The sequence below is a fragment of the Argopecten irradians genome, chromosome 9 (assembly GCF_041381155.1).
Source record: "Argopecten irradians isolate NY chromosome 9, Ai_NY, whole genome shotgun sequence".
Classification (NCBI taxonomy): Eukaryota; Metazoa; Mollusca; class Bivalvia; order Pectinida; family Pectinidae; genus Argopecten; species Argopecten irradians.
The window spans coordinates 22,477,822-22,549,910 of record NC_091142.1 but is presented as its reverse complement, the minus strand read 5'-3'; the positions used below and the strand labels follow the sequence as shown (position 1 = coordinate 22,549,910).

At 35.7% G+C, this 72,089-nt stretch overlaps 3 protein-coding genes and 1 long non-coding RNA gene across 5 annotated transcripts; 3 read left to right on the top strand and 1 right to left on the bottom strand.

Moving 5' to 3' along the window:
- The first annotated feature begins 24,397 nt into the window (after positions 1–24,397).
- Positions 24,398–28,878, top strand: LOC138331794 (uncharacterized). The gene is made up of 7 exons (XM_069279573.1): positions 24,398–24,823; positions 25,252–25,537; positions 25,984–26,393; positions 26,700–26,836; positions 27,082–27,227; positions 27,827–27,957; positions 28,322–28,878. Exons 1-6 carry the CDS (start codon positions 24,517–24,519, stop codon positions 27,831–27,833), a joined length of 1,293 nt encoding a protein of 430 aa, XP_069135674.1. The 5' UTR covers positions 24,398–24,516; the 3' UTR covers positions 27,834–27,957; positions 28,322–28,878.
- Positions 28,879–31,868: 2,990 nt separating this feature from the next.
- On the top strand, positions 31,869–35,802 carry LOC138330642 (uncharacterized). The gene is made up of 7 exons (XM_069278192.1): positions 31,869–32,091; positions 32,386–32,610; positions 32,859–33,189; positions 33,447–33,805; positions 34,051–34,133; positions 34,346–34,438; positions 34,651–35,802. Exons 1-7 carry the CDS (start codon positions 31,869–31,871, stop codon positions 35,164–35,166), a joined length of 1,830 nt encoding a protein of 609 aa, XP_069134293.1. The 3' UTR covers positions 35,167–35,802.
- A 2,558-nt stretch (positions 35,803–38,360) lies between these two features.
- LOC138331792 (nuclear speckle splicing regulatory protein 1-like) lies at positions 38,361–61,564 on the top strand. 2 transcript variants are annotated; one of them, XM_069279572.1, is made up of 8 exons: positions 38,361–38,416; positions 53,980–54,055; positions 54,706–54,777; positions 54,984–55,112; positions 55,516–55,723; positions 57,148–57,253; positions 57,915–57,977; positions 60,230–61,563. In XM_069279572.1, the coding sequence occupies exons 3-8, from the start codon at positions 54,718–54,720 to the stop codon at positions 60,921–60,923; spliced, it is 1,260 nt and encodes a 419-aa protein (XP_069135673.1). In that variant the 5' UTR covers positions 38,361–38,416; positions 53,980–54,055; positions 54,706–54,717; the 3' UTR covers positions 60,924–61,563. The 2 variants fall into 2 exon arrangements, with proteins under 2 accessions (XP_069135673.1, XP_069135672.1); XM_069279571.1 differs by lacking the exon at positions 38,361–38,416 and adding an exon at positions 53,164–53,208 and having other exon boundaries at positions 60,230–61,564.
- Positions 50,366–53,123, bottom strand: LOC138331793 (uncharacterized). Its single transcript, XR_011209723.1, has 2 exons — positions 53,060–53,123; positions 50,366–51,006 (listed from the first exon to the last, which is right to left on the bottom strand). It is a non-coding gene; the product is annotated as an uncharacterized lncRNA (long non-coding RNA).
- Positions 61,565–72,089: the final 10,525 nt, after the last annotated feature.

Here is a 72,089-nt window from a genome sequence, read left to right as displayed (position 1 = left end):
TTTAATTACCAGTAAATATGTTTGTCATTTAATTCTACTGTGAGTTGGTGGATTTAACTCTATATACTAAGTTTTGAGAACCGTAACACATATTTAGAATTTAGATGGAGTGATATTTTCCGATCTAATTGTTTTTTGACGAAATACATTCAGCTTTCATATACACGTAATACGGTACATCCGACGACTTGTTGATATTTCGCTCAAATTCATTCATTAGTGTCTTTACTAGAACAATAAATCATGCACGGGTCAGACGAACTGAAGATGTCTATGTCTAATCCAAATATCAGATATCAAGTTTCAAAATCAGAATACTTTCAATGTCGTGCCGCGTTAATCTCTATACTGCAGTAACTAAAGCGCGTGATCAACCCTGGCTAATGAGGGGATTACGTAAGAAAGGTGTTAGTGACCTGCCACGCTTAGTTGATTAGCACACGTCACGTGTCAAAATATCAGTTCACAGGTAAGTTAGCGATAGGCCATCATGTTATTGTTGTATATTGTCAAATTTGTAGACACTTATAAATTTTTGGTTTAAAAATAAAAGTAAAATATACCGTTTGTACGTAACATATAACAAGTGTGTCAAGCACTACATGTATATACTTCAGAAACACCCATGCATACATTTGTACATAATAAATGTTTCTGGTTACATGTATATGTATTTTTATAACAAAAACTGCAAAATTATTTACAAATGACATATAGAGAAAGATTAATGCAAATATAATGCACAATGTCAGAATTTTGATACATCTGATAGTTATTAGATTTCAGATGTCCAATTCTATGTGGATTTTGGTCAATATCGATCATTATTATGATACCAAAAATAATAATCCTATATGATCAATAAATGTACTGTTGAAGATTGTTTAAATAACACATGTCGACATAGATTAAAAGAGAAGAGAAACACGTTATAGCTATAAATGAATTTTATATTATAAATTCAAACTCTCAAGTTTTGTTTTATTGTTTACCCCCAATTTATGTCTATGATGGCTACGTGTATTGAACTATAAAATACATTCAACACATTTTCTTTTTTGTTATGTTGGTACTTGAAATTCATAGCAGTGAATTTTTATTTATACAGAAACATATTCAAATGGATAATTATATGACCATCATTTTCCGAATTTGTCTCTTTTAAGATTACATAGTGAAAATTGAATATTCCCGAAGTTTGATAATTTAGTGATTTGTTGAAACAGAGATTAGATCTCTAGTAAAAATGTACCGAGGCGTGCACGTATAAAAGTTTACACAAGGTACACAAAGTGATGCTTTTAGACTGATTATAAAGTATTTTAGCCTTATCTCAGTTGCAATATTTCCTAATATAATATGATCAAATCGTCATCATAACTGTATATTTATTTGTCAAATTATCGTAACCCCATTTCAGGAATATATATATGTCCACCTTTGTGCTATAACCCCACTACCAAACATATACAGCTCACACTGCCGTTGTCCTCGTGACGTCACATCCTGTTATTTCCCAAATCAGGGTGAGCGGCCGATACCATGATTATATAATTAGCAGTCGTTATACAGGTAAAAATCGAGGGGTAGGATGGGGTGTTTTCATAGGGGTTAAGGTGTGTTGATAGGGAGTTATAGTCTATCTCAGAATTGTTCTCAGTGCAAGATCACAGGTAAATCTCAGGTAAATCAACTCACCAGGTAGGTGATCAGCAAATCAGTAACTGTTATTCTCAAGATGCTGCAGAATGGTGTATAAAACAGAGGCATACTTCAGAAAAAAATCGTACTTGCCATGATATTTGAATATAACGTTAAATTATCAACTTGACTTGTATTTGTACACTTTCAAGCTTTATAAGTGTAAATATTTAATAGAAATACTATTCTAGATCATTCAATTTCATCATTTTCTTATACTTTTTATACTTTCTGATTTATTTTAGTTTTCAGATTTAGATTAATATACACTTTTTAAAACATCTGTACTAGAATTGTTGAATTTACAGTTTATTATTGATCTATACTTGACTGTGTTTTTTTCAGTTTTCAAGGATGAGAATCCTCCTCTTTAATTCAGAGGATTTCGTCTGATTGGGCAATATTTAGGAGAAACAAATAATGTCAGATATGATCTAAAATATCATAAACTGACCCTTTTAAACACTTAGTGGAGGGATTTCTCTTATAAGTGAAGATGTTTCCTCCCTTTGTTGATAGGATCGATCACTTTTTGATCTATTTTCTGTGATATAAGCTTTTGATTGAGTAAGGCATTAAAACCAGAGACTTAGATATAATATCATATATATATATTATACCGAAGTCTCTGTTAAAACTTAATGTATAAGTTGAAAAAAAATATGGAATTAAAGGTAAACTGTATGATTGGTTTGAAGCCTACTTATCTGACAGAAAACAACTCGTATTCATAAACGAATATCAATTACCCGGTAATCTAATGAAAAACCGATAAATGCTTGAGTACCGCAAGGTTCAGTACTTGGTCTTTTCTTTTCCTATTGTTTATAAATGACTTAACAGATAATGTAATATCTTATATAAAAAATATTTGCTGATGACACATCTCTATATTGATAATGATGATGACCTTTTACTGACAGTAATACATGCAGAGTTTTTGGATGATGATCTATCGTCAATTTCTTCATGGGCTGATCAAAAAAAAGAGCATGGTCGGATTACATCTTTAATATTTGTGAAAAAGTTTCATCAAGACAGAAACTTATTACGAACATTGAAACATTAAACATTAAACATAGAATATACAGACATTATTTGGGATACCAGAACGGAACCATTGACTTGATGACATAAGCCGACTCATGATCAGCATCACAGCTGCTGCACCTTGCTTAAATTGGCAGGAACTATTTTGCATATCAATTCAATCAAAAATATTTTATTTTATATAAATCATACAAAATGAAATTGGGTGACAGGCAGTGCCTATATCAACCCTTTCCCTCTTCCACTAGTGTACAACATTTTATACAAATTAAACATTAACAAAACTGTAGTACACAGAACTGTATAATAGTTACAAACGCAATTCGTTATATAAACCTTACTGGAACAATATCTTACAGGAGAATTGGATGCATTATGTTCATTTAATTTTTAACTGTAAAGCGTATTGTGATTAAAGGACAACTTACATAATTGATAGAGTAACTGTTTTATGTGAACATTTTGAAAGTATGTCTTCTGATAATCAACTTATCTTTTTAATGAATTGTGATGTTTTACAAGTTAGTCTTTCTAAATATATTTTTTAGCGATGAGGAGAACTTAACTATAACTTTAACTGATAATGTTGTTTTATTCACATATATTGTTCATAATTTTAGTACATTCGTGTCTCGTAAGCCAATTAACGGCTCGGCATTTTTACTAATGAAGAATATTTTTTTAATTGTAGATGTTGTGTAAAAATGTGTGACATTATTATGCATTATTATTATTATTATGTATATTATCATAGGTATGAGTATAAAAATTACCTGGTTGAAAAGTTACCTGAGTTGGTGTTAGATTTTGAAACAGACTATAACTAAACTTCAAAGGGTTCCCTACATAAACACCTCCCTTTGTCTTTACCAGAGTTGGTGTTCGGGGAATTCGCCAAATCGAGCACTTCGGAGGGCGGTATCTCGGTACTGAAGCGGCCGATTTTGATGCGGTTTTCAACATTCTTGTCAGGAGATCAGACAGAATAACATATCAATATGTAATTTTCCGTTCCGTGTACACTTTAAGTGAGTATTATTTAACCTAATGATGTTCCCAATAAGAAGAATTTGATATCTATGGATTCTTTATCAAACGATGACTTTTGAATAGTAATTATATACATGTATAGTGTCTTTTTGCTGATGAAGATATTACTGCACCTTATTTGCATATTTCGGTAGATACACGTTACCGTATTCCTGCCTTATTTCTATCGGCTAAAAACGAAAATGATTGTGGTAGAAACAGGTCACACTTCTCGTGGATGTTGAATATTGATTTATTCCACAATCGTTATTTTTCCACTCGTGAGGAATAAATTCAATCTCAACAACCACTCATTGCGTAACCTCTATATAATGTGCCCTACTGAAAATGATTATCAGAGAAAAAATAGCTATCAGCATTATCACCATGAGTTTTTCGAATATTTAATTCTTTGTCAAAATAGCAAATCACCTATATACGGCATATTTACTGAATAACAATTGTTTAGTCTGCCGGTAATGTGCTGCTAGGGAGCAACTTATCTGTAATTCTCATTTCGAAATACCGAACTCAACAACATTTCAACCAGCAATGATACGTTTTATATGAAGCAGTTAAAGAATAAAGACGTTTTGCAACATGTAAATACATGTTCATATCATTGAATGTGATTTAGGCTTGATCGACCGACATGTTTGAAACAAATCTATTTCAAAACATTTTAGAAATTATTGATATTGTTTGTTAAAATTTTCAACTTAAAGTACAACTCCAAATGTCCTTCATCCGCAATGAAACAATAATAAAAGGAATAAAATATATGTAAATAGACTCGTGATTGTCGGAAATAGTATTTATTTCACTCTCCTAAACTATAACTAATTATCAATGGAGACAACCTAAGTGACCGGAAGTGATATCGCACACTGAAATTGCGACATAAAATCAATACAACTTTTAATCATATTGTGTTTCAAAGGCAGTATGATGTCAGAGACTCGAAGGAATTCCTGAACATCCTTAACTTAACTAAGATAATGGAATCACCTCGAAACATTTTGTTTTCGACAACTGGTATGTCTGTCACATTTTATTCACTGAAAATATGTCAATCGTAAATTTGTTAACTGTTTCAAACATTTTCCTTTTTCTAATAAAACACCTTTTATTTTAAGCAGTATCTATTGTTCATTTTACCCACTAAAAAGGCGTGGCCGAGATACAAGTCTATAAAAGTGGTAGTTTCTGCTCCTGCTTAGCGCTCGGCATACCAGGAGTAGAACGACTGGATCACCCGTTGTCAGTATAATGTGACCGGGTGGGGTGTGTTGCTTGGTGTCTTTGGCGGCATACATCATTGATATAGCACTGTAAAAAGGGCAACAGTTTCACTATACAAGAAGAAACAACTTAAACATATCGCATTCTCCCAAAACACACACCTCGCACTTCATACACGCTACACGCCGCATGCATGGGAGGCCATCCTTACATGATCCTGGCTATTACTAGGACGTTTGTTTGTTTGTTTGTTTGATTATTTTAACGTCCTATTAACAGCCAGGGTCATGTAAGGACGGCCTCCCATATATGCAGTGTGTAGCGTGTATGAAGTGCGAGGTGCGTGTTTTGAGAGACTGTGGTATGTTCGTGTTGTGTCTGAATCACTTATCACTGAAGCATGCTGCCGAAGACACCAAGCAACACACCCCAACCGGTCACATTATACTGACAACGGGCGAACCAGTCGTCCCACTCCCTTTATGCTGAGCGCTAAGCAGGAGCAGAAACTACCACTTTTATAGACTTTGGTGTGTCTCGGCCAGGGGACAGAACCCAGAGCCTTCTTCACAGGGGCGAACGCTAAACTCAAGGCCAAAAGTGAGGCGGTGCCAAGGGAGGCATTAGGAAAGATAAAGTCAGTTAGGAAGAAGAGAAAAGATAAGATCCTAAGTTTAGTCGCCTTTTACGATCATGCAATAGGGGCAGCAGGTACAATTCTAACGCCCTACCTGCAGGGCCAATTTAATCAAACAAACAAACTGTATTTGCATATTAATAGTTGACTGTTTTTGCGATTAGGTATTGATTGTGACGTCATTTACTTCCGAGGCTAACGTCATTTTTTTCAGAGAAAACGGCTCGAGTTGCTCTCACTAAATACTGACGTCATAATGGATACATACCCGAAAGAAAGGTAACTCTGCACTATGCAAAATGGAATGCCTATGTGTATGAGTAAATCAATCTTAATTTTGTTGGTGAAAATAAAAGGAAGAAAAAAAAAGGTTTCCAGACATATTTCCAACAGTCTCCATTTCAGACTTTCATCTTTAGCTTGCTTCAAGAAGAGAGGGGAGCTTATGGAATCACTTTGGCGTTGGCGTTTGAAATCCCATATGTTGTAATACTAGTACTGTTATCCGTCACAAGTGACATTTATTTCAACAATCATTTTGGATTATAATTGTTGTGATGGGTATGGACAATTATTTATTGAAGCAAAATACTGGATTTTGAGAATTAAAAAGACCCAATGAGCGAAATAGCCAGGCTAAGGTTTCGGTGCAGTTGTTGTAATACTGTTATTCGTTTCAACTGACGTTGATTTCTGCAATGATTTTGAATTTAATTGTTATGATAGGTATGGACAGAAAAGTTAAGAGATGTTATTACATTGCTATATTTTATATTAGACAATATAGGGACAAATCAGTGAGGCTAATTCTGTTACATAACCACGAAGGAAGATATAGCATAAATGTATTGTTCTACAATTCTTAGGAAACATATAACAAGAAATATTGACAAATTCCACGACATTGTTAAGTATTGAAGTTAAGTATTTTGATGGATACTGTTTAAATTCCAAATCAGGCGAACACAGTGCAGGAGAGAAAGTTATCTAAAAGACCAGTTTAAGCTAAGTTATAGAGATTGAATTTGTGCAACGATATAATTGAAGACACCGTTTATATGCCCACATCACCAAAACCTGAGATATATTCATACAGTGGACCGTGTATAGGGCGGGTAGATCTATTTATAGAACTCGATTTACAGGTTCCTTTGTTTCATCGACAATGTTATTTCTGGTGTGTACACGTGTTATTATCAAAATTTTAGTTATCTTAAACTAAAAGCATGTTATTATTTTCTAGCACACGTTATATTTTTGCTTGTGTGTTATCTCTATCTTTGCATGCGTTTGTCTTTTTTTTAAATGATGTTAGATTTAGTGGCTTATGTTATTATTTATTTTGCATTGTTATTCATTTCATTTCACGTGTTAGTGTCAGCAATGATTGTTAATGATTTTGTTTCCCATGTTATTGCCAGAATGTTACGTGATTTTTATGTGAAACTTTGTTAGCATCAACAGAACATGTGATTATTTACGTGACCACGTTACGAGTATCGTTGGAAACGTTATTTATTTTTAAAAGCGTTATTTTTTTCGTGGAAATACCACTGCCTATTGTTCTCATTGACCCCCTACGGCGACAGCGCAGTGAGCCGGCGGGCGAGCTTCGCTAGTGTGTTGACCACTGATCATGATCACCCATAACGAGAGCACGGCACGATATAGTCGACTGGCGGTATCGCTGTCACTGTATCGCTACCGTATCGCATGTGCTGTGCAACTGAGTATGGAATATATATAGTTTTCAGTTACTATATTTACAGTTCTTTTTCTCCAAAGTTTGCATTCACTGTATAAATTTATTGAAAATTCCTTACATATTAGGGTTGTGTTGGAATCGGCAAGGACGTTTAAATCCTTGGAATCGGTCATAGTTTAACTACACTGTACAAAGATTTGATGTTTTTTAACATATTGTGTATTTCAAGTTTATTGATTATTACGTTATAAATGTGATATATAGATATGTTTCTGATAACGTACGTAATCTGTTTTGATTAACGAAATTGTGTACATTTCTTGAATGGCTGATTAACAAAATTATTTGTCGAAGTTATGCATATTGTGGAATCTGTTTTGATTAACGAAATTGTGTACATTTCTTGAATGGCTGATTTATATATATCACAACATTATTTGAGGCATATTTTGGAACAAGTGCTATATATTCAAAATGAACATTACAAAATCTACTATACCGACGGTAATTCTATATGATATGTCGTATCGTACAGGGAAGACACAAATAAATATCAAATGCACGTCCCTTGAATACAGTTACAATACGCATGATGCAAACTGACATGCATTTATTTAATTAAATACACTGTATTGTACGTTTTGTCTACGTTATGAAAAGTGAAATATATATTCAAGTTCATGCTAAAATCACTGTCAAAACAAACTCCATTGTATCCGACTTGCTACCGCGCAGGGACATATAACATGCGCAGCGACCCGTGAAAATTGCCCGCGGGTCAAGCAGTCGTGGATCTTTTATTTTCGTCAAGCATTATTATCTACGCTAGAAGGCCGTTACCATTAATTTGTATGTACTGTTTGGAATCGGCTTGTTAACTTAAGCCATTAACTTTTAACTTCAACAAAGATTTTTGAAAAAAAAATGGTACCATGACATAGAGTCATCTTAACTAAAGGAAAACTATACTCTACTATCAAAGAATTTTTGTCACGATAAAATGAGGTGTGTTCTCTTTTCAAGACACGCGGACACCTAAATATTGTGGGTAACGAGACTTATTTGGTGCCGTGACGTAATCGACCCTATGCGAGGCAGCGCAGCTCATCACTATCAATGCTTGCATACGGCGCTCGACACACCTACCTGTGATTTTCAAAAACGTATTTTCAGCGATTTGGGATTGTTGCTACGTTTCTCTGATTTTTTTAAATTATTAAATAGCATTGTCATGAACTTTCGTTTTCTTATAAAATGTTAAGCAATGCGGGACGAAAGCATAATTGTGAGAACCGCGATGAACAACGTAACACTGTACAATTTCACCTGGATGCGGAGGCTGGTGGATAATTATGTATATTTAATGAGAGTAAAACTTTCGTGTAGATTTCTTACTTTTTTCAATAATTTATGCATTCTTTCTAAAGACTGTAGTAAATAGTAACGCATACTTGTATTCATCTTAGCGATTAACATTTTCTACATAATTTAATCTCCTTTTCTCTTTCTTTCTTTCTCTCCACTCCCGCTCTGAGTGACAGGTCACAGCACTTACAGGGTTCTCGCCAAGTCTGGCTAGTGTGATTATACACTGGTTAGAGCAGGATAACGGAACGTTGATGCGCCCTGCTGGACTTATCACGAGGCTCGACTTACGGGGGCGCTTATATTTCATTGTATTTAGGCGGGCACTAGTAGGAGCACGAAGCTCGAGGAAAATGGCCCGACCACTACAATTGGTAATAGACACTTTTATAGCAACTACAAACATATTGAAAGGAAACATGTACAGTTGTAAATTACATGCAATTGTATGCATTGTATCATAAGGCTTATTGTAGCGTTCGGTAATGGAATGGTGAGCTAAGTATGATAAGAATGTATTTTATGTAAAAAAGACGTATGTGATATTGTAATGTAACCGTATGCAAAGTAACCTTAATAAATGTAATTTTTATCTAAAGTTAATTGTGTAGAATAATGCTTATGGTATATATGTTATGTGTGATAATCATATGTCATGAAATGGATTTTTATGCTATTTCAGACGAAGAATGTTTATGTATATAAATGCTTGTATAATATACCTTTCTATGTACATGTGGATCTAAATAATAATATGTAATGTACTATAATGTATATACACAGGTGATGTGTAAACTGTTATGTACTAAAATATATACATGTTAATGTAATGGATGTAATGTAAGGAAGTGTAATTGTATGTATACTATTGCTAAACTTTAGTAGAACAGTATTATGTAATTGACATGTGATCTCTGTTCTGTCATCTCTATATGTATTTGTTTGACATTGAACCTCGGCTGTTACACACAGCTCGTGTGCTCTGAGAGCAGTGAATAAAATAGAATTGAATTGAATTGCCATGTCTGCTAGTGTGATTCTTCCTGTTTAGACAGGAATTCACACTAGACCTATACACGGTGGAGAAGGTTAGACGGAATCGTGATGCGCCCTGACTTACGAGGCTCGACTTACGGGGCGCTTATATTTCATTGTATTTAGGCGGCACTAGTAGGGAGCACGAAGCGAGAAAATGGCCGACACTAATTGTATATACTTTATCAAGGATTTATAAGTGCCCGATATAGTCCATCGAATAGCAAATTGCCCGCGGCCAGGTAATTGCAGGTGAGTTCGATGAATGGCGGCGTGTACAGGTAAACAACATCCTGGTCAAGGTATTACATAACCATCAAACCAAAGGCATGGCTAATTATATATCTATAATATCGGTGTATCTACTCGTATATCGATTAAAAATTGAAAGCGACTGCTCGGTCTGAAAAAAAATAGTTTGTTTTGCTTAATATCTCAATATTTTGATCTTTTATAATATCAAAAGTAAATTCTTTCTACCACATGTTGAAACGTTCTATGGTATTGCAATAAATGTATCTCGATTTATTCGGTTAGCAACACACAACACAATGTTTTTAATGATCAAACATCGGTGTGTTCGTATGTCAAGCATCATATCCTTGATGCTCTAATCAAGGATTTCTTAAATTGTAACGTAAAATTTCATTTTACAGTCACAAACTTTGCAATTCACAATGTATCAAAGATACAGACTACAGGAAAATGTTATCTGATTAAAGCTTATTCGTTGCTGAACTCCTCGACAAAAAATCTGAAACTTTTATTTCTGTGTGGATTTTCTTTCATAATTACACGAAGATACCTGCTATTAGAGCATAAATTAGAGTATTTGAAACATCGAATTTCACTCTTTTAGTTATTTATATTAGAGCCAACGTTATTGTTCGATTAACTTCACTCAAAAGTAATCATAAAAAAAAACTTTGATCGGCTTTTCCTGTGACCGTCGATGTAAGTGATAGCACATCAGTTATAGTACAGCTATAAGCCACGGACTATTATGACGTCACACGGTTTAGAGCTAGAAAATATGCATGATCGGGTGGTCAGAAAATTTGACCTCGATATCGGCGGTTTACAGGTTATTCCGGTCGCGCGCGGCACGGAGAGGTTTAAATTTCTACACGGTCTGATAAAGCCATTTCCATCATAAACTGAAATTATTAATTTTTGACTGACACAAATCCTTTTAAGTCCTCTGGTTTAAATACTTGTAAGCATGATCTTTGTGTGCACAAACTGAAGATGACACTATACACTAACGTAACCACCCACGCGCCCCCAGTCTAATCACAGTACGTATATCTCGCTAAAGATTTCAACCAACTTTGCAACTCATAAAAGATATTTTTTTACGTTTACATAGCAACTTACAATGTTAATGTTTACCCTTTCAATACCTTTGTCTCTAAAAAGTGTATACAATAATTGTCGGCCATTTTTCGCGCTTCGCGCGTGCTCCTACTGAGTGCCGGACTAAATAACGTATGAAATATAAGCTGCCCCCATAAGTCGAGCCTCGTAATCCGGGCGCATCACGACTCATTCCGTTACTCCCTTCTCCACCAGAGTACATAATCACACTAGCAGACATGGCGAGAACCTGTAAGTGCTGTGACCTGTCACTCAGAGGTGGGGAGGGGGGGGGGGGGGGGTTGGAGGGGGGGGGGGGGGAAGATAAGAGAAAGGGAAAATTAAATATGTAGAAAAAATGTTAATCGCTAAGATGAATACAAGTATCGTTACTATTTTACTACAGTCCTTTAGAAAGAATGCATAAATTATTGAAAAAAGTAAGAAATCTACACGAAAGTTTTACCCTCATTAAATATACATAATTATCCACCAGCCTCCGCATCCAGGTGAAATTGTACAGTGTTACGTTGTTCATCGCGGTTCTCACAATTACGCTTTCGTCCCGCATTGCTTAACATTTTATAAGAAAACGAAAGTTCATGACAATGCTATTTAAATAAATATAAAAAAAAAATCAGAGAAACGTAGCAACAATCCCAAATCGCTGAAAATACGTTTTTGAAAATCACAGGTAGGTGTGTCGAGCGCCGTATGCAAGCATTGATAGTAATGAGCTGCGCTGCCTCGTATAGGGTCGATTACGTCACGCACCAAATAAGTCTCGTAACCACAATATCTAGGTGTCCGGCAACTAATGACTCCGAGTGTCTTGATAAGAGAACACACCTCATTTTATCGTGACAAAAATTCTTTGATAGTAGAGTATAGTTTTCCCTTAGTTAGATGACTCTATGTCATGGTACCATTTTTCAAAAATCTTTGTTGAAATTAAAAGTTAATGGCTTAAGTTAACAAGCCGATTCCAAACAGTACATACAAATTAATGGTAACGGCCTTCTAGCGTAGATAATAATGCTTGACGAAAATAAAAGATCCACGACGGCTTGACCCGCGGGCAATTTTCACGGGTCGCTGCGCATGTTTTATGTCCCTGCGCGGTAGCAAGTCGGATACAATGGAGTTTGTTTTGACAGTGATTTTAGCATGAACTAGAATATATATTTCACTTTTTATAACGTAGACAAAACGTACAATACAGTGTATTTAATTAAATAAATGCATGTCAGTTGGCATCATGCGTATTGTAACTGTATTCAAGGGACGTGCATTTGATATTTATTTGTGTCTTCCCTGTACGATACGACATATCATATAGAATTACCGTCGGTATAGTAGATTTTGTAATGTTCATTTTGAATATATAGCACTTGTTCCAAAATATGCCTCAAATAATGTTGTGATATATATAAATCAGCCATTCAAGAAATGTACAGAATTTCGTTAAACAAAACAGATTCCATAATATGCATAACTTCGACAAATAATTTTGTTAAGCAGCCATTCAAGAAATGTACACAATTTCGTTAATCAAAACAGATTACGTACGTTATCAGAAACATATCTATTTATTACATTTATAACGTAATAATCAATAAACTTGAAATACACAATATGTTAAAACACATCAAATCTCTTTGTACAGTGTAGTTAAACTATGACCGATTCCAAGGATTTAAACGTCCTTGCCGATTCCATCACAACCCTAATATGTAAGGAATTTTCAATAAATTTATACAGTGAATGCAAACTTTGGAGAAAAAAGAACTGTAAATATAGTAACTGAAAAACTATATATATATTCCATGCTAAGTTGCACAGCACATGCGATACGGTAGCGATACAGTGACAGCGATACCGCCAGTCGACTATATCGTGCCGTGCTCTCGTTATGGGTGAGTGGTTAACACACACCAGCGAAGCTCGCCCGCCGGCTCACTGCGCTGTCGCCGTTAGGGGGTCAATGAGAACAATAGGCAGTGGTATTTCCACGAAAAAAAATAACGCTTTTAAAAATAAATAACGTTTCCAACGATACTCGTAACGTGGTCACGTAAATAATCACATGTTCTGTTGATGCTAACAAAGTTTCACATAAAAATCACGTAACATTCTGGCAATAACATGGGAAACAAAATCATTAACAATCATTGCTGACACTAACACGTGAAATGAAATGAATAACAATGCAAAATAAAAATAATAACATCAGCCACTAAATCTAACATCATTTAAAAAAGACAAACGCATGCAAAGATAGAGATAACACACAAGCAAAAATATAACGTGTGCTAGAAAATAATAACATGCTTTTAGTTTAAGATAACTAAAATTTTGATAATAACAGTAAAACAGATATAACCAACATAAATATTTAAAAAATCACGAATATGGTTAAAATAACAGTTTAAGAACGAAAATTAACAGAACAGGGCTACCAGTGTACACGTACGGTAGCTACCCCTACAATGGAAGACAGTGACCATGATAATACTAGTCATATAGCTCCTCCGAGTAAACGGCTAAGGCGTGTAAATTCAATGTTGGATATGAGTGAAGGTACTGACTTGAGTGTGTAATTAGGAAAAGGTAAAACTATAAACCTGAATCAAACCATCACGTATGACAATGTATGACAAACCCCGCGTTTCTTCGGAAAGTAGGAGCGTCTGTTTCAGATGTTTTCAAATCTGACATCCAAAACACCATCAATACATCAGTCTCCTCTGCCATTAAACATTTAATGGATGAAATCTAAACTCTGACTGACCGTATAGAAGTGGTAGATTGGGAAAATAAGAAATTCAAAAACTCTAACAACGAACTTTCTGAGCAATAAGAGTCAACCAGGCAGACAATTAGCGAATTGTAGGTCGCTAACGATAAACTTCGAACACGATCTAGAAGACCTAGAGCAATACGGAAGGAAAAAATCCATAAGATTCCATAATGTACCCCTAACCACAAATCGGCTACAGGAAACCGATTACGTCATTGTTCATATTGTCAAGGACAAACTCAATGTCGACATTTCTGGCGATGACATCAATAGGTCCCATATTATTAGAAAAATGAACACACAGGGGAAGGTCCATCGTATTTGTCGCTTTCGAAACTGGAAGATCAAGAACTCGATATTTAAAGCTAAATCAAAGCTGGCCTTGAAACACAACCACAACCCCGCTAAAATCTTCATCACAGAAGACCTTACGCGTACACGTCAGGAAATAATCGCGCGTCTTAACTATCTTCGACGAAACAACGACATTACTTCAGCCTGGAAGGAAGGATTTTCGTCAAAGGTAACGCGAGTTCGGACAAACTTCGAATAAACTCACATCAAGACATTCATCGTCTAGAATCCAGTAATACTGGAGTATTCGAAAATACTTGTGCTATGGCTTATAGTGTCAAAGTCATTGATCTTTGAACTTATTTTACAGAATTTATACATACATTATCATACTGATTGTGTGTCATCTTGTACTGAAAATTGAATCCAGTACAATAATACCTGTGTCTTTCTAATAGGGGGGGGGGGGAAATGAGATAAGAAATGTGTTTTAGATTTTCTATGCGCATCGTTCATTACAAATGTCCATATCTCTAACATGGATCTCTATTCAGCCAGGAAAGTTATAAGCTAACTACAAGTATTATGTAATTATGTAAAAGTTCACTGTTTTTAAGTCTCATTTTTCGTACCACACAAGTATTGCCTGGTATATAGAATGAAATACTGGCAAAGTCATATATAGTGTGAATTCTTGCTCTGGTTTTTCACTTAATTTATACATTCACTAATGTTATAAAACTTCATTGTAACAACATTAGTCCCCTACTGGTGACCGAATATCAATTATTCATGTCCATTGTTAATAATTACATTATTGTCGTATAATAATTTTCTCCTGGTATTATCACGATGCCTGTATACTGTGCTATCATGGATCCATTCATTATTTTTGTTTTTTCATGTATATAAGTTTTGTTTCTTTTGAGCTACAATCACATCATTTGTCTTGGTACTATAGTATATTTTTCTCTGTCCATTACCTATACTTGTTTCTCTTTACTTTTCACTCTCTACTATTCAATTATCTCCCCTTGTCCCCTTACCCAACGTTTAACTTTCTATGACCTTGACCGTGTAGTAATTGTGAGTATTAGAAGTGGACAACTGATGTCTTTATATTTAAGACTCGTACTTTTTGACAGATGGTTATTGTTATTTTTTGTGATATCTCCCGATGGATGGAGTCCCTGTGCGATGTATGTCTTTTGATGGTTAATGGTTAATAGGTTACATGTACATGTATGTATCTGAATTTGGCACAGGGTTTCTATCGGAAGTTTTTATAATGTAACTTATGGAGGACCACATCTTTAAAAAATCATTTTGTAAGTCATGTTAATGTTGAACATGTATGTGGAGATTATGCCTCTTGTAAAGTCATTTTTATATCTAGTATCAAAGCGAGAGTAGCATATTTTATGCTACAATTGTATTTGGTTTACGGTCTCAATTTAACAACATCTGCTTTGCCATATTTTATTATTACTGTTAGTATTAGACATGGACATAGAAACCAACCAGGTCCCCCGGAAAATAAATTGACTATATTTCATTTAAACAGCAGAAGTAGAAGGGAAAAAACTAGAATATATTGAAAATATCACAAATGAATTTGATATTTTGTGTTTTACCGAAACACACCTAGATCATAAAGTATCGTCAGCTGATTTAACTATACCAGGTTTTATGGAGACTTTTAGGAAAGACAGAAATTTCTCTGGTGGAGGGATACTAGTTTACTACTCCGATTCTCTGAAATGTGTTAGAAGAGTTGATCTCGAATTTATGGATGGAGAAATTATATGGATACAAGTTGAAACGCCGAGTCAAATTTTATTAATAGGTACCGTATACAGGCCAGAAGGTACAGGTACATGTCATCCCTTTAGGGAAAATTTTAAATATACATTAGAGAATGCCTTAGAAAGTACATCCAATGTGGTAATTGTTTGAGATGTTAATGTTGATCTACTTACCTTATCACATACTCATGTTTTATATCAAATAATGTTAGAACTATATTTGACAAATGTAATTAATGAACCAACCAGGCATGGATTGACAAGACACGTTTACTAGATCATGTTTTAATAAGTGATATTTCTAAATGTAATGATTCGCTTGTCATTGCAATTGATCGTACCATTTAGTGATTATGACGCTTGTGTAATATGTTTGTCTGTACCAGTTAACCTTTCTTATACTTATACTCGTGAAGTTTGGTCGTACAAGCATGCTGCTCTTAATAAGTAACGTTGTGATAAAAAATTTGATTGGACCTCATTTTTTTCAAAATTTTGACTCCGTTGACATTGTTAGTGTTAAATTTACCGAGCAGTTTTTATCTTTCGCTGAAGAATGTAGTCCCTAAAAATAGTTACTATAGGAGATTTCAGAAAAGATGGCGTGACGTCACAGAAAGTTTACATCCGGGTCCTCAAAGGTACAAAACACGGTATGGCGACTAATAAAACAATAACAGATACGTACATCCCTGATACACAATCGATACGTTGACAAAAGTATACACTTTCATACTTGCAAATTCTGATTTCAAAATAGTTTCTTATTGTTTCAGAGGTTACAGACATTTATATTTACAATTGTTTATTGCTAAATATATTTGTTTAGATTTAGTGTTGAAGCCAGCTTGCGAAGCGGTGCCGGGCCGTCACACGTACCCGCTTTTTGTTCACACGTAGAAATCCATGTTGTGAAAAAGTTATGAATAGATAATTGATTTCAATGTACTAAATAACCTAACTTTGTTACATTACCCCCTGTTTTGAAAACATTGGCGTCCTCGGCAATCCTAAATTGTTTTAGATATTGATCTAAATTTGAAACAAAAACAATTAATACAATGCTTATTATACATCTGTTAACATTAAAAGCTAACAATTCATGAAATATTTGCAACTTCAGTTACGATAATTAACTATAATTATATACAAACCATAGACATCTCTTACAACTCTCTTACCATTACACAATGTACATTCTGCGTTGTACAGTTCTGTATTATTACTACTTAACTTAATTTTACAGGGTTATTGGCACTTTGCAGATCAGCATGGACATATATTTAAATCATTGGCACTATGATAATACTTACAATTCTGTATGACACAATTCCATATAGATATTTAGATAAAAGAATGACAATTCATGTTTATACATCTATTACTTTACTAATTCAATACCTGTACAGTATAGATAATAAAGAAAAAAATGAGAACTTTTCTATTTTGAAAGTTAAATTCCATTCTTTCAAAATAAAATTAATAAAAAGTGATAATTTATAACCTACAATAAAAGTCATTACAATCTACATTTACAATGCACTTGTATGTACCTATAGATAATTAAAATGTTCTTTTCTCACAGATATTTTACTCAACTTTAACTCGGATCCAAAATGGAACGTTCTCGCGTGCGTTCAGCCAGCTGTCAAGCGCAAGAATTGTACCTGATCGTAACAGGCGACTAAATTTAGGATCTTATCTTTTCTCTTCTTCCTAACTTCCTCTCTCTTTCCTAATACCTCCCTTGGCACCGCCTCACTTCTGGCGTTGAGTTGAGCGTTCGCCCCCTGTGAGAAAGGCTCTGGGTTCTGTCCCCTGGCCGAGACACATCAAAGTCTATAAAAGTGATAGCTTCTGCTCCTGCTTAGTGCTCGGCATACAGGGAGTGGTACGACTGTTTCGCCCGTTGTCAGTATAATGTGACCTGGTGGGGTGTGTTGCTTGGTGTCTTCGGCGGCATGCTTCAGTGATATAGCACTATAAAAAAGGGCAACAGTTCAGTTCCACTATACAAGAAGACACTACATGAATATACTGCAGTCTCCCAAAACACGCACCTCGCACAACATACACGCAACACATCACATACACGGGAGGCAGTCCTTACATGACCATAGCTGTTAAACGGACGTTAATGAATCAAACAAACAAAACTGTCCGTGGAGGTTGGAGGTATCTCGGTTTGTCTTCTCAAAGTGGTCCAATATTCCAGCAGTATCCCGTACTGTCTTTGCGACTTCCCGCAGTGCGAAATAAATACGGGTTCCGCATCAGCTGGATAGAGGCCGATATCTGGAGTCCGGCAGTGCTAAAACGTTAGTCAGGTCTAACATCAACACGGCTCCTAGTGGTCAGACCCAGGAGGGTCACGGCCGCAAATTCCTAAGCCAGCAGCTTTGCATCAGCTGTAAATTCAGACCATCGTGTTGGAGACCAACGCACATGCCCCGAACTAACCCCATCGTCCTTGGCCTTGAACCAATCCCCCATTAAGGGTGATGGGGCAAAGCGACATAAATCCTCTGTCCAGAAGTCGGAGGGCCTTCTCCTTAACAACACTGTCATCATTTACCAGTGTGATCTGTGGAGCTGATGGTGTAGGGGCAGGTCTCTAATCCTCCTTAACATTACTTGAGTCAGTCACTGGCTTTATCTGTGCATTTTGTGGAGCTGGCGGTGTAAGGGCAGTTCTGACATCCTCCTCTCGGACAGACCTGTATGGGAGGTCCAAATAAATAAAGATTCTGTCAGACAGAAATACTCTAGTGAAGGGATATCGAAACCATATAGTCCGTCGACTGGCATGGCTGTCTCCACATTAATTCTGGTTCCTTCGGACTAGGAGGAGGTGGCATAGACACTGTTTAGGAGGGTGATGATTCTTTCCTGGTGGACGTTTGTAAGACTCTGTACTCTCCTGATATATGACGAAAAGTGACTGGACCTACTCTTTGCGTATGTGTACGAGCATCCTGTGTAGGGGCAAGACTTTCTAGGTCCATGAGCGTCACGCGGGTGCTGTACCAGTCTTTGGTGGACTGTGTAGGTGGCACCGCAAATATCACGCTTTTCCAGCATTATTTTATTGATAGTATGTTTGGTTTATTAAAGTCTTATTAACAGCTACGCTCATGTTAAGACGGCCTCCCATGTATGCGGTGTGTTGCGTGTATGTTGTGCGATGTGTGTGTGTTTTGGGAGTCTGCGGTATATTCATGTTGTGTCTTCTTGTAAAGTGGAACTGTTGCCCATTTTATAGTGCTATATCACTGAAGCTTGCCGCCGAAGACACCAAGCAACACACCCCACCAGGTCACATTATACTGACAACGAGCGAACCAGTCGTCCCACTCCCTGTATGCTGAGCGCTATGCAGGAGCAGAAACTACAACTTTTATAGACTTTGGTGTTTCTCAGCCAGGGGACGGAAGAGTGGCCCTGCAGGTAGGGCGTTAGAATTGTACCTGCTGTCCCTATTGCATGATCGTACAAGGCGACTAAATTTAGGATCTTATCTTTTCTATTCTTCCTAACTGACTTTATCCTTCCTAATGCCTCACTTTTGGCCTTGAGTTGAGCGTTCGCCCCTGTGAGGAAGGCTCTGGGTTCTGTATCCTGGCCGAGACACACCAAAGTCTGTAAAAGTGGTAGTTTCTGCTCCTGCTTAGCGCTCAGCAAAAAGGGAGTGGGACGTCTGGTTCGCCCGTTGTCAGTATAATGTGACCGGGTGGGGTGTGTTGCTTGGTGTCTTCGGCGACATGCTTCAGTGATATAGCACTATAAAAAGGGCAAAAGTTCCACAATACAAGAAGACACAACATGAATATACCGCAGTCTCCTGAAACGCGCACCTCGCACAACATACACGCAACACACCGCATACATGGGAGGCCGTCCTTACATGACCATAGCTGTTAATAGGACGTTAATTAATCAAACAAACAAAAGGAACCCAGAGTCTTCCTCACAAAGGCGAACGCTCAACTGAAAGCCAAAAGTGAGGCGATGCCAAGGGAGGCATTAGGAAAGATAAAGTCAAGTAGGAAGAAGAGAAAAGATAAGATCCTTAATTTAGTCGCCTTTTATGATAATGCAATAGGGGCAGCAGGTACAATACGCCGATTCCGGGATACAAGGAACTCTTCTGGGTAGGAGGTAGAAAACGTTGATTTGGTCATGTGACCGCAAAAATTTAGGACACACTTATAGGCAGAGAATATCAATGTCCGGGTAAAGGTCATAGTCGGTAATACTTGCTCGATAACGGAACTAAGATAAACTGTTATGTTTTGTGTTTCTTATTTGTTATTGAGTTTTGGAAAAAATGAACCCAGGTAAGTTATACAATAAATGTGAGTGAGACGTCAGCTACCGTTAATTTTCAACTGCTAGGCGACAGCTCCATTTGATGCGGTAATTTACATGTCCAAATTTAATTTTCGTGCATATTTGGATTAAATTTAATACAATTTGTTCTGATAATTAATGTTAAATGTTCTGTCATGATATGTAATTTTCTAACCGTGTACAATCATTACATATGCCGCCATTTTGTTTCAAATGTGCCCTAAATTAAGTCACGTGGTGATGAAAGTCACATGACTAAACTGACTGAATGTTGTATCCCGGAATCAGCGTATTCTAACGCCCTTACATGCAGGTCCATTTGTTGATGGACTTGTAAGGACTGCCAGGCCCATCTCAATTTCCCTGCAATCTGATTGAAATACATATCCTTATAACCACTCCATTCAATATAGGATCTGACAATATCCCATATGGGGTCACGTTCGGATAACCTTTTATCACGTGTACCCCAGATCAAATACATGTTCTACACATTTCTACGTCAATTGTTAACGCCATTTCGTCCAAGTAAGCATACACATTGAGCATTGTTGTGCACTTAGTTCGAGATGACTACGTACACGAAAATAATTCGCACAGCCTTTTCAAACTAGTTCGTCCCCAGTCAAGATTCTGGCAGTGTCAATTTGATTGGCCATTTCCAAAGGTCATCCTGACGTGACCCCTAATGGGTATCGTCAGATCCTCATATCAAACGTAGTGATAATAAGGATCTTTATTTTAATCAGATTGAATTTCCCTGTATCCTGTGTTCTTAATTATCTTCACCGGCCCAGTTGAGACAATCAGGACAATCTTTTGCAAATCGCAGTCAACAAGGTTACACCAGCGACTCTTCTGGATATCATATTTGAACATCTTAAGGCAGGTACACTGGGTGATTACAAAGAATAGCAGGTTGGGCGTTAGAACTGTACCTACTGCCCCTATTGCCTGATAGTAAAAGGCGCCTAGATTTAGGATCTCATCTTTTCTCTTCTTCCTAGCTGGCTTTATGTTTCCTAATGCCTCCCTTGGCACCGCCTCACTCTTGGGTGAACGTTCGCCCCTTTGGGGAAGGCTGTGGGTTCTATCCCCTGACCGAGACACACCAAAGTCATAAAAGTGGTCGTTTCTGCTCCTGCTTAGCGCTCAGCATACAGAGAGTTGGAGGAGATCCTTAATTTAGTCGCCTTTTACGATCATGCAATAGGGGCAGCAGGTACAATTTTAACGTCCTACCTACAGGGTTCGCCCGTTGTCAGTATAATGTGACCGTGTGGGGTGTGTCTTCGGCGGCATGCTTCAGTGATATAGCACTATAACTATAAAAGGGGAACAGTTCCACTAAACAAGAAGACAACAAGAATTTACCACAGTCTCCCAAAACACGCACCTCGCACAACATACACACAACACACGGCATACATGGGAGGGCGACCTTACATGACCATGGCTGTTACGTGTAAGAGGACGTAAATTAATCAAACAAACAAAGGTTAAAAAACGGTCACTCAGACCAACCGGTATAATTTCTGATTGACTTATGTTTTCTATAGTGTTACATAGAATATGATCAATAAGGGACATAGACGTATCTGTGACACGTGCGGGTGAAGAAATATTTTTTTCAAGGTTGAGCAGTTTTAAAATGCTCTAATATGACTTATCCATAGGATTATTTGTATCTAGGTGTTATACTCGTATATCTCTATTATTTCATGTTCCGTGTCTTCCGCTTCTGTTGCGACAAGAATCTTTTCGTCGAGCAGTTGATTTTTATCTGGTTTCTTTACAACAGTTTGTAACAGTTTTTGTATTGATTCGTTCTCTTCATTGTCACATGTTTCCTGAAGTTTTCTTTAAAATTCTGATTACTACCGATTTGCTTTTTGGTCACGGCACCAATGTATGCAATACGGGGAGATTCTATATTTGAGTGATGCAAATGATGACAACGTCTTCCCCATTTTCTTCCAACTGTATTTCTAACAAGATATATGACGTCATAATGTGTTGTACAATACATGACGTTGCCTTTTGGCGTACATTTACGACAGTTGTTTTTTGCATAAGCCAGTTCGCTCATATTCGCCATGGATCTACTATTCTATAGTATTGATCTGTTGCGGCATGGTTGTGAGGGTACTATTCATATGCCATTATTGAATAGCATTGTCTCGCATGTGCAATAGTGTCCTCACAACCAGGCCATAACTATATATTATTTGCTTCTCTTGAGGGCACTATGGTCTTATAATGTTGTCTTGTTATGACATAGTACCCTTGCCTCCGGTACTATACCATCCCTCGACAACACTATAAGACCAAAGTGCCCTCAAAAGAAGGTAATACTGTTTTAGGACATAACAAAATGAAATAAATAAATAAATTATAGGACAAACAATTATGTACGATCTACAATAGTAATTTATTTAAATGAGTGCGCCCACGTCTAACGTTATGGAAGAAATTTCATAGTCGAAGGCGTCTATACATTATTCCAGGCAGAAATCTTTGAAAGCACTCACTGCATATTTCGTTGTCTGCTCAAATCTTTTGCTTGTTCTTTTGTAAATTCGTCTGTATTCAAGTTTCCAAACCGTGACATTTGTGTTTCGCAAAACGTCGTCCACAAACAATTTGTTTGCCGGTGAACAGGGCAAATAGCGACAGTAACGTTATTTTCGTCAATATGACGTTCGTAACCAAAAGCGTCCCAGTCGTCCTAAGCTGAATATAAAGCACGAGCAGAAATTATCGCTTAGCCTTTCTGACTTGGGATAATGCTCAACACAAGCTAAAGACGAGGCAGTGTCGCACGCGACGTTAGGAAGGACATTTGGGGTCAGTTAGGAAGAAGAGAAAAGGTAATATTTCAAAGTTTAATAGTCTTTTACAATCATACATTGTGAACAGCAGGTACAATTTTAACGCCCTATGGCTGGTTTGGCCGTTTTCGGTATAATATCAGTGTTTTTTTAGGCCGAATCTACCGCCGAACTTCGGCTGTTTCCCCTAGCTCAAAAGTAGCTTATTTTCCCAAAATAAAATCGTATTTTCCCAATTGAGTTGTCTGTCGTTTATTGATAGCAGTTGTCTTGTCCCAGTGTTTTTTGTCTCAAAAGATGCCGTAATAAATTCAGAAAACATCGTAGAACTTCCGTGTTTACTGTTATCTGACTGCAAAGCGCGCTGATGATTGATCGTTATCGCCAATGCGTTTTACTTCCGGTATTTCGTTCAGGGTCACTCTTGAGTTTGAATCGCATTATCTGTAAACGTATTTGTCAAGCGTCTATAGGATTGTGAACGCAGGTACGAGTCAAGGGTGAAAATGTCGCATAATTCAAAATATTACAACAAACGGCTCAACAAAAAAGATGCCAGGGGTCTGACAAGGATAAATGACCTTTGGAATTTGAAAAATTCGACACAACAAACTGAATTACTAGTAGAAGAATCTCCATCTCCTGTTCAACAGGCTGACCAGTCCAGTGTTGGGAATGAGCTCAATAACGATCATGACGTGGATCCTCAGCCGATCCAATCACCCAGTAAAAAGATCAAAATAAGTCCAGTGGTCACTGTCAGTACTACAGTGTCTCTAATTGAGTCCGAAATTGAAAAAATTAAAACTGATACTAGGAAAGCTGGCGTGCGACTGAAATATGAGGTGGTATATCCATGGTTGTATTTTTCGGCGGGGAGAGGTGGCTATTTTTGCAAGTTCTGTGAACTTTTTGGAGCTACAAAAACCCCTTTCATGGAGGGTGGAGTGAAAAACTTTGGAACACATCCTACACGCCTTTTGAAGGGACATGAGCAATCCAAAGGTCACAAGGAAACCATGGACCGGTATACGATGTCGCGTATCAAAAACACCAACGTGTTCAAGCAAGTGTGTGAACATGCTGCTGCGACCAATGAAGATGAGAGGATGACGACAAGGGGGGCTTTGAAGAAAATATTTGAGTGTGTGAACTTTATGTTGTTACAAAAATGAGCTGTTTCTGCCAACGCAGAAAAAATTGTCAGATTTGTGTCGAAATTGGGTGTCGCCGAACTCCAGAAATATCTCCATGATGACCAGGACTCGACCCTGAAACGCGAAGTTACTTACCTCTCCCCCACCAGCATCACCCAAATGGTGATGTGCATCAGTGATTTAGTAGAGAGGAACATTCTGTCAGAAATGAGAGGGAAGCCATATGCCCTCCTCGCGGATGAGAGCACGGACAATGCAAACCGCAGCCAATTGAGTGTGATGGTGAAATATGCTATTGGTACTGGCACTGTTACACGGTTTTTGGGTTTTATACATTTATCCAAGGGCGACGCAGCACATATATCCAGCTCTCTCGAACAGTTCCTCATGGCCAAAAATCTGGATCTGTCCCTTATGCGGTTCCTGGCTCTAGACGGATGTAACACCATGAGTGGTGTAAATACAGGTAAGAGCTTTTACTGAATTTAATCATATACATATGAAAGTAATCTAATGTATTGTAATGTCTAATTTGTTCCAATAATATATACTTGAAGAAAAATAAAGATTTGTGCTTGATGTATTGTTTAAATATTTTATTATGGTCAAATTACAATCAGATGAAATTTTAAAAATACATTGGGAAGAATTACATGATAATTGACTCGGACAATGGTACCGTGGCCATTGCTACAAATAATTTTATTCTATCATGCATTAATTTACAATGAAATATAAATTTATTTTTGATAATTTGATTAATAAAAATTATTAAAAATTTAAATTAAAAAATAAAACAAGCCACAGTAATCAATTGATTGATCTGTTAACTTATCAATATCATCCAAGTCTTATAATATTATCTCATTTTTTTAAATGAATTTATTATTACAGGCGTCCAACGGAGAATGAGACATCTCAGCCCGTTCACTGTCTTTGTCAGTTGCCGCAACCATCGATTGGCCCTGTGTTTAGCCCATCTCATAAAACGATTCACGATCCTGCAAGATGTCGATGCAACTCTGCTCTCTCTCTGGAAACTGTTCGAGTTCTCCCCACAAAAGATGGCGGTCTTCAAGCACGTTCAGACTGTATATGGGAAGACTCCTCTTATTATTACCCGGGCGGCAACCACAAGATGGCTGTCACATCTTCAGGCATGCTCGAGATTTGTGAACAGGTAGGCTAGTTAGACTTTTCCTGTAACAATCAACACAGAGCTCAGTCAGTATTTCTGTTTGTTAATTTAACAGACATTGTCAACCACTGTGAGTGTCACTGAGTGACTAATGAGTCAAGCAATGAAAATAATCCTTATCTATTTTAATTTTGAATTAGTTTTTGTTTAGATTATCATCTTGGAATCAGGATACTAATTTATTTTTCATTTAATTTTGTACGTCGATGGTGAACTGATTGAAATCTTGAACCAAAATAACTTCCTCTCGTAAAGTAATAAACAAAACATTAGTGACGTCAGCGTTCTATATAAACAATTAATTTATTATGAATCGATGATCAATTTAATTTACATATTATAATGATAATGATCATATGTAATTTAAAATCCATTAATTTATAATTTGTTTAAATGATATATATTTGTAATATTAACTTTTATTTTAGGTACGAGTGCATACTAGACACACTGGACGGTATTTACGAGGAAAAACGAGACCCTGAAGTGATGGGAATTCGCGGCAACACGACAAACAAAATGATCGTGGCAACCATTCTGTTGCTTTGCGACATTTTGAAACCTGTGAACATGCTGTCTCTATATCTGCAAGAGTCCAACATCAGATTCACCTCACTCCCAAACCATGTAAAACTTACCACAGATCTACTGCATGGTCTTATCGAAACTTACCAAGAACATATCGACAGTGACACTCTCAACACTACTGACACTGAGTTTTCTAAGTGCCAAAATATCTTCGACGAGATTGATGACAGAACAGACCTGGCAAGGAGGCTACGAGTGAATCAACATGTGGACCAGACTGCATCACCGAAATCGTTTCTTCGAGAAACTGGTATGTCATACACATCAGGTTTTATAGAATCAAATAGAAAGCCTAATATTAATCAAGTTGATGATTCCATTATATCCCAGTGATTGTCTGATTTGTCAACAGTGTAGGGTCCCAGGGAATGATAATATATTAATAAATTAATTTAGAATAATATTAATGGGCTGACAGAAACTCAGCCTTGTCATGATGAACTGAGCGAAAACAATTTATAATTTAAGATCAGAATTACTCGTAAAAAAATTATGTATATAATATAACTACACATAATAATAAATTTTAACTCTTAGATATTTTCATGATTTTTAGGAATACCACTCATCTACGACTTGATAGCAGAGATTGAGAATGCCTTCAGTACCGGTGCACCTGTTTTGTCTCATTTCCGCGTACTCGACCCTCTGAACCTACCAGACTTACTACACGACCTAGCAGAATATGGACATGTAAGTATGAACAAGTGCCTATAAATCTGAATCCCTCGTACAATTACCATAAGATGTGTACAAAATCATAAAAACAGATTTCAAGCAATGTGTACAACTAAATGTATGATATCATCATATTAAATGTTTTAAATATGAGAATTTTTAATTTTATATGAATTAATTTATAATAATGCAAAAGTTTAAACAAATGTTTTCAATTAATTTGTTTTAATAATTTTCAATATAACTGTTTATGATTATAGGCTTCTATCCAGGGATTGGTTAACTTCTATGGGACAGCAAAGACAGATATTTTCCAAGGCCATACCGTGCAGGAGCCAGCCATGCTTGATCAAACCCAACTTGAAACAGAGTTAAAAACGTTCAAGGTTCACCTGTTCATGTTGATGTAAGACATGATATTTCAATTTTGCCTCTTGTTAAGTTGTTGGAAGTTTAGAGACTGAGCAGTTTATTCCAGGAAAAGTATTTTTTTTCTTGCAAATTTACAGATTAGAGATTGTTATCAATTTGAATGGAAAAAAATCTTATCCCTGTATCTGTAATTTATTATTTCAACTTTGTTACAATTTCTAAATTATTAAAAAATGCTGTTTTGAAGTTAAAACCGTATTATTTTGATTGTGTACAGGAATAAGAAAGGAATATAACCATAGAATATGCTGCTCAACTTGGTTTTTTTTTATAAATTTTATTTAGTACAATATTCAGATATACTTGACAAGCCAGCACTTTGCATAACAAAATATCAAATTATCACTAGTAACAATTGAGAGCTGGGCTTTAGCCTAGGCTTATCACAGGTCAATACCATGGTAGTTGATAGATTCTGCAAATCACAAGATGAAGGTATATCAAAATTCTTTTAACCTGTCAAGTATATTTGATAATAAGGTTTATTGGACTGGTTAACTAACACTGTTTTCTGTTTTTCTCTTTTACAAATTAATACATGTTCAACTGTTTTTGTTTTGTTTTACTTTCCAGTTTATAATGTCATTATGGTGCCAGTTACAAGTCAAGTGTCTGTAAGTCTAAATTGTAACAATGAATCCCTAGGATTTTTACAAAATAACAACAAACTATGTGTACACCGACAGTCACACAGCCAGGATGAGGTTAGTAGAGTAGTCCATATCTGATACCTTTTGTTTTCAATTTTCCTGTTGGTAATCTACTGCCAATTGCACTAATAGACTAGTAATTTATTCAGTTATTTTATTTAAAAATAATCCTTAAGTTAAGTGTTCGAAATAAATTACTAACTTAAAAAATGAATCTTTGTGTTTACCTACTAGTTTATTTCAGATTGAGATAAACTTTAGCTAGATAACTATGATATCAAACTATTAGTTAGGAAAAATAGATCACTTGGCAGTTGAGTAGTGATAAATTCAATCATTATAATTCTCTGATTTTCTTAATAGTTATTAACACACTGACAGATTGTGCTGATGTCCATTTTTATTTTTGTCTTTGCAGGAAGAATGAGAAGTTGAAACTTCAAGACATACAACACCGCTTCATGACGGACCAAGTTTTACAACAATGTTTCCCCTCTGTCAAGCAACTATATGAGCTAGCAATGCTCATCCCACCATCCACTGCTGTTGTGGAAAGAGGTTTCTCTCTGATGAACAATATTCTGACACCAAAGAGAAACCGACTTTCACAACGGCAGCTGGAGGGTGTGATGAGGATCTGCCACACTGAAGTAAAACTTCAATCTACAGATCTGGAGAAGTTGGTTGATGACTTCAAAGGACTGAAAAAAAGAAAACGGGACATGTGAATTCTATACAAATTTACTGTCTAAAAGACGATTGAATATGTATTGTTGATAAATAACACCGATTTGATGTAAACAATAGTCTCAAACCTGAGATTTAGAGACATTTCAGACTGTGATTTTTCACAAATCTTTACGAAAACAAAATTGTCTGTAATTTTCATTTCGCAGCCATACAGTACTGTATTGTACCTTTGTAAAGTCAAAGCAAAGGCTGGTACATCATAATAAAACTGAATTGTTGATTTTGTGTGTTTTTTCTGTGATTTTGTAATGTTTCATATTTTCCCAATTTCCCCCATATGCCGATCATATTTTCCCAATCAAAAAGGCACAGGCTGTTGTTGAAAACGAGTTAAAAAAACACTGAATATGATAGGGTTGAGTGTGATCTTCGGTGTCTTTGGCAGCACAACCTCCAGTGATATATAAATAAACTTTATTATCCCCCGTCCAACGAAGTTGGCGGGGGATATACAAATGGGTTCCGTCCGTCCGTCCGTCCGTCCGTCCGTCCGTACGAATGGTTTCCGGAGCATAACCCTAAAACCAGTAGAGATATTTCCACGAAACTTCATACACACATTGGTCTTATGGTCTAGTAGTGCCTTTTGCTATCTTTAGGTTTTCATTTTTTGCATTTTTTCCGTAACCATGCAAACATTGCTGAAAATGTCATATTTTTGTACCAGGTTTGTTTCCGGAGCATAACTCTAAAACCAGAAGAGGTATTTCCACGAAACTTCATAGACACATTGGTCTTATGGTCTAGTCGTGCCTTTTGCTATTTTAAGGTTTTCACTTTTTGTACTTTCTTCTGTAACCATGGAAACATTGCTGAAAATGACAGATTTTTGTGTAAGAATCGTTTCCGGAGCACAACTCTAAAACCAGCAGAGATATTTCCATGAAACTTCATAGACACATTGTTCTTATGGTCTAGTAGTGCCTTTTGCTATTTTTAGGTTTTCATTTTTTGCACTTTTACCGTTACCATGGAAACATTGCTGAAAATATCATGGTAAATGGTAAATGTTACTTTGCAAAACTCCACCCATCTTTGTGTATATAGTCTAATATAAGTGTCAAGGCTGTATACCTGATTCAACAATTGCAGCCCCGCTCTACTTGAATTATACTCCATCCTTCTTTAGCTCAACTTCCTTTTTCCTGTTTTTTTTAGGTCATCTGACCGAAGGTCAGGATGACCTATTGTCATCGTGTTTCGTCCGTTGTCGTGCGCCGTCCGCCGTGCGTCGTGCGTAAAACTATTTATACAAAAGCCTACTCCTCCTAAACCCTTGAGTGAATTACATCCATATTTGGTATGAAACATCCTTGGGGAAGGACAATCATATTTTATATGAAATGAAGAGGAAGAACGACAACTCTGTTATAACAGAGTTTTCGTTCTGGAACGAAATGTTAACACGGCTAACGTAAGGCGACCCCTTTTGGTACAGGACCCCTTTTGGTACAAAATAAAGAAAACCGCTCCAAAATGCTCGCACGTTAATTCCATCGGTTTTTTGTCGTGATGACGTCATAATGTAAACATAAACGTACATTTCAACGTCATTTTTGCGGGGTGCAGCTTTCCAGATAATTTTATACAGCATATTGAAATGGGTAAGTTCACACAAAATGACACTATAGTGCATCTTGGCTTCCTTCGACGATTGATTCTAATTACCTTTAGATGGATTGTTTTACTGAAATGCCACTTTAAACGATTGCTTCATATCTCTGAATTCTTCGCTAGAATTTTTATACATGACCAAAATGCATAAACAGAGTAATTGTCAATTTGCTGTCCGTACGTCCAAATTCTAACTTGCCGCTTCGCCATTGTTGACAAGAGAAGTGACAATGCGCATGTCGGAAGTTGATAACTAAAAAATAAGGACAGGTGCTCCGGAAAAATAATTATGTAATACTGTATTGCGAGTTATTTCCCTTTGACCAATACAGTGCAAATCTATCGAGCACAGTAAAAATATATTTCTGTAAATCAGAATATCTTTTTTTCTTTTAATATGCGAAGATCGGGACAAGTTTAAGTTATGTAAAACGGATAGTATCAAGGCCCAGTTTCATCAATATTCCTTATGTTGGTGTAACTAGAAATACATTTAATGTAGGCCCAGTAGCCTAGATAGAAAAAACATTCCAGTTTTTACCCATTAAATTCAGAGATCAGTGTTTTAAATAGTGATATCTTATTCTGAATTTCTAAGACAGATTTAGGCATTTGATAAGATATACCGATATCTGAAATTGAATTAAATGCACTGTACACATTTTTCTATCTAAAATTCAGATATCTCTGTAGATCCTGTTTTGTCACATATCTGTATAACAGATTTATCTGCACTGCGACACATAAAAAAATAAAAGTACATGAATACATACATGTACATTATTTATATGTATTTAATATGAAGATATCTTTTAAGGGCCAACTACCATTTTGAAATGGCTTTTAATTTTTTTATTGGAGTGTAAAACCAGATTTATAATTTTGTAGAGTTGCAAAAGTTATTAGTTTACCGTTAATACTACACCTGTCATCACCTTCTGAACAATCACATTTAAATTAATTAAATGTTAATTTTCATAACGCGGGTCGTATTATGTTGTTACCCTCCGTCGTCCTTATTACCGAGCATTAGGCCTAGTTCACTTTCACCGTGCCAGACGACAAAACTGCGAAATGAATCTTTATTGTTAACATAGTTTACACAGGAAATCTTGCATTTGTTTGGTATTTTAACCTCATCATAGGCCATCAATATATATATTTCCTTATGTTATTTAATTTCAAAAACTTTTTTTTTCTTTTTTTTTTGGAAAGGTACTGGGCCTTTAAAATATAGAAATCTGAGTTAAATGGATAAAAACCTTAAAATATTGATGCAGAAATATTAAAAAGTGTCGATGACATTGATCACAGTCAACTCCTTAATATTTTATTCATGAACAAAACATTCATTTATTACAGCAAAATACAAAAAATACGACAAGACAGCATTACAAAATGCTGTAGATGATACGAAAAGAGGGATTTCCATAAGAAAAGCTGCAGCAAATCACAACATTCCACACATGACTTTAACAAGATATACAAAAAATCTTCACAAAGGGGGACAACCTCATAAAGTATTGACATCTGATGAAGAAAAGTATCTTTTGTCTTACATGAAATATTGTCAAGACAGGTCTTTACCACTCACAAGAAAAATGATTAAGTTATTCATTAGACAAATCCTGAAAAAGTCTGGAAGGAAAAACATCTTAGGACCATCAGGACCATCCGACAAATGGATCCGCAAGTTTCTTAAAAGGAATCCACAACTACATATGAGGAAACCACAGACTATAGATGGAGGAAGAGCCAGAATGGCAAATGGAAATGTTATGCAACAGCACTTTGCCTTATTGAAACAGACTGTGCATCAACTTGGTAGGACTCCTTCCTTTGTTTTGAATACATATCTGAAAATAAATGAAATATAACCATAAAATGTTGCAAATAAAAAACCTGTACTAAACAGAAGCACAAAAAGTATCATAACATATAAGCAAAGTTGTTTTATATCGATATTGATACACAATACATTTTTACAATTAACATGGTACATGCCATCCTCACCAAGAGCTGGTTATTAAAAAAAAACTTACTTTTTTAATTTAATTCATTGATCAAATTATTATAATAGACTTTGGATTCATGAACTGAATTCTGAAATTATTCCAGGCCTTGAAAACAAGCCACATCTTATATACAATATGGATGAGACCGGGTTTGGTAAGGGAGCTATTGCCCAGGACAAGGTCTGTGTGACCAGTGGCGGTGCTTACACGAAGCAGGTAGCAACAACCAACCACTCTACAGCAACTGTTTGTGTGTCTGCGGACGGGAAAGTCCTTCCTTCCTTTATAGTCTTTGAAAAATCCTTTCCTGGTGGTTCCTATCGGGATGGTGTGTATACTAAAAAGGAAACAGAACCTTGAAATATGTCAATTAAATTTGAATGCGTGATCTGAAATGATAAATGCATCTTAAACAAAACATTTTTAGGAATAAATACTAAACATTTATATCTTTAAAATGTAGCACAAGTCTATGTAACACAATTTATATCCCCAACAATTAATAGTGTCTAGGGGGAAAAGAGGCACAAAAATTCATTTCTTCAATTTAATTAACATACATTTGTTTATTCGCAGGAATACCTCAAGAATGGCTCTTTGGCACATCACCAAACGGTTATATGGATGCTGAGCTTTTTGAAAAATGGTTTGAGCAGATTTTTTTGAAGTTTGCATCAAAGGAAAGACCTTTACTGCTTCTGATGGACAATCACGAGAGCCATCTTTCTTTGGGTGTAATTGAGAAAGCCAGGGCAAACAGGGTTGACTTGTTGTGTTTACCGCCACACACTACACATATTCTTCAACCATTGGATGTGGCACTTTTCAGGCCACTGAAGAAAGAATTCTCAAATTTGGCAGTCAGTCTGGGGTATGCTAACCCCCATCTGATGATTGGAAATGGGAGGTAACTTCAAACTGTCTAAAATATAAGAAAAAAATAAAATCAACTTAATAAGCAAATCAATAACTAACTGAAAAGTAGAATTAGAATTTTGCTATCAAATCAAAAATACATCCTATTTCTCAGGAATCTAAAAGTTATACTTACATACTGTACATTCAATTTAACAAATATTTCCTTACAATGAGAAATAGGGGGAAAACAATTATTGCCATTAAATCTACATGCTAGTTATTATGTTTTACTTACACAATTTCCAGGTTTTCACAGGTCCTGCATTCAGCTATGGATAGGGTTTTTAGTCCGTTCAACATCAAAACAGCCTTCAGGAAATGTGGCATTGTTCCCCTTGATCCAAATGCTATAGACAAATCCAGACTGACTGCATCTGATGTTGATTTCACACTACCCACACCAGGACCAGGGGGAGATAACTCAGAAAACCATATGCATGACCCCCTTTGCCAGACATGTGGTCAATTTGTTATGGGACATCCGCTAGTTAAGCAAGGCATAATTCCTGCAGAACTGGCAGACATCTTTGTTCCAGTCATTGGTTCAGGTCCTGTAAATAAACAAAAGAATACAAGAATTGTGACACAGTCTAGAGTTATTACAGGTATACAATACATGCTAACTATCCTAAACTAAACAACTATCAAATAAAGAAAACTACACATCGTTGCGAATAAACTAAAGTATTCTATAAAATTATGTAAATTATGTATCTCTGTTCTGTCATCACATTGTATTTGTTTGATTGACCTGTTAAATTATTTGAATCAAAATGTCTTTTTCACTAATTAATTGCCAATGTGATAGAAGAAAATAAAAATTGCAAACTCATTATAATCTAACTTTCAGGAAGTGAGATTTATTCTCAATTAAAAGAGAAAGAAAAACAGAAGAACAAACAAACAAACAAACAAACATCTAAAAAGAGGCCAGTAAGTAGCCATGTCTGTTCATTTGAACTGTCAATATCAAAGACGGTGGAAGGGTCTGTGTCCCATTCAATTTTTTTCTGTTCAATTAGTATAAATTATACAAACACTGTCACAAGTAAATATTAATTAAAGTTTCAATTTAATTATTTTTTTAGTTTGATAATGAATACTATTGAATTAGTTACATATTAAAATATTTTCATGTTCTTCAGCAGGAGCAAACATTAGATACAGATCTAGACAATTTACCAAAGTTACAACGTCCGAAGAAGAGGAAACCGAAATCTTGTACAAAAACTGTTGAGGTAATTATTTTCAAAAGCTTACAATGTTTACTTCTCTACTGCATTTGCTTATCATTTTTGTAATGTTATTAACAGATTCTTTTCACTTTCACATTAAAATGCAATAGTTATATTATGAGACACAAGTCCCTCAACTGCCTTCTTGAATCTTTTATTTTCATTTGTTGCCAAAACATTTACTGAATCTCTATACTCAACCTTTTTATCTGCAGAACAACCATGAGCTGGCCGCAGAGGAATTCACATGTCCTCTGTGCAATATCAGAGGACATGTGGATGATGAAGAACATGGAATCCTTTGGGTGGGCTGTGATTCTGTCGACTGTGGAAGGTGGTTCCATAGAGACTGCCTTAAACACGAGGAACAAACTAATGTTGATCTAAGTTTGCTTGTAGCTTCAGATTGGTTGTGCCAATTTTGCTCCACAGATGAAATAGTACAAACACCTTGTGATGCTGATGCTTCAAATGTGATTGATATGGAGTCTATTGTCCAGGAACTACAAAATGCCACTTCAGGGGACCAGGCCATGCTTATATGCCAAGTATGCATGGCGCATGAATATGTTTCACCAAACGAACGAGACGTGTATTGGGCATTATGTGACTTCTGTGATAAGTCTTTTCATGCAATATGTTTACCTCAAAGAGTGTACAGATCATTTGAATTGAGGAAAGCATCTGAAAACTTGCCTTGGTGTTGTAAAATGTGTCCTTCTGCAAACTGAAAAGGATAATAATAGAAATATATGGAACATTTATAATACACAAATTTAACTAAGTTGCAGATTATATATAGGATGGGAGATGAGTGCATGTAGGAGGAAAATTGAAAGAGATAGAAAGTGTATTTAATTTAGTATACAAGGTGTAAATGTTTTTTTATTATATGTAAGTGTGTATGTGACTGTGTATTATGATCATTATACTCGCTGCATGAGTCTCGAGGAGGAATCCCAATATAGGGTTCAATCTTTGTATAATTGATAGGCCGAAAGTAATAAAAGAATTGAATTTTATTACAGTATTACCAACAGGCATGCAGTAACAAAGGATTTATGTAACATACTGCACCAAATTAAACTGACATTCAGCTGACAATGTTTTGTTTTCAAATTATTAGAATAAATTAGCAGGATAAATTATTGTTCATACGATGCGTACATATATTGGTTGTTGTAGTATTAATGTGGAATAATTTCAATGTTTAATAGAAAAATGATAATCAGATCTATATATATATATATTTAATCCATTTCTAATTTTCAATGTAAATTCAGAATTAAATAAACTGAATCAAATATTGATTATCAAATCAAATATTGATTATCATTTATACAATGAAAAAACAGTGTCTGGGCAACCAAAATATAATTATTGTTAACTTAAGAATTCTGTTTGTTATCTTTAAATGCCCCCCCCCCCCCCCCCCAATCAACATAGCCAAGGAATATAAAATATTGATGAGTATATATTAAAACTGCAATTCAAAGACTCTCCTGTCATTTTTTCCATGTACAAGTCAAAGCAATATAGTCGTTTACGGATAATTATCGCAAATAAAGACTACAGCGGGTATAGCCTACCACTAGCACTAGCAGGTGCTTGTTATACAAACAATAACAAATGTAAATCAAGAAAGCACGCAGGATAGGCGTGTAAAAATTACAAGGGTACATACTGTAAATGAGTATATATGAAGTAGCCACCATATATTTTTCACGTTTCTACTAGACAGCGATAGACAATTATCATGTAGCTGCATTGCAACAAACTCAAAACCGAATTACCTTCTGCGTTTATTGAAAAACCCGCGAAATTGAAGACTGATTGAGGTCGCTATGTAAATGTCGATATTCTGTAAATATTCTTTCATATATATGAATGAAATCACACATAATCTTAAAATAATACCATACCTTGCTGGTAGAGTGTGTGAAACCACAATTTAATCCACACGTCGGGAAATTCAAAGCAAAATACCACGTGTACCAAAAGGGGTCCTCTCGCTTGCGTAAACCGGAAGTGACGCAATGGGAAATAAAACCGGTCTATTTTTAGGTTGAAGCTATCGATCGGATTTATTTTTTGGTTCACTCACAGGTGCTCGTTTCTAATATAAGTATAAGTATAATACTGGGTCAAGGTCTATAACTCGGCCGGCCATATAACACTACCCAATTTCAGAAAAAGTATGATTATTATCCAACCGTATAGAATATGATAATAGGAATACTCTCAATCGACAGCCACATAATTTATCTTTAATTTGGTATATGATACAATATAAATCACGCCGTATAAATGTCACTAGGTATCCAGAAACATCGGAAAACAGCCAGATTTCAACTGGTCGGACACTGTGGTGTCCTCCGATAAACACGCCAGGGCTCTAATGGGTAGCTCAAAAACCACTGCATGTCAACATTTCAGCTTCATAGGAATTAAAGTTTGGTAAAAAACAAACTTACCGGTATGTTAGTGTTTATCTATATACCATCCATTTGCTCAATACAGCCTTTTGAAATTTCCGATTGAAAAAATGTGTGTCTCTAGCCGTCATGTTGATATGTGTGTAGTACATTTGTTTTCTCGGCGTTGATTGGTCAATTAATTTTCGAGAGCCAATCAACGCCGACAAAACAAATCTACTGCACACATACTTACATGGCGGCTAGAGACATAAATTTTTCAATCGGAAATTTCAAAGGGCTACGTTAGGCAAATGGATGGTATTTATCCATGGATTTACTAACCGGTAAGTTTGTTTTCTACCAAACTTTCATTCTTATGACGCTGAAGTGTTGACATGCAGTGGTTTTTGAGCTACGCATTAGAGTCCTGGCGTGTTTATCGGAGGACACCACAGTGTCCGACCAGTTGAAATCTGGCTGTTTTCCGATGTTTCTGGATACCTAGTGACATTTATACGGCATGATATATATTGTATCATATACCAAATTAAAGATAAATTATCTGGCTGTCGATTGAGAGTATTCCTATTATCATATCCTATACGGTTGGTTAATAATCATACTTTTTCTGAAATTGGGTACTGTTATATGGCCGGCCGAGTTATAGACCTTGACCCAGTATTATACTTATGTTTATATTAGAAACGAACACCTATGGTTCACTTCTGACCCAAGGACAGTCTTTGTCAGAAATCGACAAACATTGGATCACAGTGAAAGTATATTGAAAAAATCGGAAAAAATGTGTGAAAATTGTACCAATTCGGGTACAGTGATGTTAAATAAACCTATCAACCCGCTTATTTTCGCGATTTGGGTAATAAGGAAACTATGTTATAAATTTTGTTAAAATTTTCAATGTAAGTTAATCTCAGCGTGATCTATCGATTGAAATAATCGTGTCAGCTATGAAAATTCTTTAAAGGTGATATTTTTTGGGTCAAACAGGCAAAAATCGGCATTTTGATCACAGGTTTCTGTTTAATTCGTCCTAGTGAAATAACTTACAAAGTTAGCAATCTGAGACTCTACATATAAAAAGTCTAAATAATTCTGAACAAAACGGTATTTCTGATTTTTGGAAATGTTACATACAACGACCACAATACAGCCTTGAATAATGGTGATATTTCGCAGGTTCTCGGTAAATTTCCACAACAGACGAGCTATTTCGGGGTCCCAGACGCCTTCCTTCGGAGCTATTCTCACCGATTGGACCGGCAAATATACCATTTAAAAATGAGTGATATTTATGAAATTTTCTGTAGAGGTGAATAAATATCGTGAAATGCGTAACAAAATTATTCACCAATCATCACAATTGTGTTACAATATGCGCCCAAAAAGTGCAACAGTGAAATGGATCTGTTTGTACTGATTCGAATGCACAAAATCATGGCGCAGACTATCGCGCCCCCTATGAGGAATGTGTATTTTGTCTGTATCCGGTTGAGTAAAAACGTTGAAGCCGCCTTGATGTTCAAGTTAAATCCGGCATTATCAGGTAAGTAATTGTTCATTTTACTTGTTATAGACATCAATATCATTATCGGTGGATATTACTATTATCAGATATATTTGATTGTTTTTGTAGGCCTGCAAATATAACGTTAGGTACAGTTTACAGTCTGTTTACAGTCTGTTTATGATCATCTTGGCGAGTGACTGTCTGACAACAGAACCATGCATGCGTTCTAAATCGTGGCTTAACAGCACGTAAACTGACAATTGTACTGCCTTTGAGGCAGATGCCGTTTGAATATATGTATCTCCTAATATATTGTTTGATCATATGATTAAATTGCTAGTTAGTTAAACCATAAAGTAATGCACATGTCGTTTCGGTAGTCCGTAGGCTCACATTTATCGCAGCTTCGTTACATGTCATTTCGGTACATGCGGAAGTCTTTTCGGTATCATAAAGTGAACATGGCGAAATGACTTTCAGAAGGTACCGAAACGTCTTTAAGTAATCTGAATATTAGACAACTAAAGAAAACAAACCAGAAAATTTAAAAAAAAAAATGGTAACAATGTAGTTTGACAATGGATATGATCAACATTATTACATGTAGATATGGACATTTGTATGCACTGCAGTTTTACATGACACATTATAATTGCTTAGGCTTAAGTTACTGTACAGACTGGGTGGGTGAGGTCAATAATGTTAATGAAAATTCATTTCACAATTTTGCTGTGTTGTGTATAGTGATAGACAACTACATTTGTACTGCGTAATAAATAGGATGCCGACAGGAAGCATCAGATTGACCCATGTTGTGAAAATTAGTATACATGTATAATATCACTCTGACCCATTTAGCAATGTTATATACAGTCATGTCATAAATGTTGTAAGACGAACGTTACTGTGGCGTCGTAGATATTAATGACGTCTGTGATGTTGTATGATTATCTCGGTTGACACGTCAAATCCAAGCCTGATTTCGCCACTCTTACATAAAACAGAATTGAAACAAAACATAGTAATCCCTATTCTCTCAAGGATTCAATAGATCTAGAATTAAATAAACATGTCTTATTGCCCCCCCCCCCATTTTCGCCGAGTGAAATGTTCTAAAAATGCACATTTGAAAGAAAAAAGGGTCCACCTACACATTTTTGAACTTTTTAGAAAATATTTCGCTGCGCGGCGTGTTTCCTAAAGCATTCAATTATGTAATGTTCAAACCTTTAATAATGAAAATTCAATACACACGAACTAGACTAAAAATGTCCATCAAGGGATTATACTATTTCAAAAAATGCTTCTTAACAGATTTATTTGTTTATATGTCTTAGCCAGACAATCAGATGATTATTATTTTGAGTTACACAACAATGTGCCGATGGTGTGAATCCGGTATGTTCAGATCAAGCTGGGTTGCATAATGGTAAGATGACACTCACAATTTTCATTTCTAAATGCAGGTAACTTTAAATCGAAAAATTACCATGTTCAGAAGGCTTAAAAATCATCAAAATACAAAATCGTAATATTTTTTCCCAGGGGGAGACCCCCGGACCCCACAAAAACCCAAAACTCTCGCTACGGCAAATTCAACAAAATGCATCTTAAAACTCATCTCAGCCATTCTAAATACACCCTGTAGTAAAACTTTTTCCCGGGGGAGACCCCTGGACCCCCTCAAACACCAAAATCTCGTGCCTACAGCGCTCACAAATTCAACAAAATACGTCGTAAAACTTATCTCATCCATTCTAAATCGTAAATTTTTTTCCTGGGGAAATCCCTCGGACCCCCAAACACGAAAATCTCGCGCCTAAGGTGCTCGCAAATTCAACAAAATGCATCGTAAAACTCATCTCTGCCATTCTAAATAATAAAATTTTTTGCCGGGGGAGACCCCCCAAATTAATTTCCTGTTAGCGACGCCACTGTCTATAGATGTGTACAATGATTATATGTAATGATATATGAAAAAAGTAATATCAAGTATCTCCTGTGGGTGCGGGGCGCGGGGAGGGGGGAGGTGTTAAGAAATATTGAGGACCTTTGCCCCCCCATTACGTTTCATCTTCCTACGCCACTGTCCTGTCAGAATCACTGAAGTTTTGACTATGTTTTGATTAATACTAGTTATGTGATAAATAGAATCTTACACTCATGGCTATATAATTTGAAATTTATTAAACTTAAATTTATAAAATTTGAAATACCACGAGCCTTTAAGGATATTTTGACATTTTATTTCCAAAATAACAACAGTTTTCTGGGTTTTTTTTAAAAATATCATACAGTATCTAGGTAAAAGGAGACCTAGTTATAACACTCACTATACAGTAGTGAATGTCAAACTTGTAACAGCCTCATCAGCTTGAGAAATGTTTTCAAAATTTTTCTAAATCAAAAAATTAAAAAAAAGAAAAAAATTGAAAGCCATATCGGTTAAGGTATAGACTTTTAAATTATGGTTTGCTTGCTGTTGACATTTTTTTCATCTGTGATTAATAACACTTGGAAACGGTAACTATTTTAAATACTAGTACCTATATACAAATGTATATATATATAGGTAATCTTCCTCAATATAAAAATTAAATATGATTAATAAAACAAAGGACTGAAGCATGAAAGATGTACCAAGTAATTCATTTCTGCGTATGTATAAAAGCTACAAATAGATCCTGTAATGTGATGATTTATTTAACTGATTTTCATATCCTTCAGCAGTATCAAGGATTTAAAATAATTTAATTACCTGGTACCATATGTGTTCCAATTCGGATGTACAATTCGGATGTAGAATAGAGTTCTCTTTTTTTTATTAGTTTAACTTCCTATTAACAGCCATGCAGGGTCATTTAAGGACGTGCCAGATTTGATGGTGGAGGAAAGCCGGAGAACCTGGAGAAAAATCACCGACCAGCTGTCAGTACCTGGCAAATTCTCCACATAGGATTCGAACTTGTGACCCAGAGGTGGACGGCTTGTGGTAATATGTCAGGACAACTTTACCACCTGGCCACCGTGGCCCCACTAATAGAGTTCTCATAAAAGGTCTCATAAATGTTATGATAATTAGAAAGATTGGCACCTAATATAACCCATTACCCTAATTGCCCAACATGAAATTCCAATTAGCATTATACATTTCAAAGGCATTTCTTGATTAAAGCATTATATTTTTAAATATCTTATGTAAGTATGATCAGATGCATGTATACCATCAAGGGTTGAAAATGACAACTGACTTACTTGTAAAAGGGTACATGGGTTTTAAATTAAAATCTTTATATTCTTTAAATGTCATATGAACAGTATTCATTGGGACTGGATAAAGGGAGGTAATTGGCTTATTATTTTTTAAGGTATATTTTCTAGCAAAATGCTCAATATCACTAAAAGAATTGCGAAAACAGAGAAATGTATGTTTAGTTTTGGATTGAGTATTCGGTCAGACCAATATTGTCTATATTTTGACTTTTTTTTTTTTATCTACATGAGGAAAAACAGTTTCTAAGTGAAAAAATGGGGGTAGCAGATCGAGACTTTTACATGATTATTCGTGATGAACATGTTTAAGTACATGATATTTTTCAAATCTTTGATGCCGTGTCATTATGAAACGATATCATCCATATTAAATGAATTCTGGTTATTTCTTTATTTTTCAAGACATTTTATAGTACATAACATAATACAGGCATATACACATTCACTCCGACATACCATATACATTATACATGTATGTATAGTAATTGCAATCATATGAAGTACATACATACATTTATACATCTATTACATAGATTTATACATTTTCTGGTTATTTTAACTTGATTATAGCAGTAGTTTTATTTTGTTGTTGTTTTTTTCTCTGTAAAAAAACTGTTTAACATTTCTTGTTCTCTAAAATGTATGTATTTGTAAGAGATTGAGTGCCAGCCAGGCGATATTGTCTATTATACCATTTTTTTACTTATTTTTCGATAAAATGGGGATAGCTAGCAGAGACTTTTGCCTGATTATTCATGAAAATGCATATTCCAGGCAGCAATAGCAATTATGATGAACTCCTTGCTTAATTGTATGTCATAGGGACAATCATAAAATGCCACATTCAAGTTTTAAGTCTCCCTTTATTTAAGAAAATAGCAGAGTAATAGCCTAATCCTTCTCCATACGCCAGGGGTTACTATCACTGACATAATATCTACCCCTGCACTATTTCATAATTAACTGATCGCCAGCTGTCAATCAAACCGCATTGTTTGTTCCTGGGGGTAGAGGCGTGGCTATTTTACACCTGGCAATCGGTAAATGAAACTGCAGGCAACAGAAGACACAGGTCACTAGATCATTTAACATACATCAAAGGAATTTTATAATGTGGTCCACTGAACATATGTGTTGGTTTGAAGTTGGGTGTCACTTTCTCTGTAATCTTGAAAGGAAGTCTATGCAGGAATCAGTTTTGAGGTCACCTGAGATGAAGTCTCCAGTGACCTAATCTAATTTTGCAGAGACTTTTCAAGGCCAAAGGTCAATTAAAATTGTGAATTATATGGTCCCCAAGGAACCTGAGGGTTGGGGCCAAAAGGGGTCAATTAGGCTAAAACTTCAACAATCTTCTTCTAAAATTCCAGAAATAGTGGAATCAAATACTCTTCATAGATGGAATCACGTGGGGAGGGGGTCACGTTTACTATAGTTTATTTAGGTAAAACACATTTTTGAGCATTATTTGGTCATTTGTAATAGAAAATGAATCAGATTTATCAGTATGAAATGGTCATTGAATCATATTAACATATTTACCATAACTGACCCCCAGGGGCCTGAGGGGTGGGGCTTAAATGGGTCAAATAGGATAGGCTTAAACTTCAAAAACCTTCATATAAAATTCTGGAAATGGTAGAATCAAATACTCTTCATAGATGGAAAGGTCTTAAGGTCCTTTACAATAATTATGAATTTGATTATTTGAACCTGGGGTCTCATGTTTTCCCCTCAGGAGGGGTCAAGTTTACTATAGTTTTTATAGTGAAAACACATTTTTGAACATTATTTGGTCATTTGTAATAGAAAATGAGTCAAATGTTGTCAGAATTATCAGTATGATATGGCCATTGAATCCTATTAACAAATTTTCCATGATTGACCCCCAGGGGCCTGAGGAGTGGGTCCAAAAGGGGTTTATTTTAATTCATTAATGCTTTTTAAAGATTTGAACCAACTTTGCAATGTTCTTTCTGTATCAGCACTCAGGTGACCATTAAGGCCTCTTGCGCCTCTTGTTTTCTTTTGAACTGCATCCAATTTTACTATGAGATATTAGTCCATGGGTGGATATTACGTCAGTGATAGTAACCCCTGGAGTATTGAGGATGTAGCCAAAAATGATTTCTGCTAGCCTGTGATTGGTCAGTTTGTTTCTTCTGAAGTGGCTCCAATGTTACTATGAGATACCGGTAGTCCAAGAGTGGATATTACGTCAGTGATAGTTACCCATGGAGTATTGAGGATGTAGCTTAAAAGGATTTTTTTCATTTTTTAATTACATTCCTTTATTGGTGTTTTTATAGACAATCAATTATATTGTATCTTTCAGGTTAACTGCCAGTATATATTATACAATGAACTACCAAGGTTGTTTAAATAAATAACCTTGACCTTTATTCAAGGTCACAGGGGTCAAATAGACTAAAATCCTTAAATGACTTCAAGCTCTGGTATATTTTTAGGTCAGGAAGATCTATTGTCATCATGCATCGTCCGTCATCGTGCGCCGTCCACAGTCTGCAGTGCAAAACTTTTTCATTCAAACAAAAGGCCCAGGGTACTGACATTTGGCCTGTAGCATGCTGGAATGAAGGGCTACCAAGTTTGTTCAATTGAATGACCTTGACCTTCATTCAAGGTCACAGTGGTCAAAAAGGCTACAATCTTAAAACAAATTCTTATCAAGAACCAAATGGCCCAGGGTACTCATATTAGGTTTGCGGCATGCTGGGATGAAGGGCTGCCAAGTTTGTTCAAATAAATGACCTTGACCTTCATTCAAGGTCACAGGGGTCAAATAGGCTAAAAGATTTTAAACAACTTCTTGTGAATAACTAAGAGGCCTAGAGACCTGATATTGGGCCTGTGACATGCTGATATGAATGGCTACCAACTTTGTTCAAATGAAAGACAATGACCTTCATTCAAGGTCACAGGGGTCAAATAGGGTAAAATCTTTAAACGACCTCTAGTGAATAACTAAGAGGCCTAGAGATCTGATATTGGGTCTGTGGCATGCTAGAATTAATGGCTACCAAGTATGTTCAAATGAAGGACCTTCACCTTCACTCAAGGTCACAGGGGTCAAAAAGGCTAAAATCTTTAAACGACTTCTTCTCAAGAACCAAAAGGCCCAGGGTACTCATATTGGGTCTGTGGCCTGCTTGGATGAAGGGCTATCAAGTTTGTTCAAATAAATTATCTTGACCTTCATTCAGGTCAAATAGGCTAAAATCTTTTAAAGGCCCACTACCTTTCCGGAGCAAAACAAAAAGGTTTCTTAAAAGCATTTATAACATCAGCAAATATATGCCGATGGCCTAAGACGAGGTTACAACACCAAACATATGCAAGATTTCTTGCATAATATAAGATAACAGTGGAGAGTCATTTCGCTGCTTTGCCGTCTGGCGCAGTGATAGTCAACTACCGCGCGGTATTTAGGACGACAGCGGGAAACATAAGATGACCCGTGTTATGAAAATTATTATTTTATTTATTTTAATCAAATTGTTCAGAAGGTGATAATACGTGTAGTATTAACGGTAAGTTAATAACTTTTGTGACGCTACAAAATTATCAATCTCGTTTTAGATTCCCATTTTAAAAATTAAAAGCTGTTTTGGAAAGGTAGTGGGCCTTTAAGGACTTCGTGTGAATAACTTAATGGCCTATAGAGACCTGATATTGAGCCTGTAACATGAATGACTACCTTGAGACTGGAAATTGGATTTGCAGCATGGAGGGGATCAAGGGACCTTCATTCATGGTCTAATTCATTAAATATATCAGGACCTGGACTTCTTCTAATAAATGATTTCTTTTTGGATTGCCTTAACTGTGTGCCACTACTTTATTCTTTGAGGTGTTGTATTGTGCCAATAGTCAGATGACCGTTAAGGCCCATCGGCCTCTTGTTCATAACCTAATGGAATTGGTCCCGTTTAAGGGTAACATCAAGAGTTATCTTCCCTTTCTCTTCTCTTCATTTCATCCGCGACACTCCTTCAGGTGTCGCCCAACTAGTATAAATGAGATAGGTCCGACCCCTAGGGGCTAAGGGGTGGGACCCCAAAAGGACAAATTTTCTTAATTTTAGCTTTAAAATCCTACTCCTCCTTCATCCTTGGATGGATTTCATCCATATTTGGTGTGAAACATCATTGGGGAAGGACAATCATATTTTATATAAATGAGCCTTGTCCGACACCTAGGGGCTGAGGGGTGGGGCCCCAAAAGGGCAAATTTTCTTAATTTTAGCTTTAAAATCCTATTCCTCCTTCATCCTTGGATGGATTTCATCCATATTTGGTGTGAAACATCATTGGGGATGGACAATCATATTTTATATAAGTGAGCCTTGTCCAACCCCTAGGGGCTGAGGGGTGGGGCCCTGAAAGGGCAAAGGACTAGGTATGGTAAGGGTATTTTGTGGCCCCCAAATCCGCTATTTTTCAAAGTTTGTTATTTTAAGATGTTAATCTTGCATTCCAAATATTAACTACATACCTGACATATTTGATAGTGCTATTAGGTAATATAGTAGTTCTAGTTGGCATGGCAACCATTTTTATTATACATAAATTATGCAAAAAGTGAAAATTTCATCAAAATTGGAATTTTTATGCAGTTTTTCATCTAGTTAACATAGAGCGCATTCTAGAACAAACTTTATATTTCTCAAAATGATGTATTCTTCGTGTCTGCTAATTCCCTTAAAATATAAAGCTTGTTCTAGGTTGCGCTCTATTGCTTTTAAAGGAAAAACTATCAAAAAATATGCCAAAATTGACCAAATTTTCAAATTTGCATAATTTATGCAAAGTTACCATGGTAATATAGCAAAAACATACTTTCTGTCAACAAAAATATTGTTAAGTTTTTATCAGGGACAAATTCATTATTTCAAACGCAGCAAATTAATTTCTTAATACTTAATTTGAAATTTGGTAGATTTTGGGGCCAAAAAGAGCCATTACCATATCTAGTCCTTTTCTTAATTTTAGCTTTAAAACCCTACTCCTCCTTCATCCTTGGATGGATTTCATCCATATTTGGTGTGAAACATCGTTGGGGACGGACAATCATATTTTATATAAATGAGCCTGGTCCGGCCCCTACGGGCTGAGGGGTTGGGCCCCAAAAGGGCAAATTTTCTTAATTTTAGCTTTAAAATCCTACTCCTCCTTCATCCATATTTGGTGTGAAACGTCATTGGGGAAGGACAATCATATTTTATACAAATGAGCCTTGTTGACCCCTAGGGGCTTAGGGATGGGGCCCCAAAAGGGCAAATTTTCTTAATTTTAGCTTTAAAATCCTACTCCTCCTTCATCCTTGGTTGAATTTTATCCATATTTGGTGTGAAACATCATTGGGGAAGGACAATCATATTTTATATAAATGAGTCTGGTCTGACCCCTAGGGCTGAGGGATGGGGCCCCAAAATGGCAAATTTTCTTAATTTTAGCTGTCCCAATTCCTGTTTTCAGGTTTCAGTCTCCGATCTCAATGAAAATTGGTCTATAGGGGTTTTAATTGATGCCAAACAACATGAAAACATTTTCGTAAAGATTTTGGTATTCCAAGATGGCCACTGGCCCACTTCCTGTTTTCAGGTTTCAGTCTCCAATCTCAATGAAAATTGGTCTATAGGGGTTTTAATTGATTCAGAACGGGGAACTTAAGGTGAGGACAATCATATTTTATAAAGGACCGAGCTAAGACCTATGGGGATAGTACGGCGGAGGTCCAAAATGGGAGCTTTGCTGAAATTTGGCTTTAAAATCTGACAACTCCTCATATTAATCCTTGAATGGGTTACAACTATATATGGATGAAAGGCTACAAAGTTTGTTCAACAAATGACATTTACCTATTTCAGAAACTTACATATTCAACTTTAATTAGGAGTTCCTTGTATTGTTTATATTAATCATTAACCAATATTTATACTGTGACTTTGTTGTTTTGTGCCATGAGTCAGATGACCGTTTAGGCCCATGGGCCTCTTGTTTCATACACATAAGTCTCCACAATCAAACTTATTTCAGCTTTGATATCTCCATTGGCGGGGGATCTAAATGAATATGTCCTTGTTTATTTTACATCGATTGAGAAACAACTTATGTAAATCACTCTCGATGGCCCGGATGTAATCGCGCGATGGATCTTAGTGTGGGAGGAAACCGGAGCGCCCGGAGAAAACCCACATGATCGGGCAGGTGACCCCTAACCTTTTCACGTCCGTGCCGGGGATGGAACCCCGGCCGGTGTAACATTGAAAATAGACCCCGTTGAAAAGTGACCCCATAAGAACTCGTTTTTACACAACAACACAACACGACACCACAACACCACGAAACCACACAGCATCACAGAGCACAGCAACACACCAACAATACACCAACAACACTACACAACACCACACAACAAAACACAACAAAATAACACAAAATCACACAACACAGCAACGCATCACACTAAACACAACACACACCCACGCAACCCAAGACAACATTACACAACAACATGACACAACATCACAACAAAACATCACACAACACAACCACACCACAACACACAACCACGCAAAAACAATACAACAACAACACTCAACAATACTACACGACACCACGACGAAACCACACAGCATCACAGAGCACAGCAACACACCAACAATACACAACAACACATCACTACATACAACAAAATAACACAACATAACATAACACCACACAACACAACAACGCATCACACTAAACACAACACAAGACAACATTACACAACATCACAACAAAACATCACACAACACAACCACACCACAACACACAACCACGCAAAAACAATACAACAACATCCAACAACAACACTCAACAATACTACACGACACCACAACACCACGACGAAACCACACAGCATCACAGAGCACAGCAACACACCAACAACAATACACAACAACACATCACTACATACAACAAAATAACACAACATAACATAACACCACACAACACAACAACGCATCACACTAAACACAACACACAACACAAGACAACATTACACGACATCACAACAAAACATCACACAACACAAACACGCAACATCAATACAACAACACAACACCACAAAAACGCAACACACCTCAAAACAAAACATCACAAAACAACACATAACACAACCACAACATACAACCACGCAACAACAATACAACACCACCCAAAAATAACACAACACAACACACGACAACATCACGCGACATAACACAACACAAAAACACACAACACAACCACACCACAACACACAAAACAACCACAACACCCGACAACAACGCAACAACACATCACAAAAACATCACGTAACAATACATTACACAAACACGGAACAACAACACAACACACCAACGACACACAACACAAAAACATGACACAACCACATATAACAACACGACACAACACACAAAACCACACAACATAACTGATCCGTACGTAGATATATAATACATGCATTCTTGTATTGCAGGGAATAAATATATCTTAACAATTACTGAATATCTGACAAACGTAAAATCGTCGAAAATATAATCATAACAAATCATTAAGAAACAAATTAATAATATCCCATAATTATAGTTTTGTAACACTATCCACAGGTACTCGGAAGTGAAAACCATAAAGTACAAACTCTGCATGCAGTTGATAACAACAATTCCTTTTTATTTACTACGTAACCTCAGTGTTATATAGCAATTCCTCAGTCTGAGAACAATTAAAATAACATTATCTACACGGACGAACAAAATGACTATAGAAAAATGAAAGTTTTGCAGTGCCGTATTCTCCATAATAAACATACAAGCACCTAAAATATTTAAATGAGGTATTTGTTACGATAATAACGATACCAAATTTCAATTCAAATCGAGGTGATTACGTAATTTAAATGCCAGCACAGAAGGGTCGCTTATTTTAGAAATGGCGATAACAGAATTCGAAAATTATGTTTGTGCAACAGTTATACCAGGGTCATATTTCAACAGACCATCCGTTGACAGTTTGCCAAGGTCATTTTTCAACGGTCATTTTTCAACAGACCTGCCGTTGAGTATTGACCCTAGACACTGTCAATTTTCAACGGCATGTTCAATTTTCAACGGCATTCGGGGTCCGTTTTCAACGTTGAAAACTGATCCGAGGTCAATTTACAACGGAGGTCCATTTTCAACGTTACACCGGCTTGGTGAAAGGCGAGTTGCTTAACCACTACACCACCCGACTAGCACTATAAAAGGCACAAGAGTTCCACTATTACACACGTGCATAAGTGATAATTATACATAACATTGAATAATATAGAAAGTTTAATTTCTCAACTCGAAAGATGTCTATCAGTTATCTTGACAAGGAGATATCTCTCAACCTCGTGTTTTACAGAAATGACGTGCTTATCATGATATCATATCATCGTAAACGTAGTACTATATTTTATAGCTATAGCTGAGCTATCAGTTTGCTTTGTAGCTCGTGAGGTCGTTCATAAATATATTACAAATGACGTTAGCTGTTGATTGATCGTTAAGCAAATTATCTTTGTCGGATGCTGGTCGTAGATTAATCACATCAATATCGGAGGTTCACACATATCTTATTAAACGATGATTAAGTCCGGCTTGGAATAGAAAGCATGCAGGATAGAAAACCAACTCAGCAATTTGATGGCAAAAAATCATAATCGCTAGATTTTACAGGGTATAAAATCTATATTTATTTAAGTTCAATATCCAAGAAATATATAAGGTAATTAGACAGCAGCGTGACACAGACTAGATATAGGTGAAGCTAGAAATCACATTTTTGTCGGACTAGAACAAAATTCCGTGGGTGGATGTTGTTTCATATTCCTGAGGCGTGATTGTTTGGGATTTTATTCATTATTAAAGTAAGTGAATAAACATTCCTTCCGGGAATGTTTTCAAATATTCCTAAGCGCTTCTTTTCAATTCATGTATTGATGAAGTACTTTACATCTGTACATCTGTACGTTTCATTTTACTTTATTCGGTATTATATAATTAGTTATTAGAATCCAATTCTCTCTATATACATGTATCTCAACCAAATTGTTTCCTTGAAACTGCTCACCAGGACATTTCCATGTGCATACATATGGCCGTACCGAAAGTCTGCTTCAACGGAAAACGAAAATTTTAGCTTGCCAGCTCTAGGTTAGTTACATAGCGTTGTCGGAAATATCCTCAGAACGAGGCCGTCGTTGCCGGATGGGTTTGTAGACTACGATAGCCACCACAAGATACAGGATGAACAGACAGAGGGACACAGAAACCGTCAGACCTGTGGGGGAAAGAAAAACGTACAGGATAATATACACATGGGCAAGGAGACCGTCAGACCCGTGGAGGAAAGAAAACGTAAGGATAAATATACATGTATACACAGGGGCCCAGAAACCGTCATACCTGTGAAGGAAAGAAAAACGTACAGGATAAATACACACAGGGGCACATGTACAGAAGCCGTCAGACCTGTGGAGGAAAGAAAAACGTACAGGATAAATACACACAGGGGCACGGAGACCGTCATACCTGTGGGGGAAAGAAAAACGTCAAGTATAATACACACAGGGGCACAGAAATCGTCAGACCTGTGGATGAAAGAACCCACAGAATAAATACACACAGGGACACAGGAGAAACCGTACCGTCAGACCTGTGGGGGGAAGAAAAACGTACAGAATAAATACACACAGGGGCACAGAAATCGTCAGACCTTTGGTGGAAAGAAAACGTACAAGATAAATACACACAGGGGCACAGAAACCGTCATATACATGTATGTGAAGGAAAGAAAATGGTACAGGATAGGTATACACAGGGGCATAGAAACCGTCAGACCTTTTGATGGAAAGAAATCGTACAGGATAAATACACACAGGGGCACAGAAACCGTCATACCTGTGAGGGAAAGAAAAACGTACAGGATAAAAACACACAAGCTACGGAGACTGTCATACCTGTAGAGGAAAGAAAAAAACGGACATGATAAACATACACAGGGGCAGGGAGACCGTGAGACCAGTGGAGTAAGGAAAAACGTACAGCAGTGCTCCAGATATTTTTTTTTTCAAGGATGGGTAATTGTACTGGTACTTTTGAAAGAGAAGCGTACAACTCTGACTTCTGTGCGTACCCAAATCTTCACAGAGATATCTCGATAAAAGTTTTGTGGGTAAAGTAATCGAAGATAAGCTAGCAAGTGTGCAAATATAAAAGCAAAAAAATATGTATCTATATGAATCAAGAGAACATATCATGTAGACTCTTAAAAAGGACTGGAATTAATCTGATATTACTAGATTTCATATTATTAAGAGCGCAGCTCTCTGCGCGGCAGAAGGCCGCGTAGAGCGAAGCTCTACTAACCATAACATGTGTGTAAGCATAAAGATCCAATACATTCCAGTACCCCTTTGGACTTTGAAATTGTGTCCCGCGGGAGAAGTCTCGCGCCTCCATGCAGGCAGCCATGTTTTAATTCTCGTTATCAGCACGACGAGATTTGAAATTTCTGTACTACATGTAGACTAAATGTGTTATCAGCATACGTTTTGAAATTACTGTAAGTAGCTCTAATTTACACATATACAAGAACAACGCAATAAATGTACTTTTCCAATATAAACTGTGTATGTTCTCAAGCGCACGGCACCGTCAGCAGTGACGTAACAAAACCTGACGCCAAAGATGACGGCACAGATTCGCGCGTATTTTTGATAGCATCTGATAAAAACAAGATTGAAGTAGATTCTATATTGAACTATTCCATTTGAATTATTTTGAATTCTTTCTAACTATCGATAGTATGTGCATGTCAGTGAAAGATTTTATTGTTAATTTCGTAGAAAAATATAGACAATATAGAGTTATGATGTTATAATCATCTTTTACATGTAGCTGCGCTCTTCTGAGGCTTTGCCTTAAATTCATATTACATTTTTTAGGGGTAAACAATAGGTTTTCAATGGGTATTTTACCCATGTACACATCTTAACTAGAGCACAGTAAATAATTCCTGCTAGAGACATTTATGCATTATACAAGATGATGAAAATTATGCATGTTATTTTTATAATGCCTCATATGTACATGTAGCTGTAACAGAGATAGGAACCACATTGCACATGTTTATCTAACCCGAGACCTGTACATGTACATGTACATGTACAAAATGTATACGTAATGTACAGTACATATCGTATCTAATATCCAAGCCTGATAATTATACGACAATGATATGGTACAAAATTATCGCGTGACATGCACACTTTTAATTCAAGTAACATTGCCTTCATGAAATTACGACAATTGTTGTAATCAGTTTTACCTACCGATCTTCTGTTGTTGAACTTCCATATTTAGTAGATAAAGTCCACAATCGGATTGTACCGCCACGCCCACCTTTCAAATTATTATTATCCAATCAGAACGCAGATACATATTTGCTGCATATCAGAAACATGGCGAACCCAAACAAGAAGTGAGCATCTGCATATTGATAAATAGTCGTTAATATTGTTTCTCTTGATAATTATGACATATTTTATCAATCGTGATTTAATGTTCTACGGTATTCCATACACTGGTGTACGATTTGTGTCAGATCAGGTCTTGTTTCAAGTGTAAATCGCATTCAACGCAGACCGCAGCAGCTGGTTGATTCGTCTGGTGTGCGTCAGTTTGTTCTGCTGTTAATTAGGCTAGCTATATAGCTAGCTTCTAGATAATCAAATAATGCCATGTCTATATACACGTATGCTACCGAATCCGTTTTGGGTTTTAATACAACTGTTTCCAATTTTGGAGGATACTACTTGTTCTCTATTAGCTGTCCAGTCAAAATTTGAAATAAGGAATTGTCTGTATTGCAGTGATCACTTGTAGACCTACATGCACATGTGTTGCCTTTTGGTAACTCCTGTGGGGTTTTGATTTTTTGGGTGACATTTTTTCCACCTGAGACACAGATTTGATTCCTGAATGTTTATGGTATACATATTTTCCTGTTCTTCTACAAAATGTTAATCACTGATCATGATGATGTTTGATGTTAACAGTGGGAATTATAATGTTTCTTGTAACCAACAAAATGTTTGAAGTTCTGAATACAAATATACAATGATAGACCATAATATGGCTTAAAATCAACAACAGTTAGGGTTAAAATGATGTACGATATCCAACCCATGAAATCATGCATTTTGCATTAGACTTGGATCAGTGATATGTTTATAATTATTGTTCATTCCAGGTATGGCTTGTTCCTTCCAAAAAACAAGAAATCAGCAGTGAAAACAACAAATGTGTTTGATGATGATAGTGATGATGTAAGTACGAATCGGAGTGAGTCATTCATATGATATGTGTTCTGCATATATACATGTACATTTATTGTACTTCAATCAGTAGAGCATCCAGCTAGTGTGACTGTTATGAGGTCCATGCAGGTTTCAACCCCGGTCTGGTTACTATATTTGATCATCTTTTGTAACAAAATTGGCGAGCTTACCAACCCCTGTTTAAAACAATGGGATATAGTACGCTTAGCAGTGGGATCTCCAAACTTGTTTGTCATGTCCTCCGGGGCAACATTTTGAGAAAAGAGGGAGGAAGTGTAGAAAGACACATTTTTATTTGAAACTCAAATATATATATATAAATTCACGAACTTAATCACTTTTGAGAATGTGAAAGAAGTAATTTAACTATTGCTGATGAAAGATATGAAACTTGGATTGACGAAACCATTGTAAACAAAGTTGCTGACACGGACGGTTAGGATGACTATCCACAGGACCCTACCCACACAGAATCTGATTATTCGATTTATCGTTCAAAAACATTCATCGGATTGTAATTTTTACTTCTGATTCCCATCACTATGTTATGTATAATGTATAAAAGGCAGCGTTTGACACTTAACCCATGTTTTACTCTTTGTAGATTTGCACATTTTAATATTTTAACTATACTTTAGGACTTACCTGGGATGGCTAAGGTCAATGCTACAATCAACAAAGAAGCCAGCCAAAGCAAGGTCAAGAGACAGGTAAATATAACACTGACTGATTATATGAATTGACTTATTTAGTTATACCATGAAAACAGTATTATAAGTGATAAAGTAAATAACCTTATGAGTGAAAATGTTTGATGTACATGCTGACTTATATAAACCAGTCATTTCAGCACTTCAGGAGGCATGGTATATATTGACATCCACAATCTGGCATTCTTGGTTTGTGATTTTTTCAGACTCAGATAGCTATAGACAAAGCTTTAGAACAGGACCCTAATATCTATGAGTATGACAAGATCTACGATGTGATGAGCAACACGAAAGCTGAAAAAGAAGAGGCAGCCAAGGCAAAGAAGGATAACAAGGTCAGGGTCAATTTAGTGTTATAAGGTCATTTGAGTGTATTAAGTGGGTCATTGACAGTGTATTAAGGTGTATTAAGGTGTGGGTTAATTATGTGTACCGTATTTTTGTGCAGGTACGTTTTTGTGTTTTATATTGGAAATTTTTTGTATTTTTTGTATCTTTGTTCGAAACGTTTTGCATTGCCTCCAAACACTCTTAAAGATCAAAATCAAACGGTTCTTATTGTTTATCAGAGCTTAAAAAGGTGTAACAGGGTCAGGGTCAGTGTGGTTATGATAGTCTACTGTATTTATATCTATTGCTTTCTGATGATAAAATAACTGACACAAACACATTTGTAGCTAGAAGCATATTTATATTATATACCTTATCATCTCTTGTTGATTTATTTTTGCCTTATAGCCCAAATATATAGCAAACCTGATGAAGGCATCAGAAAAACGCAAGCTTGAACTGGAGAAGGTACAGGAGAAGAAGATACAGAAGGAACGTGAGACAGAGGGAGAGGAGTTTAAAGACAAAGAAGTATTTGTGACAGGAAAATACAAAGAAAAACTTGAGGAAATGGAAAGAGAAGCTGAAAGAGAAAGGAGAGAAGCTGCAATGGAAGGTGTGTTGAGTTCAAATATTCATTTTGGAAATAATTGGAAACCAAGATAGCTGACAGGGAGCCATCTTGGATTTTGACAACGAAAACTTGTTATTAGTTTTTCTAAGAAACTACTAATATTTGTAGCTAAAATTTTTGTTTCAGTCAAACATCTTCATGTAAGATAAATAAACTACCGTTATCACCTTTTTACTCAGTATAGAAATTAGCCGTGTATGCAGTAGTTTTATGACAACAACAATGTGAGGACATCATCAATTTGATACTTATGTATGCATAAAAAATCAAGGGGTTCTCAATATCAAAATTTGTTATTCCTGTTTCAAGATTATATCTAACTCATTCACCCCTGAAAATGCATAATGAACTGTACCATATTCTGAAATAGAAGATCTTAAACGTGTCTATAGGGAGGAATGAGGTAACCATTTCTGGTTATTGCAGATAAATCATTAGTATATAAAGGGGAGTAAATCTTTCAAAGTCCGCACTTGCTAATCATATGTAATACACATTCTGTCATGAGATGTTAGTCTGTCTTGTTGAAATGCATTAATTTCACATTGATACATTTAAACTTTCTCACAGACATTTATAATTTCTTGTTGAGAAAAAACAACAAAGACTACATATTTGATATATATAATTTATGATGTTCTTAAACTGGTCTTTATCATCTGTTTTCCCATTAGCAAGATATACATGTATCATTCCAGTGATTTTTCTCCTTATATAACTTGGGTCGGTAAACGACCCCATTCCCAATGCCAAACCCCCCTATTTTTTTCCCAATTATAATGAAAAATTCCCAAATCAAATCTCTGAAAAACAAACAAAATCCGAAAAGCTCTCATCTCATTGTTTAAAAGCTCTCCTCTCATTGTTTAATCCTCTGAAACTGTTGTTATGGTCGTCACCTTTTGTAAAAATGAAACAGTTTACTGTTTTACAATATCTAATCACTTATAATACCATGTTCTGTGATGGGTAACTTTTTCCAAAAACTGCTCTTTTTGCGATTAAAAATTCCCAATTTGCAACAAAAACTTTTTTCCCAAATAACTTGAAAAATCACTGCATTCATTGCCACATGCTAAGCCCTGAATTGACAAAGTTAGCTGCAGAAAGACTATTAAGATCTGAAAGTGGTGCTGATAATTTTTGTATAAATTGGAAACTTTTGCTAAACCAATTTAGATATATGCAGCATGGAGGAAATATTTTTCTTTGTGATTATTGTAAAAATATTGGTCTCAAGCAGATATAAATGTTAAGGTCTCTGATTATTTCAATGAAATCATTAACATAATTGTCAAATTTAATTAGATTATCATATTGGGCCGATTCTGCTGATTAATGATTCTAATTTTACGGACCATTACGTATTAGTAACACTGTGTGGTAATTTTTTGTTCTATCTTCAGAACTGCTGGACGTAAAGAAACAGAAGGACATGAGTGGGTTTTATCGTTATTTATTGAATGAGAAAACTGGACAAAGTATCCACAATGGTGATCAGCCGGCTACACAGTACGTATCTCAATATCAACATCTGTTGCTAGTGGGCTACTGTAGTCAAGCACAGCATATATAAAAAAATCATCACATAGTCTCCTATTAGTTTCTCAAAAGAAATACAACATGTCTTTATTATACTTCATGTAATGCATTTGATAACCTTTGGTTATGTTAATATTTTTGTATGATTGTATAAAAATAAACAAAAACACCAACTATCTCAGTACAATTTCACCAACTATCTCAGTACAATTTCACACTAAGTTGTCCTTGGAATATATTTAAAAGCTGTACATTTAGGTTTACATATTATAGGTAATACAAAACTGCCCAAAATTGACTTTTTTTAGTTTGGAAAATTTACAACTTTTAATTAATAAACGTTAGTGTCTGAAAGATACAGATTGTTAAGACTAACTCTATGTCAATGGTATTTAATATATAAATAATAAAGTGCTTGATTTTGATTGTTTTTGATATTGAAAGCTGATGTTCACTATTAGTATATTCAGTGATGTTGGTTCAGTGCCATAATTCAAGATGCAGGCCACACATCAACCGTGTTCAGAAAGTATGTGACAAATATTTGTTGAAATCTTATTAATTAATATGTGATTTCCATGTGAGTAATGAGTATTGTATATTATAAAAATGATAAATTCTGATATTTCAGAGTGAAGATAGAACCAGAGGTGGATACAAGTCGAGTAAAAGTAGAGCCTGAATCTGATAGACGGTAAGCTCACAAAATAATTGCCTAACAATCAATACTTACCCACAAGGGAGCTTACTCTGTAATATGCAAAGACAGAATATCTATGATTTCCATTTGTAGCACTGATGAGTCTCCCACATCAAAGTTTCATAAATTACTGTATAATCAGTAATTATTAGCCAACCATCATCAGATGGTGGGCTATTCAAATCACTTTTCGTCCGTGGTCTGTCCGTCTGTTAACAATTCTTGTTATCACTATTTCTCAGAAAATACTGAAAGGATCATTCTCAAATTTCATATGTAGGTTTCCCTAGGGCCCTAGTTGTGTATATTGCGTTTTGGGAGCAATCTGTCAACAAGATATCCGCTAGGCAGCCATCTTGGATTTAAATAGTTCAAGTTTGTTTTCGTTATTTCTCAGAAAGAACCAAAGGAATCATTCTCAAATTTCATATGTAGATTCCCCTAGGGCCCTAGAGTTGCATATTGTGACTAGGGACTGATCGATCAACAAGATGGCCGCCAGGCAGCCATCTTGGATTTTGATAGTTAAAGTTTATTATTGTTATTTCTCAGAAAGTACTGAAGGTATCTGTCTCAAATTTCATATCCAGGTTCCCCTAGGGCCTTAGTTTTGCATATTGCATTTTAGGACTGAACGGTGACCAAGATGGCCAATAGGCCGCCATCTTGGATTTTGATTATCGATGTTCGTTACAGTTATTTCTCAAGTACTGAAGGGATCATTCTCAAATTTCATATCCAGGTTCCCCTAGGGCCTTAGTTTTGCATATTGCATATTGTGATTGAACGGTGACCAAGATGGCCAACAGGCCGCCATCTTGGATTTTGATTATCGATGTTTGTTACAGTTATTTCTCAAGTACTGAAGGGATCATTCTCAAATTTCATATCCAGGTTTCCATAGGGACTTAGTTTTGCATATTGCATTTTGTGACTAAACGGTGACCAAGATGGCCGACAGGCCGCCATCTTGTAATTTGATAAATGATGTGTATTACAGTTATATCTCAGAAAGTACTGAAGGGATAATTCTTAAATTTCTTATCCAGGTTCCCCTAGGGCCTTAGTTTTGCATATTGCATTTTTGATCTGGTCAGTGAAGATGATGGCCGACAGGCCGCCATCTTGTTATTTGATAGTTGAAGTTTGTTACTGCTATTTTTGAGAAAGTAATGAAGCGATCTGTCTCAAATTTGATATATAGTATGTTTGAAAAAGTTTGATAAGCAGAGAAAAGATCCCTCTTTCCATCATCAGACATAGACCATTCTTTGGTTGGCACCAAGATCCCTCTGGTTGTGTGGTATTTTCTCTTCAACTTTGTGGGTCATTGTAGTGGGCATCATCCTCGATACTCCAGGGATTACTATAACTGACTTTAAATCTATCCCTGGACTATATCATAGTAAAACTGGAGGTAATTTAGTCCTTTGATGTACTTCAAAAGACCCGAATATTGGTACACTGTGACTGACTGTGTGGCTTTGATGTTGGGAGATTTTTTTTTCTCCTAGAATGTCTTAATTTAGTTTTTACTATGAGATAATCCAGAGGTGGATATAACGTCAGTGATAGTAACCCCTGGAGTATCAAGGATGAGTTGTCATTTCTGGTTCATATTTACATAGTCTGATAGTTTTGTCACATCTTGGCATTTACAATATATTGGAGAATGTGGCAGAAAGTATGTATATTTGAATATTAAATGTCAGGAAAACGATGTAAAATACAGTTAAATGTATGCTTATCTTGATTTTACATTAACTGAAATGGCAATCTTAATTTTAGAACAGCAGCTAATTGAACTCAGAATTAAAGTAAAATCAAATAGTTTTGAAGTTTCTGCCAAAGTTAAATTAATCCCCCCCTTAATTTCTATGAATGGCTCATTTAAAATTATAGTCAGATATCTAAAATATCTTTCAATACTGCTTGCTAGTAAACTAACGCTACAGATATGTACTTTTTCTGTTTGGGTTACATAATATCAAATTAAGTGTTTTATAAAAAGTATTTGAGATGAACCAATATGTTCAATATGGAATTATATCCAAAGATTTTTTTTCAACTTAAAGGGTACATAAATGCATGTCATGGGTACGGTATTTTTGCGCTTGGATTTGGGTACATCTATCCATTACATTTATTTGTTTCTCCGCAATAAATACAATAATACATTGAGTACTTCTCTCCTAAATTTAATTGAAAAATTGTCTAGCTTTGATTATCTTTTTCCTAATTTCCAGGGTGACATCAAACAAAGCCAAACATTCTTCATCCTCTGATGACTCAAGTGATTCATCTGACTCAGACGAAACAAATAAACAAAATACCAAGGACAAGCACACAGTGTCAAGGTCATCAGATAAAAGGAGAAGGTCAAGGTCGCCACACAGCAGAAAAAGGTCAAGGTCTAGAGGTAGAAAGTCAAAGACACCTGACAGACGGAAAAGGTCAAGGTCAAGAGAGCGAAGAAGATCAAGGTCAACTGATATATCACGTAGAGAAAGAGAAAAGAAACGAAACTATGATAGTGAAAGTAAGCACAGACACTCTCGAAGGTCAAGGTCAAATGAACGTTATGCAGATAAACAGTCTCGTAAGGATGAGAAACACCGTTCTTCCTCAAGAGATAGAGACAACAAGTCATCTAAACAGTCAACATCTAGTGATAGCAAAAGTAAGGAGAAACGACAGAGATCGGTGGATAGATCAACACAGCAAGTTGAAGAAGCAAGTGCTTTTGTGCCTAACAAAAACACTGAACAGTCAAAGGATAGGAATCAATCAGAAAATGTTGGTACTGACTCAGAAACAAAATCAAAGTATGCCAAACATACTACTGATAAGTCATTCAGTGATGCCAAGGCTAGGTATTTAGCGAGACAAATGGCAAAGTATAAGGCCAAGTCAGAAGAGGGTGATAAGGCAGGCAACTAATTTTATATAACAGGGTTTGTAACACAAACTAACTTATAAACACAAGATGTAATAAAGACACAATCATAGTAACAAGATACAAAGCTAACAAGTAACACAGACAAAACAGGAGTTTACAAGTGACACAAACAAAACAGGAGTTTACTGGTGACACAGACAAAACAGGAGTTTACTAGTGACACAGACAAAACAGGAGTTTACTAGTGACACAGACAAAACAGGAGTTTACAAGTGACACAAACAAAACAGGAGTTTACTAGTGACACAGACAAAACAGGAGTTTACTAGTGACACAGACAAAACAAGAGTTTACTAGTGACACAGACAAAACAGGAGTTTACAAGTGACACAAACAAAAAAACAGGAGTTTACTAGTGACACAGACAAAACAGGAGTTTACTAGTGACACAGACAAAACAAGAGTTTACTAGTGACATAGACAAAACAGGAGTTTACAAGTGACACAAACAAAACAGGAGTTTACTAGTGACACAGACAAAACAGGAGTTTACTAGTGACACAGACAAAACAAGAGTTTACTAGTGACACAGACAAAACAGGAGTTTACTAGTGACACAGACAAAACAGGAGTTTACTAGTGACACAGACAAAACAGGAGTTTACTAGTGACACAGACAAAACAGGAGTTTACTAGTGACAAGACAAAAAGAGTTTACAGTGACACAGACAAAACAGGAGTTTACTAGTGACACAGACAAACAAACAGGAGTTTACTAGTGACACAGACAAACAGGTTTACTAGTGACACAGACAAAACAGGAGTTTACTAGTGACTTTACAGTGACACAGACAAAACAGGAGTTTACTAGTGACACAGACAAAACAGGAGTTTACTAGTGACACAGACAAAAAGGAGTTTACTAGTGACAACTAGTGACAACAAAACAGGAGTTTACTAGTGACACAGACAAAACAGGAGTTTACTAGTGACACAGACAAAACAGGAGTTTACTAGTGACACAGACAAAACAGGAGTTTACTAGTGACACAGACAAAACAGGAGTTTACTAGTGACACAGACAAAACAGGAGTTTACTAGTGACACAGACAAAACAGGAGTTTACTAGTGACACAGACAAAACAAGAGTTTACTAGTGACACAGACAAAACAAGAGTTTACTAGTGACACAGACAAAACAAGAGTTTACTAGTGACACAGACAAAACAAGAGTTTACTAGTGACACAGACAAAACAAGAGTTTACTAGTGACACAGACAAAACAAGAGTTTACTAGTGACACAGACAAAACAAGAGTTTACTAGTGACACAGACAAAACAAGAGTTTACTAGTGACACAGACAAAACAAGAGTTTTACTAGTGACACAGACAAAACAAGAGTTTACTAGTGACACAGACAAAACAAGAGTTTACTAGTGACACAGACAAAACAGGAGTTTACTAGTGACACAGACAAAACAGGAGTTTACTAGTGACACAGACAAAACAGGAGTTTACTAGTGACACAGACAAAACAGGAGTTTACTAGTGACACAGACAAAACAGGAGTTTACTAGTGACACAGACAAAACAGGAGTTTACTAGTGACACAGACAAAACAAGAGTTTACTAGTGACACAGACAAAACAAGAGTTTACTAGTGACACAGACAAAACAAGAAGTTTACAGTGACACAGACAAAACAAGAGTTTACTAGTGACACAGACAAAACAAGAGTTTACTAGTGACACAGACAAAACAAAAGTTTACTAGTGACACAGACAAAACAAGAGTTTACTAGTGACACAGACAAAACAAGAGTTTACTAGTGACACAGACAAAACAAGAGTTTACTAGTGACACAGACAAAACAAGAGTTTACTAGTGACACAGACAAAACAAGAGTTTACTAGTGACACAGACAAAACAAGAGTTTACAAGTGACACAGACAAAATAGGAGTTTACTAGTGACACAGACAAAAAGAGTTTACTAGTGACACAGACAAAACAGATTTACAAGTGACACAGACAAAATAGGAGTTTACTAGTGACACAGACAAAACAAGAGTTTACAAGTGACACAGACAAAATAGGAGTTTACTAGTGACACAGACAAAATAGGAGTTTACTAGTGACACAGACAAAATAGGAGTTTACTAGTGACACAGACAAAATAGGAGTTTACTAGTGACACAGACAAAATAGGAGTTTACTAGTGACACAGACAAAATAGGAGTTTACAAGTGACACAGACAAAAAGAGTTTACAGTGACACAGACAAAACAGGAGTTTACTAGTGACACAGACAAAACAAAACAGGAGTTTACTAGTGACACAGACAAAACAAGAGTTTACAGTGACACAGACAAAACAAGGAGTTTACAAGTGACACAGACAAAACAGGAGTTTACAGTGACAGCAAAACACAGTAGTTTACAAGTGACACAGACAAAACAAGAGTTTACAAGTGACACAGACAAAACAAGAGTTTACTAGTGACACAGACAAAACAAGAGTTTACAAGTGACACAGACAAAACAAGAGTTTACAAGTGACACAGACAAAACAAGAGTTTACAAGTGACACAGACAAAACAAGAGTTTACTAGTGACACAGACAAAACAAGAGTTTACAAGTGACACAGACAAAACAAGAGTTTACAAGTGACACAGACAAAACAAGAGTTTACAAGTGACACAGACAAAACAAGAGTTTACAAGTGACACAGACAAAACAAGAGTTTACAAGTGACACAGACAAAACAAGAGTTTACAAGTGACACAGACAAAACAGGAGTTTACTAGTGACACAGACAAAACAAGAGTTTACTAGTGACACAGACAAAACAGGAGTTTACTAGTGACACAGACAAAACAAGAGTTTACTAGTGACACAGACAAAACAGGAGTTTACTAGTGACACAGACAAAAATTTTACTAGTGACACAGACAGACAAAACAAAAGAGTTTACTAGTGACACAGACAAAAAGGAGTTTACTAGTGACACAGACAAAACAGGAGTTTACTAGTGACACAGACAAAACAGGAGTTTACTAGTGACACAGACAAAACAGGAGTTTACTAGTGACACAGACAAAACAGGAGTTTACTAGTGACACAGACAAAACAGGAGTTTACTAGTGACACAGACAAAACAGGAGTTTACAAGTGACACAGACAAAACAGGAGTTTACAAGTGACACAGACAAAACAGGAGTTTACAAGTGACACACAAAACAGGAGTTTACAAGTGACACAGACAAAACAGAGTTTACTAGTGACACAGACAAAACAGAGTTTACTAGTGACACAGACAAAACAAGAGTTTACTAGTGACACAGACAAAACAAGAGTTTACTAGTGACACAGACAAAACAAGAGTTTACAAGTGACACAGACAAAACAAGAGTTTACTAGTGACACAGAGACAAAACAAGAGTTTACTAGTGACACAGACAAAACAGGAGTTTACTAGTGACACAGACAAAACAAGAGTTTACAAGTGACACAGACAAAACAAGAGTTTACTAGTGACACAGACAAAACAAGAGTTTACTAGTGACACAGACAAAACAAGAGTTTACTAGTGACACAGACAAAACAAGAGTTTACTAGTGACACAGACAAAACAAGAGTTTACTAGTGACACAGACAAAACAAGAGTTTACTAGTGACACAGACAAAACAAGAGTTTACTAGTGACACAGACAAAACAAGAGTTTACAAGTGACACAGACAAAACAAGAGTTTACAAGTGACACAGACAAAACAAGAGTTTACTAGTGACACAGACAAAACAAGAGTTTACTAGTGACACAGACAAAACAAGAGTTTACTAGTGACACAGACAAAACAAGAGTTTACTAGTGACACAGACAAAACAAGAGTTTACAAGTGACACAGACAAAACAAGAGTTTACTAGTGACACAGACAAAACAAGAGTTTACTAGTGACACAGACAAAACAAGAGTTTACTAGTGACACAGACAAAACAAGAGTTTACTAGTGACACAGACAAAACAAGAGTTTACTAGTGACACAGACAAAACAAGAGTTTACAGTGACACAGACAAAACAAGAGTTTACTAGTGACACAGACAAAACAAGAGTTTACTAGTGACAACAGACAACAAGACAAAGAGTTTACTAGTGACACAGACAAAACAAGAGTTTACTAGTGACACAGACAAAACAAGAGTTTACTAGTGACACAGACAAAACAAGTTTACTAGTGACACAGACAAAACAGGAGTTTACTAGTGACACAGACAAAACAAGAGTTTACTAGTGACACAGACAAAACAAAAGTTTACTAGTGACACAGACAAAACAGGAGTTTACTAGTGACACAGACAAAACAGGAGTTTACTAGTGACACAAACAAAGTAACACAAACAAAACAGGAGTTTACTAGTGACACAGACAAAACAGAGTTTACGTGACAAACAAAAGAGTTTACAGTGACACAGACAAAACAGAGTTTACAAGTGACACAGACAAAAGAGTTTACTAGTGACACAGACAAAACAGAGTTTACAAGTGACACAGACAAAACAAGAGTTTACTAGTATCACAGACAAAACAAGAGTTTACAAGTGACACAGACAAAACAGGAGTTTACAAGTGACACAGACAAAACAAGAGTTTACAAGTGACACAGACAAAACAAGAGTTTACTAGTGACACAGACAAAACAAGAGTTTACAAGTGACACAGACAAAACAAGAGTTTACTAGTGACACAGACAAAACAAGAGTTTACTAGTGACACAGACAAAACAAGAGTTTACTAGTGACACAGACAAAACAAGAGTTTACTAGTGACACAGACAAAAAGCAGTTTACTATCGACAACAAAAGTGAAATAGTAACATAAACACAACAATTCAAATGCTAACACACATATTTTACATTGAAATAATAAAGCTTGATCTCAAACCAAATATGATTTTGTCATAGATTAGAAACATTAAAGCCTTATTTCGTGAACCTACCATGTTAATTATATTTGTAATATTATAGACTCGTTAAAATACTGTTTCTCATCACTGTGTTACTAAATGTAGCTAGTCTAGTTGATTTGGTTTAACTAAATGAACAGCCATCAATCTGTTTTATTTTTAAATAAAAAAACTCGAAATTCGCCACAAAATGATCTGATTTGGTTTAATTGTTTGATTGGATAATGATGACGGAGCTCGTGTAAATTATGTACACTTATGTAATATAGGCTTTGTAAGGTTATTGGGAGGTAATGGTAATGCGCACGTGTAAATAACGTCAACCCAGCGTACATTGGCTCATTATCCTGCTTGCATTACGATGGTTTAATAGACAGCGTCATAAAATCTCGGGTCAAATGAACACAAAAAAGATACTTTCGATCAAATACGTGGGGACATGTTAAATTGCTTTCTGGTAAATACGACAAGTAATTAAGACGCAGCATTGTTTTCAATTAACCAGGGATCTTGTAAAAATTAAGTAATTATATATCCATAAGTATAGTATTGATGTAAAAACAATATTTTTTAAAGAGATATTATAGATTAAATTTGATTTCCTATATGGTTTTAACACTTTTTATTTGAAAATCTGTGCAGTTCCCAACGAAGATACGTATATCATTATTCAAACATATACGAGTCAATCTTTACCAGAAATGTATGAATGCAATCCTATTTGTCATATGAGCATCACAGTAGGCAGAAATATGTAAAACATGCATGGGGTACATGATTAGCAGTTAGAGCTGTGAAGGGTTGACCAACACTAGAGCATTCACACGTAAGTGGATCCCACACGCTGAAAAAGATATTAACCGCACACAATGTATATCTAAATACGATGTGTATCTAAAAAATTTAGTACGCCTACTACATACCACCACTGCAATATCAGTAAATTGTACAAGTGTAACGTAATAACAGATGAGATATTATCTAAACCTTTATTTTTTAATGAACCTGATGTATACCACGTTTTTTTACGAATTAGAAAAATATAAAATATACATGTAACTATATTAGAAATATAAAACATACGAGACATCAAACACACTTATACAATGACGCTGTTTTGTAGGTGAAATGTAAACGATTCACGGGAGGCGAAATGACAATTTATCTACATATACATTTTGTAGTGGACAATGACCTTTGTAGTGTTAATACCATCATTAAATAATCAGAAAACCGTGATAGGTTACGACACGGCGTTTTGGTTTTCCTTAAAGATAAAATTTATTATATAGTTCTGGTAATATATAATGAAACAGTGGAAGTCAATTCGCTGTTTTGCGTCTGGCGCAGTGATTTACCGCGTTATGAAAATAACATTTATTTATTTAATAAAATCGTTCAGAAGGTGATGATAATGTAGTATTAACGGAAAGTTATAATTTTGTGTAAAGGTAGTGGGCCTTTAAAGAAAAAAAATGTCGTAATTGGCTAAGTGAAAAATTTTAAAAATTGACCTATATATGTAGATATATCTTGTTATAGTGGATCTCTCACTCTCTTTATAGAACTATTCGAGCGAAGTATGCCACCAATGATACTGAACAACCAACGACATTCTACCCGGTTAAGTTCTAAGTATATTCATTTAAAGGGACTTTGGCCAATTGGCAAACATATATATACATAGATGGTTATAGTATGCAGTATATGATAAGGGGGAATCATTGCTTTAAAATGCATTTTAAAATGTAGTTTTAACTAAAATTATGGAAACTGGAAGCCTACTCCACCTTCTCATCTCTACGTTTTCAGAAGGTGAACAAATAATAAACGTGAGAAAAATGATTGCGAGAAGATAAGCCATTTTCATTCTTGATTCCACGTGGTATAGAATGAGTTTTCAACAGCGGAGAATAAAAGCGATTTGTACTTGACCATTACATATGAGAATGTGTGGCCGAATACTCAACACTCTGAGGCATGGGCTTCTATACATGTATATAGCAAAGAAAAACTGGTGGAAGAATGATAGAACAATTACTCTTCGAATTTAATACACATTATTTTTTAACCAAGATGGCTATGCCACTAATATCTCGAGTTGGTTAGTTGTAATTTTTACTTCATTAATTACGCTTAGATATAGTCCAATAGCCCTAATTTTCGTGTGAACAGGAGAAAGAAAAACAAGGGAAATTATTCTACGTATATTTGATAGGTTGAAAATTATCCATGGGTTAGTACTTGATTAACTGGCAATAAAAGGCAGTTGTAGCGTTTATTGAATTTCCCCTTATCAAACCATAAATGCAAAGTGAAATTTTACAAAATCATGTCGCGCGCTTCCTTTCCTTGAGTTTAAACGTATTTCATTGATATAAAGAAATAAGGGAAAAAGAAAAGAGAGAAAAAAACACCCACAGGATTGGGCACAAGTTATCTCAACTTATAAAGCCCTTTCCCTTTTCCTTTCCATTTTGACCCAATAAGCATTACACTGTAAATTCTAACCACATATTGTTGTGGTGCGTTGTTATCATGATATTGTCTTCTACAAAGCATATAAATTTATCACAGAGAATTGTGAAAAGGATCGTCCACAATGCACTGAGAAAATATTGAGACATGCTATGGGTTTGTCTTCACTACTATAAACATACCTATCACAGGGGATTGTGACATGTTTTTCTTCACCACTATAAACATACCTATCACAGGGAATTGTGACATGTTTTTTTCACCACAACAAACATGCCTATCACAGGGATTGTGGCATGTTTTTCTTCACCGCTACAAAAATACATATCACAGGGGATTGTGACATGTTTTTCTTCTCCACTACATACATACCTATCACAGGGGATTGTGAAATGCTTTTCTCTAAGTTTCAGTTTAACATAGTTTATTGCAATACAAAAGATAAAAGGATCAGCCAAAAGTTTCTACAACTTATTAAAAGCTTTCTTCTAACATAGAATGACGAAACAAGAGAAATTGACCTAGACAATGTTAATATGATAAATATATAAATTGCGCTTTTATAATTTGGACTTTATAAATTGATGCACATCAAATATGAGAGGACACTGCTATTCATGATTATCTGAAATGCATGTTTAACGCATAGAAAATACAAAGAATAGTGGCAATATCCATGCGATTTTCAGCTAGTTCTACTGTACATCAAATTATTGAATATATCATGATTTATGTGGAAATCTAGAAAAACTGCTGTTGACTTGTCTTGGTTTCTGTGATATTTCTAGGGCGTTAAACTACATCGTCGTGTGTGGAAGAAGGACTGCATGTTAAAATATCAAGTGATGGTATAAGCGGAAAACTTCAAAATTGCTTAAAAAATTACCGCATGTCCGTAATCGCGGACAATAAGTTTTTTAACGGAAATACTAGATCTTCCATTAAAAAAAACAATTTTTCACACCTACGTATAGGCGTTCAGTGTCCTAGCTCGACACAGTCTGGGACTTGGGACTTAAAGGTCATCATATATAATATTATATATAAAGAGAATAACTAGAACGTCATATATACTTTGTGGCCTCCACGTTTTAGGTATTCAGCCATCATTTGAAAGACATCGGGAGATTTGTGGCATTACCTTACTAAAACCCAAGCTATGAACTGTTTATATAGGACATCATATAGAGTTTTATAGCGGTCGTAACGTTTGTGGTATAGATATGGTTGCCGACTTAAGGATAGAAGTTTCAACGGCAGTTTACGCCTATCGTAGACTAAAATTATGTTTGTCGTGAGCGTCATGTGCACAAATAGATCATTTGCAAATTAAAGTGTGTGTTTCTTTTATAGCCACGAATCATAAAAGATATTGTAGGCCAAATAAAATATTTAGTATTGTTATATTATTAAAACGTGTCAAAGTATGTGCAATTTTAAATGTACGATCTTTACGATTAGTACTTTTCATATATCAGCAGGTATATGTGTTTATCAATAAAAGAAATGATATTGAAAGTTTAACAATTTTGAAGCTACATATAGTACAAAACGCTCCCGAGTATAATTCTGTGCCAACAGTTATTAATTCGTCAAAAATGGTTACACGGCAATGTAACATACGACTTACTGGCGAGAAATGTGTTGTGAAAGTAAGCACATGGTCTGAAATGAATTTCATACCGATAATTCTAGGCCATGTCATGATCAGTAATCACACAATGACTGTCTTCCTAGGAGAACATTTATTATCTAGCATTTTCAATTAGTATTAAATTAAATGGGTTGATTTTGTTGCATATGTTGTACCGGAATTTCCCATTGTATTTGAAAGCCCTATCCAAACATTCTAAAATATAACAAAAACAAAACAAATACAAATCATTGAAATATATTTATACATTAATCAGGTCTATAAAATGTTTATAAACTAGAAATTTGTCTGTTAGACATTAAGTGCTCGCTAAATACTTCCTAACCTTAATTTCCGCTATGAAATCATCCTCTGCAACAGGTTACGTAGTATTTTCGCTCATTATCCTTGGGAATATTGCAAGGAGATGGTTTACGCCCTTGGTGCATTGTAATAAATACTTTCCTTTACTTCATCAGAACTTTAAATGTCATAAAAGTATGTGAATTTTTTTATTCTGTTTCTCTCACGCAAAGCTGTGTAATCTTATAAATAGTAATTAAAACAGCAGCAAATCGTCACAGGGTTTAGTAAGTGATAGTTCAACGTACGTACATGTACACCTAAGCTAGGACCTATGATGATGTGAAATAGATTAAATATGTGGCCGGTACTAAAAGTTATCCGTTTCGTCACTTTTTTTATTGTCTAAACCGGAGGTTTCCAAAGTCGATCAGATGCTTAGAATATTGTGACCGATGCAAGAGTTTGTATGAACATATGCGTTTAGCACTGTGAAATGCCATTGTTGTTAATGTATAGTAGATTATCGCTGACGAGTATATCTCAATATATGTTTTTGAAAGTTTGGTGTCACTTAATCATGGCGAAATCTATTAAACGCTATAAGACACTAACTTCCGGTATCGCGTGCGCAGTTGGAATCTGCCCATATAGGGGATGTACACACACTCTACACCCGACAGTATATGGCACGCCGTTTTGTCATAAAATACATATAATACTTAAGGTCAAATCTTTTGCCCTTAAGGTAAAAAGATTTGCCGTTAAGGTCAAATCTTTTTACCTTAAGGTTAAATCTTTTGACCTTAAGGGCTAAAACGTTGAAACTGTACATAATGGCAAAAACATTTGCCCTTAAGGTCAAAACTTTTTCCCATAAGGTTAAAAAATCGGATAGGAAACATAATGGCAAAAGCGTTTATTTGACATTATGTCCATATTTTTTAACCTTAAGTTGTTGTAAATAAATCTTTACATAATGGCAAATCTTTTGACCTTAACGTCAAATCTTTTGACCTTAACGTCAAAAAATATTTTTTGTCATTATGTGTGATGTCCTTATTGTTGATATACCACTTACTGGGAATGGAATCATCCAATTGTTTGTTGTTCAGAATTAGTATTCATTTCATTAAGGGGTAGAAGAGTCATTTTGAGATCAGGTGTTTCTTCAATAAACAGTATCAGCGATGGACAATGAGGTTTCAATGTTTCAATAATTCAAGAATCTTGTAGTATTTTTCATTTTTTGAAGGGGAATGGTAAAATTTTTATTATCGTCTAAAGTATAAAATAGTCCAAAAAGTTTTTTGACCTTAAGGGCAAAATATTTATTTACCTTAAGGTTAAAAAAGTTTTTTGACCTTAAGGGCAAAAGATTTTTTTGACCTTAAGGGAAAAAGATTTTTTTGACCTTAAGGGAAAAAGATTTTTTTGACCTTAAGGGCAAAATATTATTTACCTTAAGGTTAAAAAGGTTTTTTGACCTTAAGGGCAAAAGATTTTTATGACTTTAAGGGCAAAAGATTTATTTACCTTAAGGTTAAAAAAGTTTTTGACCTTAAGGCCAAAAGATTCATTGACCTTAAGGGCAAAAGATTTATTTACCTTAAGGGCAAAGGATCTATTAACTTAAGGTTATTTGACCTTAAGCAAGGGCTAAAGATTTCTTGAATATACATGTAAAGTTACAACTTTTTTATTATAATTGTAGCAATACAAATGAATTATAACTAGATAGACTTCTAGTGTCAATAAATGAACAATTTTGAAAACAATTTTGTTAAATTATTTTATGGGATTTTCAATTTTCATCAGTTGTTTGGTGTT

Bases quoted from the DNA above. Each gene is read 5' to 3' on its own strand.
- LOC138331794 (XM_069279573.1), top strand. From the start codon at position 24,517: ATGGTGATGTGCATCAGTGATTTAGTAGAGAGGAACATTCTGTCAGAA. The intron at 24,824-25,251 runs GTAAGAGCTTTT...TTATTATTACAG, and splicing joins CATGAGTGGTGTAAATACAG to GCGTCCAACGGAGAATGAGA. The intron at 25,538-25,983 runs GTAGGCTAGTTA...CTTTTATTTTAG, and splicing joins TGCTCGAGATTTGTGAACAG to GTACGAGTGCATACTAGACA.
- LOC138331792 (XM_069279571.1), top strand. From the start codon at position 53,189: ATGGCGAACCCAAACAAGAA. The intron at 53,209-53,979 runs GTGAGCATCTGC...TGTTCATTCCAG, and splicing joins ATGGCGAACCCAAACAAGAA to GTATGGCTTGTTCCTTCCAA. The intron at 57,254-57,914 runs GTACGTATCTCA...CTGATATTTCAG, and splicing joins GGTGATCAGCCGGCTACACA to AGTGAAGATAGAACCAGAGG.
- LOC138330642 (XM_069278192.1), top strand. From the start codon at position 31,869: ATGATTAAGTTATTCATTAGACAAATCCTGAAAAAGTCTGGAAGGAAA. The intron at 33,190-33,446 runs GTAACTTCAAAC...CACAATTTCCAG, and splicing joins CTGATGATTGGAAATGGGAG to GTTTTCACAGGTCCTGCATT. The intron at 33,806-34,050 runs GTATACAATACA...TCTAACTTTCAG, and splicing joins ACAGTCTAGAGTTATTACAG to GAAGTGAGATTTATTCTCAA.